Raw genomic sequence first — 72,089 nt, 5'->3', positions numbered from 1 at the left:
ATGATGACTGTATGAGTTGTTGAGGGTGATGATGGGAGTGTGGTGTATGTCGTGAGCCAATCGGCTATATTTGATAATAATTATTGGCTGGTTATAGATTATGCCATGAGCCGGATGTCTATGATAAATATTGATTTATGGCTGGAAATGAGAATATGGCTTTGAATGATTGCTTTATCTCAAGCTCTCTTTCTCGGAAGTGCGACCCCAGATAGATGAAGGAAGGTGAGGATCCCCTTCCTTGTTCCTCCTCGTATTGTAAAATCGCCCCCAGCGAGATGGTGGGAGGTTAGGATCCCCTCCTTAGTTCCTCCTGTGCATATGAGAACGTACCCCTTGGGTAGATGCAAGGGTTGTAGTTGCGCCCCACTTGCTCCAGGTTGGTTAGTATAAAGGCTCCTCGGGTGGACGCAAGGGTTGTGGTTTCGTTCCACTTGCCCCGGTTATAATGGGTGATGTAAAAATGTGCAATCATGTGATGTATAAATGACGATATGGTCATGATGAATGATTATGAAATGTTATGAATGAATGTGGAATGATTATCTATTTATTTGAGATACAAGTTTCCCTGAATGAAAGCAGTGGCTAGCCACCACGTACTCCAGGTTGAGACTTGATACTCTGCTGACCCTATGTCGTAAGTGTAGCCAGACACTGTGAAAGTTTTGGATGAGCTCGCCCCCGTCGATAAACACCAGTGTGGGTGTTGTATGGATAAACACCAGTGTGGGTGTTGTATGATTATGATTATGATCATGATTATGATTGAGAACAACTCAAGTTGGGGATGCACGACAGAGGGACAGTCCAATGGTTAGCTACCAAGACTTGTCGGGTTGGCTTTATAACCGACAGATGAGACTCATCCGCCATAGGGCAGGCATTCATCATTTACATATGTTTGAATTGTTTGGGTTTGCCTATTTGTTTTGGATTGCTATATCATATATGCTATGTTACCTGATTATATGCTACTTGTTCTACTTGTACTTTAATTATGAATTACTTGCCTGTATTGCTTGTGTTTGTACAATTGATAAGTCCCTCATGCTTGTGTCGGTGGAAGCTGAGGGCTGTTCTTGATGAGATGAATTGATGATGTGATTGGATAATGATGATGATTATTGAATGAGATAATTTGAGCTCCCTGGGTAGACGCAGTGAAGTGATTTCACTTGCTCCAGGTGAGGCTATGAGACAACGATATAGAATTGTCGAGACAGAATAACTGGTGATGATTTTGTTTATAACTCCGACTCTGATTCGTTGGAGAGTTAGAGAGAGTTGAGAAGCATGAAATATATGATTTAGATTTAGCATTTCCTTATGACAGTTGCCTGTTTATGGATTAGCGAGAACATAGGGTGAATGTTTGGTGAAAGGAAGTTTAGGATGCTTAGTGAGTTTTTATTACAATGCATTGTATTTATTTGGAACTTTTAACGTACTGGGAACCCATGGGTCGGGGATTCTCATTCCGGATATATCTCTTGTTTTTCAGATACAGGTCAGGTGCTCAGAAGTGAGCTGTGGTTCATCTAGAGATGGCGAAGATCTTTATATTCTCCACTTTATGGTTTGCTTAGAATCTCTCCACCTTTATTTTGAAAAGCTTTATTATGTATTGAACTCTTTTGAATTTGCCTATAGAGGCTCCTATGTTTCTTTTGGGAGAGATTAGGAGATGATGTTGTCAAATACTTTCATACTGTACCCTAGCCTGCCTAAACTTCGCGGGTCACGACTAGTGGCTATTTACTTATGTTATATATGTATCTATATGTTCTCTATCTCTTAATCTCCCTTATAGCCTTTATCTGTATATCGCTTTCGGCTTCACGCCTTATCTTTTAGTTGACGATACGTCAGTGATACGACTTCGCGATTTTATTTTTACTCTTTTCAGGCTTCTCGATTAATACTCCTTCCAATTATACTTATATTTATGTATTAAAAATCCACCTTGAGAGTCGCACCACCTTATTATCATTGACTTATGACTCGAGCATAAGGATTTGAATATTAGGGTGTTACAATATGGTGTCAGAGCAGTTCGTCCTCGTGAGCCTGAGGGATGGAACTGCTTATGTGTCAATGCATACTCTGAGTCTGTGCCTGTGCTAGTTAGGGTATCTAGTTGATACGTCTAGCATGAAGTTCATGAGTGTACCTTTGGTAATTTGAAGCACTTGACTTGAGATATTGAGTCTGATCACCTCGATATCGCTTGTCTAGTGTGGACCAGACCCAAATGGTGTCTCATGGGCATGAATGAAGTAACCGGAGAAGAATTCCCAAGAACGAACCAGTAAGAGCACACCCAGAGAGGAATCTTGGCAGTGGTATATGTGAGAATGGTGTGTTAATTTTAGATTGTTGAGTGAAATACTTAGAGGCAAATGATTGCTTGAATAGTTTGTTTAAATAGGTTTGAGTTGATTGGAATCTGATGATTTAGAGCAGAAGGGGTTTGTAATTAACATTGGAATAGTTGGATTTGAATGAGAATGAAAGTTGTGAAATTGAACACCTGTGTAGGAATTGAAAAATGACTAATTATCAGAAAACTCATGTTATAGGCCTTGAATAATTAGGATGTAAATTGGAATAACATTGGGTAGATGGAGAATTGTTAAGTGTTGAGGTAGGTAGAGTATGAATTGGGCTTAGACTTGGCTAAGTTTGATATTGGTTGGCATGTGCATGTAGTTATGATAAATGGGATTCATCGGATGCTTAGTATGTAAGGCTATGGCATTACGCTTAAGGAAGAATAAGAGCGAGGTTACTGAAGAATATGTGAAAAAAAGTGGCCGCAGAGAAAGAAAGTCATAGGGAGCACAACTAAGTATTCGCACCAAGGGGTCAAGAGTTTAAGGCGAGAGGATACACACAATACTTTCCCCAAGTACGAAATAACTTTGCAACGAATGAAGAGTCCCAAGGGAATGGTAAGGAAAAACAGACAGCGGCTACTTCAGATGTTTCAAGCTGTCAGGGATGTGGAAGTCATCACCCAAATAAGCCGTGCCGATTGGGGTTAGGTGTATGCTACAAATGTGGGAGATCAGGGCATATATCTTGGAATTGTCCCTATAAAGAAGGCCAGGATGCAACCGAATTTGATTCTCATACCCGAGGTAATTGTAAACTAGTAGTTGAATTTCTAACTTCCCTGCATATCAATAATATGTAATATTCGCTCATGATGCATGACAAGTGTTGATAATCGTAAAGTCCAAGTCGACGATTAGTCGAGGACCATTAGTTGCTGAGACGGAGCGATGTTTAGTTAACTTAGAGGAGTAGCTAGGCTCTTGAAAGTTAAGAATAAGAGTGACACAGCAGAAGCGAGTTAGATTATATCTAAGGGATCGGAAGTGTTGAGAGCTATATGGAGTTATTATTCGAAACCCAGTGACAGTGAACTGCAAGAGAAGAGAATAGAGCAGATTCAACCTTTAGTTGCTCATCGTTTGAGGGGCGAGTGAAAACGAGACCAAATTCCTATACGAGAGATTTTTTTTTGAGACAATCACCGAAGGAACAACAACAACAATCACCAAGGGAGGAGGTATGGAAAGCAACCTCGGAATGGAATGACAGTAGGCGATGTGGAAGCTGCCATCTGGGAACTCCGTGTTGAGCTGGATTGGGACTTTGCTATAGTTGTAAAGGAGCTGGACACGTGTCCTGGAACCATCCTGAGAAGGTCAACCGAAATACTGCCAAGGGCCAACAACAAGGTCGTGTGTTCACTACGACGACTGGGAATACCGTTAGATCCGACGGTTTGGAAAGAGGTAAGTGAAAGATCGGTAAAAACGTGTTAAAAGTACGATTAAGTTGGTATTTGGTTTTGGCTATCAGACATGAAATATAGTGAATGTCAGTCATGCTAAGTTGTGGTTCAGTACTTGAGGAAATAAGTGATAGGATTAGTACAAGATGAGAAATCAGAGTGGCGCAGCGGAAGCTTGCTAAAGCGTTGGCATAGCATGGTAATAATAAGGAATAGTAGGGTATGATTAGAAATGCTTTATGCTTTGAGTACTTAAAAGGTTAGTGAACTAATGCAAATAATGATTCTAGATGATTTGGATGAATTGTCGCTATGAACTTTGATGGTTCTGAAATGGATGAGGAAATGATCGTTGATGCGTAATTGAATTTAGATGATGAGTAATGCAAGTCGTCGTGTCTGAGAGATGAGTACTATGATATTTGGTCACAGTGGCCTTGGATTAGATTGAGATTTATAATTATTGGTTTTGAAAGACGAATTTGAAAACCATTAAATTGAGATGCTGATGTTGTACTGAGATTGGTTTGAGGGAACCCGTGACGGGTGGCAAACTCCAGTTTTTAGGGAAGGTGCTGTCGAAATTTTTTCAACAGTTTGAAAGAGTGTTGGTTGTGATTTTGAAAATGATTTTTGATTTGAGTAACTTTAACAAAAGAGATGTGTTTCGAATGCTTTTGTAGATTATTAAAGAAAATCGGATTCTTATGATTTTGTTAACTTGTCATTTCAAACTCAATTGATTTCTAAAAACGAAGAGAGTTTTGATTAATTAGTCAAGACTTTAAAACAGAAATTTATATAAAAATTTGAGGGTTTGAAAATAAGAACGTAAGTCTGGAGGTTATGCTTGGAGTTGAACTGTGATTAGTGGTAATTGGCTTGACAAAGAGAGAGGATAAGGATGGAGTATGATTAAGGTATGGTGATAATTTTTGGTTGATTATAGTGATGTGAGATGATGACTATGATTAAGGATGATGGTAATATTATTGATGACATGATTTGAGATTTAATAAGATGTGAGTTGATGAAATGACGAAAGTAACGAATGAGGCTATAGGTCGGCATTGGACGAATGATCGAGACCCTCAGAGATAGAGGAATCAGAGCGCGGCAACGGAAGTGCGAAGAGTAAAAAGACCTTGGAACTACTATGCATTGTATATGAGGGCAGACTACACTCACGTACTCATGGTGGCTGATGAAATTTTCGAGGGCAAAAATTTCTGTTAGGGGGGTAGAATGTAAAATCGGGTTAAACTGTAATTAATTAAATAATAAATTAAATAAGAGAGAATATGGTTAGAAAAACTAGCAATCGGAATTTGATAATTTAAATATGATATTTGGATTCAGTGAATTTTTCTGAGTCGAAAAACATAGTTTTCTGCATAAAAACGCGCACTAGAATCTTGACCGGCAATACCGGCTGAGATCTGTTTGGTACTGCAGCTGAGAAAATTAATTATAAGTGAATAAGGCCAAGAAATTAGGAGTTATAATTAGGGAAGATAGAAATATTTAAAATGCGATTTAAAGCTCTAATCTTGAAGGTCTTGGCCCAAAATTGGGCCAACAGACAAAAATAAGTGAACCGGGCCCAAGTGGGCCCAAGACCTAACATATATAAATATTAATTATGAGCATTTCAACTCATTTACCCTAAAGAAAGAGGGTAGGGGCGGCTAGAGAGAAGAGAGGAAGGAAACCTAGCCTTCCAAACATCAAATCACCATAACTTTCTCTCCGAAACTCCGATTGACGAGCCATTTGCGACCACGCGTCATTCTTCTCCTCCTCTTCGAGTCTATCTAAGTTTTGTGATGAGTATTTAACTCTCCTCTGAACAGTTTCAATTTTCCTCTTATATTTCGAATTTGGTTTGGGTTTTGAGGAAATCTTGTGATTTTGGTTGTTTAGGAGTGCTCTAGTATGAGCCATTGGTGAGTTCCATCAACCAATTTTGTGAGTTAAGGTAAGGAACCCTCTAACCCTTGTGATTTATCATTTTCATGAATCCTAGGTTAATGTATATATGTGAAATTGGGTATGTTAGTGTATTTGGTGATTTTTATGCACAATTGGGAGGTTGGTGTTACTTGTGGAGCCTTGGTGAGGCTTGGAGCTAAGGGTTGGTGGAGACTCTCAAGAAGAAGCTCAATTATTTTGGCTACAAGAGGTACGGTTTAAGTTTCATTTAAGTACCGTGTGGTATGATGAGAATTCCTAGGCTAGATGCCCCTAGGATTAAGTTTGGAGTGTGCAAATGGTTGGCACTAATATGTATAGTTGTTATGTAATGAGAATTGATGATTGAGTTGAGGATTGTGTGAATTTGTATGTTTGGTGTGTTGAGAATTTGATGAATTGAATAATGAATATTGGTTTGTGGAATATACTTTTAAACTATGAATTTGGGCTGGAGACCGTGAATTTTAGGTCGGAGGCCGGAAAGAGGTAAGGGAGGTAAGTTGATATGTGTATTGTGTGATGATATAAGAGATTGGATGGATTTTAGTTATTGAATGTGTGAATAATTGGTTTGTGGTGTGCGAAATTGTGATCATCAATAATGGCGCCAAAGACTTGGAGCTCTCAAACGTGAATCACACTTTGTCATAATTCCGCACAACTAACCAGCAAGTGCACTGGGTCGTCCAAGTAATACCTTACATGAGTAAGGGTCGATCCCACGGAGACTGTCGGCTTGAAGCAAGCTATGGTCACCTTGTAAATCTCAGTCAGACGAATTTAGATGGTGATGGAGAATTGATAATTAAAAGATAAATAAAACATAAAATAAAGATAGAGATACTTATGTAATTCTTTGGTTGGAATTTCAGATAAGCGTATGAAGAAGCTTTGTTCCTCCTGAACCTCTACTTTCCTATTGCCTTCTTCCAATCATTCATACTCCTTTCCATGGCAAGCTTTATGTTGGGCATCACCGTTGTCAATGGCTACTTCCCGTCCCCTCAGTGAAAACGTTCCAAATGCGCTGTCACCGCACGGCTAATCATCTGTCGGTTCTCGATCATGTCGGAATAGGATCCATTGATCCTTTTGCGTCTGTCACACGCCCCACAATCGCGAGTTTGAAGCTCGTTACAGCCATCCCTTCCCAGATCCTACTCAGAATACCACAGACAAGGTTTAGACGTTCCGGATCTCAGGAATGGCCGCCAATAATTCTAGCCTATACCACGAAGGTTCCAATCTGAGATTAGAAACCCAAGAGATATACATTCAAGCTTGTTTGCATGTAGAATGGAAGTGGTTGTCAATCACGCGTTCATAGGTGAGAATTGTGATGAGTGTCACATAATCATCACATTCATCATGTTCTTGGGTGCGAATGAATATCTTGGAGAAGAAATAGACTTGAGTTGAATAGAAAAACAATAGTACTTTGTATTAATTCATGAAGAACAGCAGAGCTCCACACCTTAATCTATGGTGTGTAGAAACTCCACCGTTGAGAATACAAAAGTGATAATGGAGGTCATTGGCTTCGGCCCCAGAGAGGGAACCAGAAGAACCAAGATGAAAATACAATAGTAAAAGGTCCTATTTATAGAGAACTAGTAGCCTAGGATTTACAGAAATAAGTAATTAATGCAGAAATCTTCTTCCGGGCTCACTTGGTGTGTGCTTAGGCTGAGCATTGAAGCTTCCATGTGTAGAGACTTTTCTTGGAGTTAAACGCCAGCTTTTGTGCCAGTTTGGGCGTTTAACTCCAGCTTTTATGCCAGTTCCGGCGTTAAACGCCAGAATTCTTGAGCTGACTTGGAATGCCTGTTTGGGCCATCAAATCTCGGGCAAAGTATGGACTATTATATATTTCTGGAAAGCCTAGAATGTCTACTTCCAACGCAATTGAGAGCGCACCAATTGGGCTTCTTTAGCTCCAGAAAATCCACTTCGAGTGCAGGGAGGTCAGAATCCAACAGCATTTGCAGTCCTTTTTCAGCCTCTGAATCAGATTTTTGCTCAGGTCCCTCAATTTCAGCCAAAAAATACCTAAAATTATAGAAAAACACACAAACTCATAGTAAAGTCCAGAAAAGTGAATTTTAAATAAAAACTAATAAAAATATAATAAAAACTAATTAAAATATACTAAAAACATACTAAAAATAATGCCAAAAAGCGTATAAATTATCCGCTCATCACAACACCAAACTCAAATTGTTGCTTGTTCCCAAGCAACTAAAAATCAAATAGGATAAAAAGAAGATAATATACAATAAATTCCAAAAACATCTATGAAGATCAGTATTAATTAGATGAGCGGGGCTTTTAGCTCTTTGCTTCTGAACAGTTTTGGCATCTCACTTTATTCTTTGAAGTTCAGAATGATTGGCATCTATAGGAACTCAGAATCTAGATAGTGTTATTGATTCTCCTAGTTAAGTATGTTGATTCTTGAACACAGCTACTTTATGAGTCTTGGCCGTGACCCTAAGCATTTTATTTTCCAGTATTACCACCGGATACATAAATGCCACAAACACATAACTGGGTAAACCTTTTCAGATTGTGACTCAGCTTTGCTAGAGTCCCCAATTAGAGGTGTCTAGAGCTCTTAAGCACACTCTTTTTTCTTTTGGACCACGACTTTAACCGCTCAGTCTGAAGTATTCACTTGACACCTTCACGCCACAAGCACATGGTTAGGGATAGCTTGGTTTAGCCGCTTAGGCCAGGATTTTATTCCTGTGGGCCCTCCTATCCACTGATGCTCAAAGCCTTGGATCCTTTTTATCACCCTTGCCTCTTGGTTTAAAGAGGTATTGGCTTTTTCTGCTTGCTTTTCTTTTTCTTTCTTTTTCTTTTCCCCTCTTTTCTTTTTTTTTTCCTGCAAGCTTTTCACTGCTTTTTCTTGCTTCAAGAATCAATTTTATGATTTTTCAGATCATCAGATAACATTTCTCCTTTTCCCATCATTCTTTCAAGAGCCAACAATTTTAACATTCATAAACAATCAAATTCAAAAATATGCACTGTTCAAGCATTCATTCAGAAAAACAATAGTATTGCCACCACATCAAAATAATTAAACTGTTTTAAAATTTGAAATTCATGCACTTCTTTTCCTTTTTCAATTAAAAACATTTTTCATTTAAGAAAGGTGATGGATTCATTTTCATAGCTTTAAGGCATAGACACTTAGATACTAGTGATCATGTAATAAAGACACAAACATAAATAAACATAAAGCATAAAAATTCGAAAAATAGAAAATAAAGAACAAGGAAATTAAAGAACGGGTCCACCTTAGTGATGGCGGCTTGTTCTTCCTCTTGAAGATCTTATGGAGAGCTTGAGCTCCTCAACGTCTCTTCCTTGCCTTTGTTGCTCCTCTCTCATGGTTCTTTGGTCTTCTCTAATTTCATGGAGGAGGATGGAATGCTCTTGGTGCTCCACCCTTAGTTGTCCCATGTTGGAACTTAATTCTCCTAGGGAGGTGTTGATTTGCTTCTAATAGTTTTGTGGAGGAAATTGCATCCCTTGAGGCATCTCAGGGATTTCATGATGAGAAGTTTCCTCATGCTCTTGTCCATGAGTGGGATCTCTTGTTTGCTCCATCTTTTTCTTAGAGATGGGCTTGTCCTCATCAATGAGGATGTCTTCCTCTATGTCAATTCCAGCTAAATTGCAGAGGTGACAAATGAGATGAGGAAAGGCTAACATTGCTACAGTAGAGGACTTGTCCGCTACCTTGTAGAGTTCTTGGGATATAACCTCATGAACTTCTACTTCCTCTCTAATCATGATGCTATGAATCATGATAGCCCGGTCTATAGTAACTTCAGACCGGTTGCTAGTAGGAATGATTGAGCATTGGATGAACTCCAACCACCCCCTAGCCACGGGCTTGAGGTCATGCCTTCTTAGTTGAACCAGCTTCCCTCTTGAATCTCTCTTTCATTGAGCGCCCTCTTCACATATGTCCATGAGGACTTGGTCCAACCTTTGATCAAAGTTGACCCTTCTAGTGTATGGGTGTGCATCTCCTTGCATCACGGTCAAGTTGAATGCCAACCTTACATTTTCTGGACTAAAATCTAAGTATTTCCATCGGACTATTGTAAGCCAATTCTTAGGGTCCGGGTTCACACTTTGATCATGGTTCTTGGTGATCCATGCATTGGCATAGAACTCTTGAACCATTAAGATTTTGACTTGTTGAATGGGGTTGGTGAGAACTTCCCAACCTCTTCTTTGGATCTCATGTCGAATCTCCGGATATTTGCCTTTTTTGAGCTTAAAAGGGACATCGGGGATCACCTTCTTCTTGGCCACAACTTCATAGAAGTGGTCTTGATGTACCCTTGAGAGAAATCTCTCCATCTCCCATGACTCAGAGGTGGAAGCTTTTGCCTTCCCTTTTCTCTTTCTAGAGGTTTCTCCGGCCTTAGGTGCCATAAATGGTTATGAAAAGACAAAAAAGTTTTAGCTTTTACCACACCAAACTTAGAAGGTTGCTCGTCCTCGAGCAAAAGAAGAAAGAAGAGAGTAGAAGAAGAAGAAATAGAGGAGATGGAGGGGGCTTTGTGTTTCGGCCAAGGGGGAGAAGTAGTGTTTAGGTTGTGTGAAAATGACGGAGTGAAGATGGGTTTATATAGGAGTGGGGAGGGGGTATGGTTCGGCCAATAAGGGTGGGTTTGGGTGGGAAAGAGGTTTGAATTTGAATGGTGAGATAGGTGGGGTTTCATGAAGGATGGATGTGAGTGGTGAAGAGAATGGTGGGATTTGATAGGTGAGGGATTTTTGGGGAAGAGGTATTGAGGTGATTAGTGAATGGGTGAAGAAGACAGAGAGAGGTGGGGTAGGTGGGGATCCTGTGGGGTCCACAGATCCTGAGGTGTCAAGGATTTTTCATCTATGCACCATGTGGCGTGCAAAACGCCCCTTGCTGCCAATCCTGGTGTTAAACGCCAGGTTGCTGCCCATTTCTGGCGTTTAACGCCAGCTTCTTGCCCATTCCTGGCGTTAAACGCCCAGAATGGTGCCAGACTGGGTGTTTAACGCCCATTCTGCTACCCGTACTGGCGTTTAAACGCCAGTAAGTTTCTCCTCTAGGGTGTTTTGTTTTTTATTCTGTTTTTTTCTTTTTCAATTGTTTTTGTGACTTCACATGATCATCAACCTACAGAAAACATAAAATAACAAAAGAAAATAGAAATTTAATATAGATAGTTAAAGATTGGGTTGCCTCCCAACAAGCGCTTCTTTAATGTCAATAGCTTGACAGTGGCTCTCATGGAGCCTCACAAATGTTCAGAGCAATGTTGGAGCTTCCCAACACCAAACTTAGAGTTTGAATGTGGGGGTTCAACACCAAACTTAAAGTTTGGTTGTGGCCTCCCAACACCAAACTTAGAGTTTGACTGTGGGGGCTCTGTTTGACTCTGTATTGAGAGAAGATCTTCTTGCTTCCTCTCCATGGTAACAGAGGGATATCCTTGAGCTTTAAACACAAGAGAGTTTTCATTCACTTGAATGATCAATTCTCCTCTGTCAACATCAATCACAGCTTTTGCTGTGGCTAGAAAGGGTCTGCCAAGGATGATGGATTCATCCATACACTTCCCAGTCTCTAGGATTATGAAATCAGCAGGGATGTAGTGGTCTTCAACTTTTACCAAGACATCCTCTACAAGTCCATAAGCCTGTTTCTTTGAATTGTCTGCCATCTCCAGTGAGATTCTTGCAACTTGTACCTCAATGATCCCTAGCTTCTCCATTACAGAGAGAGGCATGAGATTTATGCTTGACCCTAGGTCACACAGAGCCTTCTCAAAGGTCATGGTGCCTATGGTACAAGGGATTGAGAATTTTCTAGGGTCTTGTCTCTTCAGAGGTAATTTCTGCCTAGTCAAGTCATCCAGTTCTTTGATGAGCAATAGAGGTTCATCCTCCCAAGTCTCATTACCAAACAACCTGGCATTTAGCTTCATGATTGCTCCAAGGTACTTAGCAACTTGCTCTTCAGTAACATCTTCATCCTCTTCAGAGGAAGAATACTCATCAGAGCTCATGAATGGCAAAAGTAAATTCAATGGAATCTCTATGGTCTCAGTGTGAGCCTCAGATTCCCATGGTTCCTCATTAGGGAACTCCTTGGAGGCCAGTGGGCGTCCATTGAGGTCTTCCTCAGTGGAGATTACTGCCTCTTCCTCCTCTCCAGGTTCGGCCATGTGAGACGTGTTTATGGCCTTGCACTCTCTCTTTGGATTCTCTTCTGTATTGCTTGGGAGAGTACTAGGAGGGAGTTCAGTAATTTTCTTACTCAGTTGACCCACTTGTGCCTCCAAATTTCTAATGGAGGACCTTGTTTCAGTCATGAAACTTTGAGTTGTTTTGATTAGATCAGAGACAATGGTTGCTAAGTTAGAGTGGCTTTGCTTAGAATTCTCTGTCTGTTGCTGAGAAGATGATGGAAAAGGCTTGCCATTGCTAAACCTGTTTCTTCCACCATTATTGTTGTTGAAACCTTGTTGAGGTCTCTGTTGATCCTTCCATGAGAGATTTGGATGATTTCTCCATGAAGGATTATAGGTGTTTCCATAGGGTTCTCCCATGTAATTCACCTCTTCCATTGCTGGGTTCTCAGGATTATAAGCTTCTTCTTCAGAGGAAGCTTCCTTAGTACTGCCTGTTGCTGCTTGCATTTCAGACAGACTCTGAGAAATCATATTGACTTATTGGGTCAATATTTTATTGAGCCAATATGGCATTCAGAGTATCAATCTCAAGAACTCCTTTCTTCTAAGCTATCCCATTATTCACAGGATTTCTTTCAGAAGTGTACATGAATTGGTTATTTGCAACCATTTCAATGAGTTCCTGAGCTTCTGCAGGCGTCTTCTTCAGATGAAGAGATCCTCCAGCAGAGCTATCCAATGACGTCTTGGATAGTTCAGACAGACCATCATAGAAAATACATATGATGCTCCATTCTGAAAGCATGTCAGAAGGGCACCTTCTGATCAATTGCTTGTATCTTTCCCATGCTTCATAGAGGGATTCACCTTCCTTCTATCTGAAGGTTTGGACTTCCACTCTAAGCTTGCTCAATTTTTGAGGTGGAAAGAACTTTGCCAAGAAGGCATTGACTAGCTTTTCCCAAGAGTTCAGGCTTTCTTTAGGTTGTGAATCCAACCATGTCCTAGCTCTGTCTCTTACAGCAAAAGGGAAGAGCATAAGTTTGTAGACTTCAGGGTCAACCCCATTGGTCTTGACGGTGTCACAGATTTGCAAGAATTCAGCTAAGAACTGATGAGGATCTTCCATTGGAAGTCCATGAAATTTGCAATTCTGTTGCATTAGAGAAACTAATTGAGGCTTAAGCTCAAAGTTGTTTGCTCCAATGGCAGGGATTGAGATGCTTCTCCCATAGAAGTCGGGAGTAGGTGCAGTAAAGTCACCAAGCACCTTCCTTGCATTGTTGGCATTGTTGTTTTCGGCTGCCATGGTTTCTTCTTCTTTGAAAAGCTCTGTTAGGCCCTCTAGAGAGAATTGTGCTTTAGCTTCTCTTAGCTTTCTCTTCAAGGTCCTTTCAAGTTCAGGATCAGCTTGAACAAGTATGTCTTTATCTTTGTTCCTGCTCATATGAAAGAGAAGAGAACAAGAAAGTAGGGAATCCTCTATGTCACAGTATAGAGATTCCTTGAGGTTTCAGAGGAAAAGAAGAATAGAAGGAAGAGGTAGATGGAGGAGAATTCGAACATATAAAGAAGGAGGGAGTTCGAATTGTACCTTGAGGAGGAGTGTTAGTCCTTTAAATAGAAGGATATGAGAAGAAGGGAAGAATTTTCGAAAATTAAAGTAAAAGATTTTGAAATAATCAAAAAGAAGTTTGAAAATTTGATTGATGATTTTCAAAAACTAAAATTGGGAAAGCAATTAAGTGATTTTAAAAAAAGATTTTGAAATTAGAAAAGATATTATTGAGAGTTAATTTTGAAAAAGATGTGATTGAAAAGATATGATTGAGAAGATATAATTGAAAATCAATTTAGAAAAAGAAAGTTTTTAAAATTAAAGTTGATTACTTGACTAACAAGAAATTAGAAGATATGATTTTAGAATTAAAACTTTTGATCCTTTCTTAATAGACAAGTAACAACTAGAAAATTTTGAAGTAAATCATTAATTATAACAAGGATTTTCAAAAATAATAAAAAATGGAAAGAAATTGATTTTGAAGAGATATGATTTGAAAAAGATTTGATTTTGAAAAATTATGAAGATTTGAAAAAAATTTGCATTAAAAACAAAATCTTCCCTCTTGTGTCATCCTGGCGTTAAACGCCCAGAATGGCATCCATTCTGGCGTTTAACGCCCAAAATCCTACCTTTTTGGGCGTTAAACGCCTAGCCAGGTACCCTGGCTGGCGTTTAAATGCCAGTTTTTCTTCTTCACTGGGCGTTTTGAACGCCCAGTTTTTTCTGTTTGATTCCTCTGCTGAATGTTCTGAATCTTCAATTCTCTGTATTATTGACTTGAAAAGACATCATTTTGAAAATATTTTTGAATTTTTAATGATGAGAAACAATAAAAATGCAACTAAGATCAAATAAACAATGCATGCAAGACACCAAACTTAAAATTAGACACTAGACTCAAACAAGAAACATAAAATATTTTTTATTTTTATGATTTTATAAAAATTTTTTGTGATTTTTGAAACTTATATGGGAAAGAGAATAAAAAGATTCAAAACTTTTTAATAAGAATTCCAGGAATCATGCAATGTTAGTGTAAAGCTTCAGTCTAAAAAGATTAGACATGGTTGGCCAAGCTTCAGCAGAACATTACATTCAGCAGCTAAATTGATGAGAATCAATCAGCTTTTGTGATGATAAGAACATCACCTTGAAACTCTAGAATTCATTCTTAAAAATTCTGAAAAATAAAAAGAAAAGTACCTAATCTAAGCAACAAGATAAATTGTCAGTTGTCCAAACTCGAACAATCCCCGGCAACGGCGCCAAAAACTTGGTGCGCGAAATTGTGATCATCAACAATGGTGCCAAAGACTTGGAGCTCTCAAACGTGAATCACACTTTGTCACAATTCCGCACAACTAACCAGTAAGTGCACTGGGTCGTCCAAGTAATACCTTACGTGAATAAGGGTCGATCCCACGGAGACTGTCGGCTTGAAGTAAACTATGGTCACCTTGTAAATCTCAGTCAGCCGAATTTAGATGGTGATGGAGAATTGATAATTAAAAGATAAATAAAACATAAAATAAAGATAGAGATACTTATGTAATTCTTTGGTTGGAATTTCAGATAAGCGTATGAAGATGCTTTGTTCCTCCTGAACCTCTGCTTTCCTATTGCCTTCTTCCAATCATTCATACTCCTTTCCATGGCAAGCTTTATGTTGGACATCACCGTTGTCAATGGCTACTTCCCGTCCTCTCAGTGAAAACGTTCCAAATGCGCTGTCACCGCACGACTAATCATCTGTCGGTTCTCGATCATGTCGGAATAGGATCCATTGATCCTTTTGCGTCTGTCACACGCCCCACAATCGCGAGTTTGAAGCTCGTCACAGTGGTGCACGAAATTGTGATGTCCAGGCTCGAACAATCCCTGGTAATGGCTCCAAAGCTTGGTGCTTTGATCTTAATTCATAATTGTCACAACTTCGATACAACTAACCAGCAAGTGCACTGGGTCGTCCAAGTAATACCTTACGTGAGTAAGGGTCGAATCCCACGGAGATTGTTGGTATGAAGCAAGCTATGGTCACCTTGTAAATCTCAGTTAGGCAGATATAAAGTGATAATGGTGTTTTCGAATATTATATAATAAAATAGGGATAGAGATACTTATGTAAATCATTGGTAGGAATTTCAGATAAGCGAATGGAGATGCTTTTCGTTCCTCTGAACCTCTGCTTTCCTGCTATCTTCATCCAATCAGTCTCACTCCTTTCCATGGCTGGCTTTATGTGATACATCACCACTGTCAATGGCTACTTTCGGTCATCTCTCGGGAAAATGATCCAATGCCCTGTCACGGCACGGCTAATCGTCTGGAGGCATCACCCTTGTCAATGGCTTCATCTTATCCTCTCAGTGAATAATATGCTCACGCACCCTGTCACGGCACGGCTATTCATCTGTCGGTTCTCGATCATGCTGGAATAGGATTTACTATCCTTTTGCGTCTGTCACTAACGCCCTGCAATCGCGAGTTCGGAGCTCGTCACAGTCATTCAATCATTGAATCCTACTCGGAATACCACAGACAAGGTTTAGACTTTCCGGATTCTCTTGAATGCCGCCATCATTCTAGCTTACGCCACGAAGATTCTGGTTAGGAGATCTAAGAGATACTCATTCTAGCTTAATTCATGTAGAACGAAAGTGTTTGTCAGGCACGTGTTCATAAGGGAGAAGGATGATGAGCGTCACACATAATCATCACCTTCATCACGTTCTTGGGTGCGAATGGATATCTTAGAAGATAAATAAGAAGAATTGAATAGAAAACAGTAGTACTTTGCATTAATCTTTGAGGAACAGCAGAGCTCCACACCTTAATCTATGGAGTGTAGAAACTCTACCGTTAAAAATACATAAGTGAAGGTCCAGGCATGGCCGAGATGGCCAGCCCCCTAAAATGTGATCAAAGGATCATAAGGTAATCCAAAGATGCCAAATACAATAGTAAAAGGTCCTATTTATAATAAACTAGCTACTAGGGTTTACATGAGTAAGTAATTGATGTACAAATCCACTTCCGGGGCCACTTGGTGTGTGCTTGGGCTTGGGCTTGAGTGTTACACGTGTAGAGGTCCTTTCTGGAGTTGAACGCCAGCTTTTGTGCCAGTTTGGGCGTTCAACTCTGGTTTTGGCTCCTTTTCTGGCGCTGGACGCCAGATTTGGGTAGAAGGCTGGCGTTGAACGCCAGTTTACGTCATCTATTCTTGGCCAAAGTATGGACTATTATATATTTCTGGAAAGCCCTGGATGTCTACTTTCCAACGCAATTGGAAGCGCGCCATTTCAAGTTCTGTAGCTCCAGAAAATCCACTTTGTGTGCAGGGAGGTCAGAATCCAACAGCATCAGCAGTCCTCTTTCAACCTCTGAATCTGATTTCTGCTCAAGTCCCTCAATTTCAGCCAGAAAATACCTGAAATCACAGAAAAACACACAAACTCATAGTAAAGTCCAGAAATGTGAATTTAACACAAAATCTATTAAAAACATCCCTAAAAGTAACTAGATCCTACTAAAAACATACTATAAACAATGCCAAAAAGCGTATAAATTATCCGCTCATCACAACACCAAACTTAAATTGTTGCTTGTCCCCAAGCAACTGAAAATCAAGTAGGATAAAAAGAATAGAATATACTATAAATTCCAAACTATCAATGAAACATAGCTCCAATCATATGAGCGGGACTTATAGCTTTTTGCCTCTTGAATAGTTTTGGCATCTCACTTTATCCATTGAGGTTCAGAATGATTGGCATCTATAGGAACTTCAGATTTCAGATAGTGTTATTGATTCTCCTAGTTCAGTATGATGATTCTTGAATACAGCTTCTTTATGAGTCTTGGCCGTGGCCCTAAGCACTTTGTTTTCCAGTATTACCACCGGATACATAAATGCCACAGACACATAACTGGGTGAACCTTTTCAGATTGTGACTCAGCTTTGCTAAAGTCCCCAATTAGAGGTGTCCAGGGTTCTTAAGCACACTCTTTTTTTTCTTTGGACCTTGACTTTAACCGCTCAGTCTCAAGTTTTCACTTGACACCTACACGCCACAAGCACATGGTTAGGGACAGCTTGGTTTAGCCGCTTAGACCATGATTTTATTCCTTTAGGCCCTCCTATCCACTGATGCTCAAAGCCTTGGGATCCTTTTTATTTGCCCTTGCCTTTTGGTTTTAAGGGTTATTGGCTTTTTGCTCTTGCCTCTTGGTTTTAAGAGCTTTGGCTTTTTCTGCTTGCTTTTTCTTTTTCTTTCTATTTTTTTTCGCCTATTTTTTTTCTGCAAGCTTTGTTCTTTGCTGCTTTTTCTTGCTTCAAGAATCATTTTTATGATTTTTCAGATTATCAAATAACATGTCTCCTAGTCATCATTCTTTCAAGAGCCAACATTTTTAACATTCTTAAACAACAACTTCAAAAGACATATGCACTGTTCAAGCATACATTCAGAAAACAAGAAGCATTGTCACCACATCAATATAATTAAACTAAGTTCAAGGATAAATTCAAAACTCATGTACTTCTTGTTCTTTTGATTTAAAACATTTTTTTTTACGAGAGGTGATGGATTCATAGGACATTTATAACTTTAAGACATAGTTACTACTACTAATGATCATGTAATGAAGACGCAAACATAGATAAGCACATAACATAGAAAATGAAAAACAGAGAAAGTAAGAACAAGGAATGAGTCCACCTTAGTGATGTCCTTGAGCTCTTCTATGTCTCTTCCTTGTCTTTGCTGCTCCTCCTTCATTGTTTTTAGATCTTCTCTGATTTCATGAAGGATGATGGAGTGCTCTTGATGTTCCACCCTTAGTTGCTTCCAATAATTGTGTGGAAGAAAATGTATCCCCTGAGGTATCTCAGGGATCTCTTGATTTGCAGTCAAATGTTCTACCACTGAGCTATAGACCCTTGATGGAAGCTTTTGTCTTCCCTTTCCTCTTTCTAGAGGCTTCTCTGGCCTTAGATGCCATCAATGGTTATGGAAAAAACAAAAAAGCTATGCTTTTTACCACACCAAACTTAGAATGTTGCTCGCCCTCGAGCAAAAGAAGAAAGAATAGAAGAATAAGAAGAAGATATGGAGGAGATGGAGGGAGATGTGTATTCGGCCATATGGGTGGGATTGGGTGGGAAAGAGATGTTGAATTTTGAAGGAAGGTGGGTGTTTGGATGTGAGTGGTAAAGAGTTAATAGGGAAGAGTGTTTATTGGGAATAGAGGATGATTGAGAAGAGAGAAGAGAGTGAGTGGAGGTAGGTGGGGATCCTGTGGGGTTCACAGATCCTGAGGTGATCCTGTGAGGTCCACAGATCTTGAGGTGTCAAGGCATTTACATCCCTGCACCAATTTAGGCATGCAAAATGCCCTTGCACACAACTCTGGGTGTTCAGCGCCAGGTTGGTGCCCAATTTGGGCGTTTAACGCCCATTTGCTGCCATTTCTGGCGTTGAACGCCAGAACCATGCTTGTTCTGGGCGTTCAGCGCCAGGATGCTCCCATTCTGGGCGTTCAGCGCCAGAACTATGCTCTGTTCTGGCGTTTGAACGCCAGATAGATGCTCCTCCAGGGTGTGATTTTTCTTCTGCTGTTTTTGATTCCGTTTTTGAATTTTTTGTTTATTTTGTGACTCCACATGATCATGAACCTAAGAAAACATGAAAAACAATAAAAATAAGAATTAGATAAACATTGGGTTGCCTCCCAACAAGCGCTTCTTTAATGTCAATAGCTTGACAGTGGGCTCTCATGGAGCCTCACAGATGTGCAGAGCTTTGTTGAGACTCTCCAACACCAAACTTAGAGTTTGGATATGGGAGTTCAACACCAAACTTAGAGTTTGGTTGTGGCCTCCCAACACCAAACTTAGAGTTTGACTGTGGGGGCTCTGGTTGACTCTGCTTGGAGAGAAGCTTTTTCTGCTTCCTCCCTGGTGCACGAAATTGTGATCTCCAGGCTCGTACAAATCTTGGTAATGGCTCCAAAGCTTGGTGCTCTGATCTTAATTCATAATTGTAACAACTTCGATACAACTAACCAGCAAGTGCACTGGGTCGTCCAAGTAATACCTTACGTGAGTAAGGGTCGAATCCCACGGAGATTGTTGGTATGAAGCAAGCTATGGTCACCTTGTAAATCTCAGTCAGGCAGATATAAAGTGATAATGGTGTTTTCGAATATTATATAATAAAATAGGGATAGAGATACTTATGTAAATCATTGGTAGGAATTTCAGATAAGCGAATGGAGATGCTTTTCGTTCCTCTGAACCTCTGCTTTCCTGCTATCTTCATCCAATCGGTCTTACTCCTTTCCATGGCTGGCTGTATGCAAGGGCATCACCGTTGTCAGTGGCTACATCCCCTCCTCTCAGTGAATAATATGCTCACGCACCCTGTCACGGCACGGCTATTCATCTGTCGGTTCTCGATAATGCTGGAATAGGATTCACCCTCCTTTTGCGTCTGTCACTAACGCCCAGCACTCGCGAGTTTGAAGCTCGTCACAGTCATTCAATCATTGAATCCTACTCAGAATACCACAGACAAGGTTTAGACCTTCCGGATTCTCTTGAATGCCGCCATCATTCTAGCTTACGCCACGAAGATTCCGGTTAGGAGATCTAAGAGATATTCATTCTAGCTTATTTCATGTAGAACGGAAGTGTTTGTCAGGCACGTGTTCATAGGGGAGATGGTGATGAGCGTCACACATAATCATCACCTTCATCACGTTCTTGGGTGCGAATGGATATCTTAGAAGCGAAATAAGATGAATTGAATAGAAAACAGTAGTACTTGCATTAATCTTTGAGGAACAGCAGAGCTCCACACCTTAATCTATGGAGTGTAGAAACTCTACCATTAAAAATACATAAGTGAAGGTCCAGGCATGGCCGAGATGGCCAGCCCCTCTGATCTAAGAACCAGGCGTCCAAAGATGGTTCAAAAGACTAGTAAAAGGTCCTATTTATAATAAACTAGTCACTAGGGTTTACATGAGTAAGTAATTGATGCATAAATCCACTTTCTTGGCCCACTTGGTGTGTGTTTGGACTGAGCCTGAGTGTTGCACGTGCAGAGGCCATTTGTGGAGTTGAACGCCAGTTTCTGTGCCAGTTTGGGCGTTCAACTCTGGTTTTGGATCCTTTTCTGGCGCTGGACGCCAGATTTGGGCAGAAGGTTGGCGTTGAACGCCAGTTTACGTCGTCAATTCTTGGCCAAAGTATGGACTATTATATATTGATGGAAAGCCCTGGATATCTACTTTCCAACGCAATTCGAAGCGCGCCATTTCGAGTTCTGTAGCTCCAGAAAATCCACTTTGAGTGCAGGGAGGTCAGAATCCAACAGCATCAGCAGTCCTTTTTCAACCTCTGAATCTGATTTCTGCTCAAGTCCCTCAATTTCAATCAGAAAATACCTGAAATCGCAGAAAAACACACAAAATCATAGTAAAGTCCAGAAATGTGAATTTAACATAAAAACTAATGAAAACATCCCTAAAAGTAACTAGATCCTACTAAAAACATACTAAAAACAATGCCGAAAAGCGTATAAATTATCCGCTCATCACAACACCAAACTTAAATTGTTGCTTATCCCCAAGCAATTGAAAATCAAATAGGATAAAAAGAAGAGAATATACTATAAATTCCAAACTATCAATGAAACATAGTTTCAATCATATGAGCGGGACTTATAGCTTTTTGCCTCTTGAATAGTTTTGGCATCTCACTTTATCCATTGAGGTTCAGAATGATTGGCATCTATAGGAACTCAGAGTTCAGATAGTGTTATTGATTCTCCTAGTTCAGTATGATGATTCTTGAACACAGCTATTTTATGAGTCTTGGCCGTGGCCCTAAGCACTTTGTTTTCCAGTATTACCACCGGATACATAAATGCCACAGACACATAATTGGGTGAACCTTTTCAGATTGTGACTCAGCTTTGCTAAAGTCCCCAATTAGAGGTGTCCAGGGTTCTTAAGCACACTCTTTGTTTTTGCTTTGGACCTTGACTTTAACCGCTCAGTCTCAAGTTTTCACTTGACACCTACACGCCACAAGCACATGGTTAGGGACAGCTTGGTTTAGCCGCTTAGACCAGGATTTTATTCCTTTAGGCCCTCCTATCCACTGATGCTCAAAGCCTTGGGATCCTTTTTATTTGCCCTTGCCTTTTGGTTTTAAGGGTTATTGGCTTTTTCTGCTTTCTTTTTCTTTTTCTTTCTATTTTTTTTTCTATATTTTTTTTTCGCCCTTTTTTTTTTCTGCAAGCTTTGTTCTTTGCTGCTTTTTCTTGCTTCAAGAATCATTTTTATGATTTTTCAGATTATCGAATAACATGTCTCCTAGTCATCATTCTTTCAAGAGCCAACATATTTAACATTCTTAAACAACAACTTCAAAAGGCATATGCACTGTTCAAGCATACATTCAGAAAACAAGAAGCATTGTCACGACATCAATATAATTAAACTAAGTTCAAGGATAAATTCGAAACTCATGTACTTCTTGTTCTTTTGAATTAAAACATTTTTCATTTAAGAGAGGTGATGGATTCATAGGACATTCATATCTTTAAGACAAAGTTACTAACTACTAATGATCATGTAATGAAGACACAAACATAGATAAGCACATAACATAGAAAACGAAAAACAGAGAAAGCAAGAACAAGGAATGAATCCACCTTAGTGATGGTGGCGTTTCCTTCTTGAGGAACCAATGATGTCCTTGAGCTCTTCTATGTCTCTTCCTTGTCTTTGTTGCTCCTCCCTCATTGCTTTTTGATCTTCTCTTATTTCATGGAGCATGATGGAGTGCTCTTGATGTTCCACCCTTAGTTGTCCCATATTGGAACTCAATTCTTCTAGGGAGGTGTTGATGTGCTCCCAATAGTTTTGTGGAGGAAAGTGCATTTGAGGCATTTCCGGAATCTCTTGGTGATGAGCTTCATACGCCTCTTGAGCTCCATGAGTGGGCTCTCTTGCTTGCTCCATCTTTTTCTTAGTGATGGGCTTGTCCTCTTTAATGAGGATATCTCCCTCTATGTCAATCCCAGCTGAATTGCATAGGTGGCAAATGAGGTGAGGGAAGGCTAACCTTGCCATAGTGGAGGACTTGTCAGCCACCTTGTAGAGTTCTTGAGGTATAATCTCATGAACTTCCACCTCTTCTCCAATCATGATGCTATGGATCATGATGGTCCGGTCTATAGTAACTTCAGACCGGTTGCTAGTGGGAATGATTGAGCATTGAATAAACTCCAACCATCCTCTAGCTATAGGCTTGAGGTCCAATCTTCTTAGTTGAACCGGCTTGCCTTTGGAGTCAATCTTCCATTGAGCTCCTTCTACACATATGTCCATAAGGACTTGGTCCAACCTTTGATCAAAGTTGACTCTCCTTGTGTAGGGGCGTGCGTTCTCTTCCATGTATGGCAAGTTGAACGCCAACCTCACATTTTCCGGACTAAAATCTAAGTATTTCCCCCGAACCATTGTAACATAGTTCTTTGGATCCGGGTTCTTACTTTGATCATGGTTCTTGGTGATACATGCATTGGCATAGAACTCTTGAACCATTAGGATGCCGACTTGTTGGATGGGATTTGTTAGAACTTCCCAACCTCTTCTTTGAATTTCATGTCGGATCTCCGGATACTCATTTCTTTTGAGTTTAAAAGGGACCTCAGGGATCACCTTTTTCTTGGCCACAACATCATAGAAGTGGTCTTGATGGGCTTTGGAGATGAACCTTTCCATCTCCCATGACTCGGATGTGGAAGCTTTTGTCTTCCCTTTCCCTCTTCTAGAGGATTCTCCGGTCTTAGATGCCATCAATGGTAATGGAAAAACAAAAAATCTATGCTTTTACCACACCAAACTTAGAATATTGCTCGCCCTCGAGCAATAAACAAAAGAATAGAAGAAGAAGAAGAAGAAATATGGAGAGGGAGAGGGAGATGTGGTTTCGGCCAAGAGGAGTGTAGAGGGGTGTGTTGTGTGAATTTGATGAAGAATGGAGGTCTTTATATAGGGAAGGGAGGGGGGGTTAAGGTTCGGCCATATGGGTGGGTTTGGGTGGGAAATTGGTTTTGAATTTTGAAGGTAGGTGGAGTTTATGAGGTAGGTTTATTGGGAAGAGTGGGTGGATGTGAGTGGTGAAGGTTTAGTGGGGAAGAGAGATTGAGGTGATTGGTGAGGGGTTTTTAGGGAAGAGTGTTTATGGGGTTGTGTGAAAGAGAGTGGTGAAAAGAAGTGAGTGGAGGTAGGTGGGGATCCTGTGGGGTCCACAGATCCTGAGTGGATCCTGTGGGGTCCACAGATCCTGAGGTGTTCAAGGATTTACATCCCTGCACCCATTAGGCATGTAAAAATGCCTTTGTATCCAACTCTGGGCGTTCAGCGCCAGGTTGGTGGCCATTTTGGGCGTTCAACGCCCATCTGTGTGCCATTTCTGGCGTTGAACGCCAGAACCATGCCTGTTCTGGTGTTCAGCGCCCAGAAGCTGCCCATTTTGGGCGTTCAGCGCTAGAACCATGCTCTGTTCTGGCGCTGAACGCCAGACAGATGCTCCTCCAGGGTGTGATTTTTCTTCTGCTGTTTTTGATTCCATTTTCAATTTTTCTATTTATTTTGTGACTCCACATGATCATGAACCTAAGAAAACATGAAAAACAATAAAAATAAGAATTAGATAAACATTGGGTTGCCTCCCAACAAGTGCTTCTTTAATGTCAATAGCTTGACAGTGGGCTCTCATGGAGCCTCACAGATGTGCAGAGCTTTGTTGAGACTTTCCAACACCAAACTTAGAGTTTGGATATGGGAGTTCAACACCAAACTTAGAGTTTGACTGTGGGGGCTCTGGTTGACTCTGCTTTGAGAGAAGCTTTTCAAGCTTCCTCTCCATGGTTGCAGAGGGAGATCCTTGAGTTTTGAATACAAGGGAGTTCTCATTCCATTGAAGGAATATTTCACCTCTGTCAACATCAATCACAGCTCTTGCTGTGGCCAGGAAAGGTCTTCCTAGGATGATAGATTCATCCTCTTCCTTTCCAGTATCCAGGACTATGAAATCAGCAGGGATGTAAAGGCCCTCAACCTTTACTAATACGTCTTCTACTTGTCCATAAGCCTATTTTCTTGAGCTGTCTGCCATCTCCAGTGAGATTTTAGCAGCTTGCACCCCATAGATTCCCAGTTTCTCTATTACAGAGAGGGGCATGAGGTTTATTCCTGAACCAAGGTCACATAGAGCCTTAAAGATCATAGTGCCTATGGTACAGGGTATTATGAACTTTCCAGGATCCTGTCTCTTCTGAGGCAATGTCAGTTGATCCAGATCACTTAGTTCATTGATGAACAAGGGAGGTTCAACTTCCCAAGTATCAATGCCAAATAATTTGGCATTCAGCTTCATGATTGCACCAAGAAACTTGGCAGTTTGCTCTTCAATAACATCCTCATTCTCTTCAGAAGAGGAATACTCATCAGAGCTCATGAAGGGCATAAGGAGGTTCAATGGAATCTCTATGGTCTCTAGATGAGTCTCAGATTCCTTTGGTTCCTCAGAGGGAAGCTCCTTATTGACCACTGGACGTCCCAGGAGGTCTTCCTCCTTGGGATTCACGTCATCTCCTCTCCTCACAGGTTCGGCCATGGCGCTTATGTCAATGGCCTTGCACTCTCCTTTTGGGTTCTCTTCTGTATTGCTTGGGAGAGTACTAGGAGGGATTTCAGTGATCTTTTTACTCAGCTGGCCCACTTGTGCTTCCAAATTTCTAATGGAAGACCTTGTTTCATTCATGAAACTTACAGTGGCTTTAGATAGATCAGAGACTAGATTTGCTAAATTAGAAGCATTTTGTTCAGAGTTCTCTGTCTGTTGCTGAGTTGATGATGGAAAAGGTTTGCTATTGCTAAACCTGTTTCTTCCACCATTATTAAAGCCTTGTTGGGGCTTTTGATCCTTCCATGAGAAATTTGGATGATTTCTCCATGTTGAGTTATAGGTGTTTCCATAAGGTTCACCTAAGTAGTTCACCTCTGCTATTGCAGGGTTCTCAGGATCATAGGCTTCTTCTTCAGAAGATGCCTCTTGAGTACTGTTGGATGCAGCTTGCATTCCATGCAGACTCTGAGAAATCATATTGACTTGCTGAGTCAATATTTTGTTCTGAGCCAGTATGGCATTCAGAGTATCAACTTCAAGAACTCCCTTCTTCATAGGCGTCCCATTATTCACAGGATTCCTTTCAGAAGTGTACATGAACTGGTTATTAGCAACCATGTCAATGAGTTCTTGAGCTTCTGCAGGCGTTTTCTTTAGGTGAATGGATCCACCTGCAGAAGTGTCCAGTGACATCTTTGATAGCTCAGATAAACCATCATAGAATATATCCAGGATGGTCCATTCTGAAAGCATGTCAGATGGACACTTTTTGGTCAACTGTTTGTATCTTTCCCAAGCTTCATAGAGGGATTCACCTTCTTTCTGTCTGAAGGTTTGAACATCAGCTCTAAGCTTGCTCAGCTTTTGAGGAGGAAAGTACTTGGCTAAGAAAGCCGTGACCAACTTATCCCAAGAGTTCAGGCTGTCTTTGGGTTGAGAATCCAACCATAATCTAGCTCTGTCTCTTACAGCAAAAGGGAAAAGCATGAGCCTGTAGACTTCAGGATCTACTCCATTAGTCTTAACAGTATCACATATCTGCAAGAATTCAGTTAAGAACTGAAAAGGATCTTCAGATGGAAGTCCATGAAACTTGCAGTTCTGCTGCATCAGAGAAACTAATTGAGGTTTCAGCTCAAAGTTGTTTGCTCCAATGGCAGGAATGGAGATGCTTCTTCCATGTAAATTGGAATTAGGTGCAGTAAAGTCACCAAGCATCTTCCTTACATTATTATTATTTTCGGCTGCCATATCCTTTTCCTGTTCGAAAATTTCTGAAAGGTTTTCTCTGGATTGTTGTAATTTAGCTTCTCTTAATTTTCTCTTCAGAGTCCTTTCAGGTTCTGGATCTGCTTCCACAAGAATGTTCTTATCCTTGCTCCTGCTCATATGACAAAGAAGAAGGCATAGAAAAATAATAATAATAATAGAGATCCTTTATACCACAGTATAGGGATCCCTTTGTGAGTGGAAGAAAAGAAGGGGAGACAAAGAATGTAATATAATGGAAGAAACACAACTGTGAGGATGGAAGAGAGGTGAAATGAGATGTTAGGATATGAATGAATAAATAGAATGAGATGGGGGAGGGATAATTTTCGAAAATTATTTTGAAAAGGAGTTAGTGATTTTTGAAAATTGGTTTTTGAAAATTTGTTAGTATTCTTTCGAAAATTTTTGAAATCAAAAATAAAAATAAAAATAATTAGTTAATTAAAAAGAAATTTTGAAAAAGAGGGAAGATATTTTCGAAAATTAGAGAGAGAGAGTTAGTTAGGTGGTTTTGAAAAAGTTAAGAAACAAACAAAAAGTTAGTTAGTTAGTTGAAACAAATTTTGAAAAGATAGGAAGTTAGGAAGTTAGAAAAGATATTTTGAAAAGATATTTTTGAAAAAGATGAGATAAGAAGATATTTTTGAAAAGATATGATTGAAATAAGTTTTGAAAAAGATTTGATTTTTAAAATCACAATTAATGACTTGATTCATAAGAAATCACAAGATATGATTCTAGAACTTAAAGTTTGAATCTTTCTTAACAAGCAAGTAACAAACTTCAAATTTTTGAATCAAAACTTTAATTGATTATGTTATTTTCGAAAATTATTATATAAAATAAGAAAAAGGTTTTTGAAAATTATTTTTTTGGAATTTTCGAAAATAATCATGAATTTTGAAAAAGATTTTGAATTTTGAAAAAGATTTTGAAAAAGATAAGATTTTCAAATTGAAAATTTGATTTGACTCATGAGAAACAATTTGATTTTAAAAATTTTTGAAAAAGTCAATCCAAATTTTCGAATTTGAGGAGAGAAAAAGGGAAAGATATTTTTTTAGTTTTTGAAATTTTTATGAAAAACATGAAAATTATGCAATGCATGAAATTTTTAGATCAAAACAATGAATGCATGCAAGAATGCTATGAATGTCAAGATGAACACTAGGAACACTTTGAATGTCATGATGAACATCAAGAACATATTTTTGAAAAATTTTTAATGCAAAGAAAACATGAAAGACACCAAACTTAGAATTCTTTAATGCTTACGCACTAAGAATTCAAGAATGCATATGATAAACATGAAAAGACACAAAACAGAAAATCATCAAGATCAAACAAGAAGACTTACCAAGAACAACTTGAAGATCATGAAGAACACTATGAATGCATGATATTTTCGAAAAAATGCAAGATGCATATGCAATTGACACCAAACTTATAACATGACTCAAGACTCAAACAAGAAACAGAAAAATATTTTTGATTTTTATGATTTTCTAATTTTTTTGGTATTTTTCGAAAATTAATTGAAAAAGGAAAATAAGGATTCCAAAATTTTTAATATGAATTCCAGGAATCTTGCCATGTTAATCTAAAGCTTCAGTCCAGGAATTAGACATGGCTCATTAGCCAGCCAAGCTTTCAATGAAAGCTCCGGTCCAAAACACTAGACATGGCCAATGGCCAGCCAAGCTTTAGCATGTAATTCAGATATGACATGCCTGACATACTCATTCCCAAAGAAATAGACATGGCTTTACAGCCAACCAGGCTTCAACATGCTTCATGAAACACTAGAATTCATTCTTAAAAATTTTGAATAAAAATTTTTTGAAAACATTTTTATTTTTTTATTTTTTGAAAACAGATGAGAAAATTTTAGAAATATTTTTGAAAATTTTTTGAAAAGAAAACGAAAAGAAAATTACCTAATCTGAGCAACAAGATGAACCGTCAGTTGTCCAAACTCAAACAATCCCCGGCAACGGCGCCAAAAACTTGGTGCACGAAATTGTGATCTCCAGGCTCGTACAAATCCTGGTAATGGCTCCAAAGCTTGGTGCTCTGATCTTAATTCATAATTGTCACAACTTCGATACAACTAACCAGCAAGTGCACTGGGTCGTCCAAGTAATACCTTACGTGAGTAAGGGTCGAATCCCACGGAGATTGTTGGTATGAAGCAAGCTATGGTCACCTTGTAAATCTCAGTCAGGCAGATATAAAGTGATAATGGTGTTTTCGAATATTATATAGTAAAATAGGGATAGAGATACTTATGTAAATCATTGGTAGGAATTTCAGATAAGCGAATGGAGATGCTTTTCGTTCCTCTGAACCTCTGCTTTCCTGCTATCTTCATCCAATCGGTCTTACTCCTTTCCATGGCTGGCTGTATGCAAGGGCATCACCGTTGTCAGTGGCTACATCCCCTCCTCTCAGTGAATAATATGCTCACGCACCCTGTCACGGCACGGCTATTCATCTGTCGGTTCTCGATCATGCTGGAATAGGATTCACCCTCCTTTTGCGTCTGTCACTAACGCCCAGCACTCGCGAGTTTGAAGCTCGTCACAGTCATTCAATCATTGAATCCTACTCAGAATACCACAGACAAGGTTTAGACCTTCCGGATTCTCTTGAATGCCGCCATCATTCTAGCTTACGCCACGAAGATTCCGGTTAGGAGATCTAAGAGATATTCATTCTAGCTTATTTCATGTAGAACGGAAGTGTTTGTCAGGCACGTGTTCATAGGGGAGATGGTGATGAGCGTCACACATAATCATCACCTTCATCACGTTCTTGGGTGCGAATGGATATCTTAGAAGCGAAATAAGATGAATTGAATAGAAAACAGTAGTACTTGCATTAATCTTTGAGGAACAGCAGAGCTCCACACCTTAATCTATGGAGTGTAGAAACTCTACCGTTAAAAATACATAAGTGAAGGTCCAGGCATGGCCGAGATGGCCAGCCCCTCTGATCTAAGAACCAGGCGTCCAAAGATGGTTCAAAAGACTAGTAAAAGGTCCTATTTATAATAAACTAGTCACTAGGGTTTACATGAGTAAGTAATTGATGCATAAATCCACTTCCTGGGCCCACTTGGTGTGTGTTTGGGCTGAGCCTGAGTGTTGCACGTGCAGAGGCCATTTGTGGAGTTGAACGCCAGTTTCTGTGCCAGTTTGGGCGTTCAACTCTGGTTTTGGATCCTTTTCTGGCGCTGGACGCCAGATTTGGGCAGAAGGTTGGCGTTGAACGCCAGTTTACGTCGTCAATTCTTGGCCAAAGTATGGACTATTATATATTTCTGGAAAGCCCTGGATGTCTACTTTCCAACGCAATTGGAAGCGCGCCATTTCGAGTTCTGTAGCTCCAGCAAATCCACTTTGAGTGCAGGGAGGTCAGAATCCAACAGCATCAGCAGTCCTTTTTCAACCTCTGAATCTGATTTCTGCTCAAGTCCCTCAATTTCAGTCAGAAAATACCTAAAATCGTAGAAAAACACACAAACTCATAGTAAAGTCCAGAAATGTGAATTTAACATAAAAACTAATGAAAACATCCCTAAAAGTAACTAGATCCTACTAAAAACATACTAAAAACAATGCCGAAAAGCGTATAAATTATCCGCTCATCACTCCCCATGGTTGCAGAGGGAGATTCTTGAGTTTTAAACACAAGGGAGTTCTCATTCCATTGAAGGAATATTTCACCTCTGTCAACATCAATCACAGCTCTTGCTGTGGCCAGGAAAGGTCTTCCTAGGATGATGGATTCATCCTCTTCCTTTCCAGTATCCAGGACTATGAAATCAGCAGGGATGTAAAGGCCTTCAAACTTTACTAACACGTCCTCTACTTGTCCATAAGCCTGTTTTCTAGAGCTGTCTGCCATCTCTAATGAGATTTTAGCAGCTTGCACCCCATAGATTCCCAGTTTCTCTATTACAGAGAGGGGCATGAGGTTTATTCCTGAACCAAGGTCACATAGAGCCTTAAAGATCATGGTGCCTATGGTACAGGGTATTATGAACTTTCCAGGATCCTGTCTCTTCTAAGGCAATGTCAGTTGATCCAGATCACTTAGTTCATTGATGAACAAGGGAGGTTCAACTTCCCAAGTATCAATGCCAAATAATTTGGCATTCAGCTTCATGATTGCACCAAGAAACTTGGCAGTTTGCTCTTCAGTAACATTCTTATTCTCTTCAGAAGAGGAATATTCATCAGAGCTCATGAAGGGCATAAGGAGGTTCAATGGAATCTCTATGGTCTCTAGATGAGCCTCAGAGTCCTTTGGTTCCTCAGAGGGAAGTTCCTTATTGACCACTGGACGTCCCAGGAGGTCTTCCTCCTTGGGATTCACGTCCTCTCCTCTCCTCACAGGTTCGGCCATGGCGTTTATGTCAATGGCCTTGCACTCTCCTTTTGGATTCTCTTCTGTATTGCTTGGGAGAGTACTAGGAGGGATTTCAGTGATCCTTTTACTCAGCTGGCCCACTTGTGCTTCCAGATTTCTAATGGAAGATCTTGTTTCATTCATGAAACTTACAGTGGCCTTAGATAGATCAGAGACTAAGTTTGCTAAATTAGAAGTATTTTGTTCAGAGTTCTCTGTCTGTTGCTGAGTGGATGATGGAAAAGGCTTGCTATTGCTAAACCTGTTTCTTCCACCATTATTAAAGCCTTGTTGAGGCTTTTGATCCTTCCATGAGAGATTTGGATGATTTCTCCATGATGAGTTATAGGTGTTTCCATAAGGTTCACCTAAATAATTCACCTCTGCTATTGCAGTGTTCTCAGGATCATAAGCTTCTTCTTCATAAGAAGCCTCTTGAGTACTGTTGGATGTAGCTTGCATTCCATGCAGACTCTGAGAGATCATATTGACTTGCTGAGTCAATATTTTATTCTGAGCCAATATGGCATTCAGAGTATCAACTTCAAGAACTCCCTTCTTCATAGGCGTCCCATTACTCACAGGATTCCTTTCAGAAGTGTACATGAACTGGTTATTAGCAACCATGTCAATGAGTTCTTGAGCTTCTGCAGGCGTTTTCTTTAGGTGAATGGATCCACCTGCAGAAGTGTCCAGTGACATCTTTGATAGCTCAGATAAACCATCATAGAATATATCCAGGATGGTCCATTCTGAAAGCATGTCAGAAGGACACTTTTTGGTCAACTGTTTGTATCTTTCCCAAGCTTCATAGAGGGATTCACCTTCTTTCTGTCTGAAGGTTTGAACATCAGCTCTAAGCTTGCTCAGCTTTTGAGGAGGAAAGTACTTGGCTAAGAAAGCCGTGACCAGCTTATCCCAAGAGTTCAGGCTGTCTTTGGGTTGAGAATCCAACCATAATCTAGCTTTGTCTCTTACAGCAACAGGGAAAAGCATGAGCCTGTAGACTTCAGGATTTACTCCATTAGTCTTAACAGTATCACATATCTGCAAGAATTCAGTTAAGAACTGAAAGGGATCTTCAGATGGAAGTTCATGAAACTTGCAGTTTTGCTGCATCAGAGAAACTAATTGAGGTTTCAGCTCAAAGTTGTTTGCTCCAATGGCAGGAATGGAGATGCTTCTTCCATGTAAATTGGAATTAGGTGCAGTGAAGTCACCAAGCATCTTCCTTATATTATTATTATTTTCGGCTGCCATCTCCTTTTCCTGTTCGAAATTTTCTGAAAGGTTATCTCTGGATTGTTGTATTTTAGCTTCTCTTAATTTTTTTCTTCAGAGTCCTTTCAGGTTCTGGATCTGCTTTAACAAGAATGTTTTTGTCCTTGCTCCTGCTCATATGACAAAGATGGCACAGAAAAAATAATAATAATAATATGGATCCTTTACACCACGGTATAGGGATCCTTGTGTTAGTAGAAGAAAAGAAGGGAAGAAAATATGAACTCAGAGAGAGAGGGGGTTCGGATTTTTGGAGAGTTGAAGGAAAGATGTTAGTATATCAATAAACAAATAGAAGAAGATGAGAGGGGGAAGTGAATTTTCGAAAACAATTTTTGAAAAAGAGTTAGTGATTTTTGAAAATAGTTTTTGAAAAAGGTTAGTATTTTTTTCGAAAAATTTTTTTTTTTAAATAAAAAATAAAAATAATTAGTTAATAAAAAAGAAATTTTTGAAAAAGAGGGAAGATATTTTCACAATTAGAGAGAGAGAGTTAGTTAGGTAGTTTTGAAAAAGTTAAGAAACAAACAAAAAGTTAGTTAGTTAGTTGAAACAAATTTGAAAAGATAAGAAGTTGGGAAGTTAGAGAAGATATTTTGAAATCAAATTTTGAAAAAGATAAGATAAGAAGATATTTTTTTTGAAAAGATATGATAGAGATTAGTTTTTGAAAAAGATTTGATTTTTAAAATCACAATTAATGACTTGATTCATAAGAAATCACAAGATATGATTCTAGAACTTAAAGTTTGAATCTTTCTTAACAAGCAAGTAACAAACTTCAAATTTTTGAATCAAAACTTTAATTGATTATGTTATTTTCGAAAATTATGATATAAAATAAGAAAAAGGTTTTTGAAAATTATTTTTTTGGAATTTTCGAAAATAATCATGAATTTTGAAAAAGATTTTGAATTTTGAAAAAGATTTTGAAAAAGATAAGATTTTCAAATTGAAAATTTGATTTGACTCATAAGAAACAACTTGATTTTAAAAATTTTTGAAAAAGTCAACTCAAATTTTCGAATTTGATGAGAGAAAAAGGGGAAGATATTTTTTTGATTTTTTTTGAATTTTTATGAAAACGTGAAAATTATGCAATGCATGAAATTTTTAGATCAAAACATGTGATGCATGCAAGAATGCTATGAATGTCAAGATGAACACCAAGAACACTTTGAATGTCAAGATGAACATCATAGACACAATTTTGAAAAATTTTTAATGCAAAGAAAACATGCAAGACACCAAACTTAGAATTCTTTAATGCTTACGCACTAAGAATTCAAGAATGCATATGATAAACATGAAAAGACACAAAACAAAAAATCATCAAGATCAAACAAGAAGACTTACCAAGAACAACTTGAAGATCATGAAGAACACTATGAATGCATGATATTTTCGAAAAAATGCAAGATGCATATGCAATTGACACCAAACTTATAACATGACTCAAGACTCAAACAAGAAACACAAAAATATTTTTTATTTTTATGATTTTCTAATTTTTTTGTATTTTTATTTATTATTTTTTTTTCGAAAATTATTGTGAAAAATAAAAATAAGGATTTCAAAATTTTTAATATGAATTCCAGGAATCTTGCCATGATAGTCTTAAAGCTCCAATCAAAGGGTCAGGCATGGCTTAATAGCCAGCCAAGCTTTAATAAAAATATGAGTGTAATTCAGACATGACAAGCCTGACATACCCTATCCAGAAGGATTGGGCATGACTCCACTGAAGTGATTAGCCAATCCCAAAGCAGTTTGGGTATGGCTTTACAGCCAGATAGGCTTCAACATGCTTCATGAAACACTAGAATTCATTCTTAAAAATTTTGAAGCCATAGAATAATTTATTTTTGAAAACATTATTTTTAGTAAAATTTTTTTTTTTTCGAAAACAAGTGAGAAAATTTTGAAAGGTTTTTGAAAAATTTTTTTGAAAAGAAAATTACCTAATCTGAGCAACAAGATGAACCGTTAGTTGTCCAAACTCGAACAATCCCCGGCAACGGCGCCAAAAACTTGGTGCACGAAATTGTGATGTCCAGGCTCGAACAATCCCTGGTAATGGCTCCAAAGCTTGGTGCTTTGATCTTAATTCATAATTGTCACAACTTCGATACAACTAACCAGCAAGTGCACTGGGTCGTCCAAGTAATACCTTACGTGAGTAAGGGTCGAATCCCACGGAGATTGTTGGTATGAAGCAAGCTATGGTCACCTTGTAAATCTCAGTTAGGCAGATATAAAGTGATAATGGTGTTTTCGAATATTATATAATAAAATAGGGATAGAGATACTTATGTAAATCATTGGTAGGAATTTCAGATAAGCGAATGGAGATGCTTTTCGTTCCTCTGAACCTCTGCTTTCCTGCTATCTTCATCCAATCAGTCTCACTCCTTTCCATGGCTGGCTTTATGTGATACATCACCACTGTCAATGGCTACTTTCGGTCATCTCTCGGGAAAATGATCCAATGCCCTGTCACGGCACGGCTAATCGTCTGGAGGCATCACCCTTGTCAATGGCTTCATCTTATCCTCTCAGTGAATAATATGCTCACGCACCCTGTCACGGCACGGCTATTCATCTGTCGGTTCTCGATCATGCTGGAATAGGATTTACTATCCTTTTGTGTCTGTCACTAACGCCCTGCAATCGCGAGTTCGGAGCTCGTCACAATCATTCAATCATTGAATCCTACTCGGAATACCACAGACAAGGTTTAGACTTTCCGGATTCTCTTGAATGCCGCCATCATTCTAGCTTACGCCACGAAGATTCTGGTTAGGAGATCTAAGAGATACTCATTCTAGCTTAATTCATGTAGAACGAAAGTGTTTGTCAGGCACGTGTTCATAAGGGAGAAGGATGATGAGCGTCACACATAATCATCACCTTCATCACGTTCTTGGGTGCGAATGGATATCTTAGAAGAGAAATAAGAAGAATTGAATAGAAAACAGTAGTACTTTGCATTAATCTTTGAGGAACAGCAGAGCTCCACACCTTAATCTATGGAGTGTAGAAACTCTACCGTTAAAAATACATAAGTGAAGGTCCAGGCATGGCCGAGATGGCCAGCCCCCTAAAATGTGATCAAAGGATCATAAGGTAATCCAAAGATGCCAAATACAATAGTAAAAGGTCCTATTTATAATAAACTAGCTACTAGGGTTTACATGAGTAAGTAATTGATGTACAAATCCACTTCCGGGGCCCACTTGGTGTGTGCTTGGGCTTGGGCTTGAGTGTTACACGTGTAGAGGTCCTTTCTGGAGTTGAACGCCAGCTTTTGTGCCAGTTTGGGCGTTCAACTCTGGTTTTGGCTCCTTTTCTGGCGCTGGACGCCAGATTTGGGTAGAAGGCTGGCGTTGAACGCCAGTTTACGTCATCTATTCTTGGCCAAAGTATGGACTATTATATATTGCTGGAAAGCCCTGGATGTCTACTTTCCAACGCAATTGGAAGCGCGCCATTTCGAGTTCTGTAGCGCCAGAAAATCCACTTTGAGTGCAGGGAGGTCAGAATCCAACAGCATCAGCAGTCCTCTTTCAACCTCTGAATCTGATTTCTGCTCAAGTCCCTCAATTTCAGCCAGAAAATACCTGAAATCACAGAAAAACACACAAACTCATAGTAAAGTCCAGAAATGTGAATTTAACACAAAATCTATTAAAAACATCCCTAAAAGTAACTAGATCCTACTAAAAACATACTAAAAGCAATGCCAAAAAGCGTATAAATTATCCGCTCATCACACAGCCATCCCTTCCCAGATTCTACTCAAAATACCACAGACAAGGTTTAGACGTTCCGGATCTCAGGAATGGCCGCCAATAATTCTAGCCTATACCACGAAGGTTCCAATCTGAGATTAGAAACCCAAGATATATACATTCAAGCTTGTTTGCATGTAGAACGGAAGTGGTTTTCAATCACGCGTTCATAGGTGAGAATTGTGATGAGTGTCACATAATCATCACATTCATCATGTTCTTGGGTGCGAATGAATATCTTGGAGAAGAAATAGACTTGAGTTGAATAGAAAAACAATAGTATTTTGTATTAATTCATGAAGAACAGCAGAGCTCCACACCTTAATCTATGGTGTGTAAAAACTCCACCGTTGAGAATACAAAAGTGATAATGGAGGTCATTGGCTTTGGCCCCAGAGAGGGAACCAGAAGAACCAAGATGAAAATACAATAGTAAAAGGTCCTATTTATAGAGAACTAGTAGCCTAGGGTTTACAGAAATAAGTAATTAATGCAGAAATCTTCTTCCGGGCTCACTTGGTGTGTGCTTGGGCTGAGCATTGAAGCTTCCATGTGTAGAGACTTTTCTTGGAGTTAAACGCCAGCTTTTGTGCCAGTTTGGGCGTTTATCTCCAGCTTTTATGCCAGTTCCGACGTTAAACGCCAGAATTCTTGAGCTGACTTGGAACGCCTGTTTGGGCCATCAAATCTCGGGCAAAGTATGGACTATTATATATTTCTGGAAAGCCCAGGATGTCTACTTTCCAACGCAATTAAGAGCGCGCCAATTGGGCTTCTTTAGCTCCAGAAAATCTACTTCGAGTGTAGGGAGGTCAGAATCCAACAGCATCTGCAGTCCTTTTTCAGCCTCTGAATCAGATTTTTGCTCAGGTCCCTCAATTTCAGCCAGAAAATACTTGAAATTATAGAAAAATACACAAACTCATAGTAAAGTCCAGAAAAGTGAATTTTAAATAAAAACTAATAAAAATATAATAAAAACTAATTAAAATATACTAAAAACAATGCCAGAAAGCGTATAAATTATCTGCTCATCAGTTTGGTTATTGAATAATAAGGTTTGAGGAATTGAGGTGTGGAATTTGATAGTTTTGGATGAAATTGTGTAGAGGAGATAGGTTTGGTTTGGTTGAGTGTAATTATGTGAATGTGGTTAGGTTAGGTTGTGGTCATTTGGATGAGTGAAAATGAATTTCTCTTGTGAATATTAGAAAAATTGGTGATTTCTAGTTTTGGGATAAAAACTTATTTTTGACCAACTTTGGCGGACCGTAACTAGGTCCACGGAGTTCGGAATTCTTCAAAAAATGGATTTTTATGAAAGTTTATTCAAAGATCTTTCCAACGGTTCAGAAATAGTTGAAAAAGGAATTTTGTAGAAGTTATGTGTGGTGGAAGTTTTAGGTTTAAAAATGAAATTCTGCAGCTTTTTAACTTAGTAAATTTTTGGCATAACGCACACCCACGCGTATGCGTGGCCGACGCGCACGCATCATTTTTAAATATTCGCTACCCACGCATGCGCCTGGCCCACGCGTATGCGTCGATGGGCTAAATCAGTTGCCCAGCCAAACTTTTCGAGAGTTGTGCCGGAGTTGTGATGGTTTTGTGCCTAGGGCACAAAACGCACCCACGCGTACGCGTGGCTTACGCGCAGGCGTCACTTGGATTTTCTCCCATCCACGCGTGTGTGTGGGGGACGCTTATGCGTTACTGTAACTTTCCTGCTTTCCACGCGTGAGCATGGGCGACCCACACGCGTGACCCTGTTTTCACCCCCAAAACTAATTTTGAGTGTTCAAAACCGAATTTCAGACTTCTAAGTCTCCACTCTCACCCTTTATGTCCTAAATCTTTATAGTATGCCTAGCGATGGGAAGAGACTAGGAGATGTGATAACTTGTGGACAAAGTAAGGGGAGAATTAATGATGAGTTATGATTAATGATGACTGTATGAGTTGTTGAGGGTGATGATGGGAGTGCGGTGTATGCCGTGAGCCAACTGACTGTATTTGATAATGATTATTGGCTGGTTATGGATAATGCCATGAGCCGGATGGCTATGATAAATATTGATTTATGACTGGAAATGAGAATATGGCTTTGAATGATTGCTTTATATCGAGCTCTCTTTCTCGGAAGTGCGACCCCAGAGAGATGAAGAAAGGTGAGGATCCCCTTCTTTGTTTCTCCTCGTATTGTAAAATCGCCCCCAGCGAGATGGTGGGAGGTTAGGATCCCCTCCTTAGTTCCTTCTGGGCATATGAGAACATACCTCCTGGGTAGATACAAGGGTTGTGGTTGCGCCCCACTTGCTCCAGGTTGGTTAGTATAGAGGCTCCTCGGGTGGACGCAAGAGTTGTGGTTTCGTCCCACTTACCCCGGGTTATTATGGGTGATGTAAAAATGTGCAATCATGTGATGTATAAATGACGATATGGTCATGATGAATGATTATGGAATGTTATGAATGAATGTGGAATGATTATCTGAGATACGAATTTTTCTGGATGAAAGCAGTGACTAGCTGCCACGAGCTCCAGGTTGAGCCTCGATACTCTGCTAACCCTATGTTGTAAGTGTGGCCGGACACTGTGAAAGTTCTGGATGAGCTCGCCCCCGTGATAAACACCAGTGTGGGTGTTGTATGGATAAACACCAGTGTGGGTATTGTATGATTATGATTATGTTCATGATTATGATTGTGAATAACTCGAGTTGGGGATGCACGACAGAGGGACAGTCTAATGGTTAGCTACCAGGACTTGTCGGGTTGGCTTTATAACCGACAGATGAGACTCATCAGCCATAGGGTAGGCATTTATCATTTGCATATGTTTGAATTGTTTGGGTTTGCCTATTTGTTTTGGATTGCTATATCATATATCCTATGTTACCTGATTATATGCTACTTGTTCTACTTGTACTTTAATTGTGAATTACTTGCCTGTATTGCTTGTGTTTGTACAATTGATAGGTCCCTGATGAGAGGAACTTTTGTGTGATCTAGAAATTTGCAGATAAATCCTCGTAGCAAGTATAGTTTCTAAACCAACAAAAGTCCTTTCGTACAAATGTTTTGGTTGTCACAAGTAACAAACCCCTAAATAAATTGATAACCGAAGTATTCAAACCTCAGGTCGTCTTCTCAAGGAACTGCAGGGAAGTATGTTCTTATTATTGGTTATGGAGGTTGTAAATTGGGGTTTTGAGAATGAGGAGCGAATGGTTTAATCAGCAATTAAAGTAAATGAAGAACAAGTAATTTAAATGGCAAGTAAAATAAATAGATGACTGTAAATAAACTTTTGGCAAGGTATGAGAAATTAGAGGTCATATCCTAGCTATCCTTATCAATGATGATGAAAATTGAATCTTAATTCCACCTTGTTAACCTTTACTAAGGCAAAGGAAGGTCAAGGGATTAATTGGTTTGATCTTCGGATCCTATTTATTTCCTAAGAAAAGATTGGGATTATTGAAGTTCAATTTAATTAACAAAGATAACAATTATCAATCATGTTTGAGTTTGATAACTCCTGAGTTACTGATTTTTTAATCAAGACCAAAAGGAGAAAAGTAAATCTACTGGAATAAAAATGTCTTCAGATGGGAATAACAATAATGTAAATAAAAGAAAGCAATAATAAACTGAAATACCCCAATTAACATTAATTCAAAGAGTAATCTGTAACATAGAAGAATTCATAAATAAAATTGGGAAAATAATAAAAAGGAATATTGAACCTGATAAAAAGAGATAATCCTGAAAGCGCATAAAATCCTAATTCTAAATCCTAATCCTAAAGAAAGGAGAGAGAGGAGATAACCTCTCTCTAAACTAAATCTAAATCATGGAAAACTAACTAATTGGAGACTCTCTTTGAATGGATGCATTCCCCCACTTCATAACCTCTGGTCTATGCCTTCTGGACTTGGATTTGGGCCAAAAAGGGCTTCAGAATTCGCTATGAGCGTTTTCTGCAATTTCTGGTGCGTGGCCTCTGTCACGCGTCCGCGTGGGTCACGCGGTCACGTCATTCGGAGTTTTCCTTGTCACGCGGTCGCGTCAGTCATGCGACCGTATCATATGTGTTTCGCTCGAGGCGCGCAGTCACGTCAGTCATGCGGCCGCGTCAATGCCTTTTCGCGCTGGCATGCGGCCGCGTCGCCCATGCGATCGCGTGGCTGCTAGTTTCTTCAAAAACTCTATTTTGTGCTTTCCTTCCATTTTTGTATGTTTCCTTTCCATCCTTTAAGTCATTCCTGCCTTAGAAGATCTGAAACTACTCAACACAGGAATCACGGCATCGAATGGAAATAAAGGGTAATCAAAATAATTATTTTTAAGCATAGGAAACATGTTTTTCACATACATCACATAATAAGGAAGGGAAAGTAAAACCATGCAATTAATATGAATAAGTGGGTGAAGGATTGAATAAATCACTCAGATTAAGCACAAAATATATCATAAAATATGGGTTTATCAGTCCCTCATGCTTGTGTCGGTGGAAGCTGAGGGTTGTTCTTGATGAGATGAATTGATGATGTGATTGGATAATGATGATGATTATTGAATGAGATAATTTGAGCTCCTTAGGTAGACGCAATGAAGTGATTTCACTTCCTCCAGGTGAGGATATGAGATAACGATATAGAATTGCCGAGACAGAATAACTGGTGATGGTTTTGTTTATGACTCCGACTCTAATTCGTTGGAGAGTTAGAGAGAGTTGAGAAGCATGAAAGATATGATTTAGATTTAGCATTTCCTTATGACAGTTGCCTTTTTATGAATTAGCAAGAACATAAGGTGAATGTTTGGTGAAAGGAAGTTTAGGATGCTTAGTAAGTTTTTATTACAATGCATTGTATTTATTTGGCACTTTTACCATTCTAGGAACCCATGGGTCGGGGGTTCTCATTCCGTATATATCTCTTGTTTTTCAGATACAAGTCCAGGTGCTCAGAAGTGAGCTGTGGTTCATCTGAGAGATGGCGAAGATCTTTATATTCTCCACTTTATGTTTTGCTTAGAATCTCTCCACCTTTATTTTGAAAAAGCTTTATTATGTATTGAACTCTTTTGAATTTGCCTATAGAGGCTCTTATGTTTCTTTTGGGAGAGATTTGGAGATGCTGTTATCAATTACTTTCATACTGTACCCTAGCCGGCCTAAACTTCACGGGTCGCGACTAGTGGCTATTTACTTATGTTATATATGTATCTATATGTTGTCTATCTCTTAATCTCCTTTATAGCCTTTATCTGTATATCGCTTTCGGCTTCACGCCTTATCTTTTAGTTGACGATACGTGAGTGATACGACTTCGTGATTTTATTTTTACTCTTTTCAGGCTTCTTGATTAATACTCCTTCCAATTATACTTATATTTATGTATTAAAAATCTACCTTGAGAGTCGTACCACCTTATTATCATTGACTTATGACTTGAGCATAAAAATTTGAATATTATGATATTACATTACTAGTAATTTTTTTATATACGTTTCGTAGAGAATTTCAAGACGAACGCGTAGCAGCTAATGGCTCGTCAATCAAAGTTCCGGATTGAAAGATATAAGCAATTGAAGATTCGAGGTGATTAGGTTTTTCCTTCTCCTCTTCTCACCGCAACCCTCCCCCTTTTTGCCAAGTTCCAGCTTGTTTTGCTTTGAGGGAAAGGACAAGAGCTAAACTATTTTCATTTAAGTTCGGCGTTAGGTTGGGTATTAGGTTGGGCATTAGGCCCAATATGGATCCGGTTCAATTGGTTTAGTTTGTTGGTCTAATTTTGAGCCAAAATCTTTAAAATTACTGTTAAAATTTTTATTTTAATTAGTTCTATCTCATAAAACTATAAAATTTATATTTTGAATTTTTTATTAAAAATTAATTTATTAATTAATTATTTGCTAATTTTACGAGGTTTACAGCTCATATCAAGAATAAGTTTAAATCTCATTTTAGATATGTCAAGTATTTCATGAGCAATCTTGTTTTTAAGTTGATTTGTGTAAAAGAATTAATTAAATACTATGTCTCATGATAGATATCTAAAAAAAATTAATTATTCTATTAATTTTTATAATTTAATTAAATTTATAATTAAATTTTTTTATTTTTTATCTTTTAATTAAATTTTTATATTATTTTTAATTTTATAATTAAGTCTTTATATAATGTAAAAAATATTAAAATTAACGAAATATTTTTTTCGTAAATTAATGAAAATACTCACAATTAAGAATTAAATTAGATCTTTGACTATATATTTTTTTAGAGGAATATTTTATTATTAATTTTAATATTTTTTTATATAAAAATAATCTAATTATGAAACTAAAAGCAGTGTAAGATCCAATTGAAAAAAAAAGGTACATATACTTAATTAAAAATTTGATAAAACTATAAAAATTAACAAAATAAGTAAACAAAAAAAAACAAATACAACTTTAAAATAGTTTATATATATGTCTGTGATGTGATTATGAAGAAAAGAAAATATACCTACCTGAGATCCTAAAGTGAAATTATATTCGCTTGTGATATCATAATGCACTTCATTGTTGATGAGAAGATGATATGGCCTTTCCATTAAGCTCGCCATTCAGAGGTTCAAGCATTATAATCCAACCACTTTTCCTGCCCGTTCAAGATTTTCTTTCAGGAATATTTTGTCCTTAGTAATCTATTAGTTAATATTAAACCCTTAAATGAATCTTAAGATTAAAATGTTGAAACTTTAATAACAATAACAATTAGATCTTAACATGAGAAAAAGAAACTACGAGAAAATAGGAAGCAATTAATTCAAAAGTTAATCCAAGTGAATAGGGTACAAAGCAATTAAACAATAGTCACAAATTAAATTAAACTAGACCTAGATTGATATGACATAAATTCAGCTTTTATTCAGTCCCATAAAAGACAATTTACTTGCGTCACATTTCACATTATCCATATTCTAATTACGCAATTAAGGGTTAACATCATCTTTAATTTGCAATAATAATCTAAGGATCGGATTTCTTATAATAAAAATAAGCCTAGTAGTCTAGTATTGCCAATTTCACATCATAAGAAACTTGAGAAACCTAATCTATGCTGAACCGGCCAAGATATTGAGATCTATATCTGTTAATGTACTTGCATCTCATTTCTTAGTCAAACAGTTAAATCTCTTAAACTTTAGCCAAAATAATAAATAAAAAATTAAATATCTTATTTCGTCTGTCCAACAAGAAAGTTCCCAATCAAAATTACAGTCATATTAGAGATATAATAATTTAATATTTTTTTATTTAACATGATATATATGTATAAATTTATGCATGTAATATTTATAATTATATAATTATTATATATAATATTATTTAATTATTCTAGTACAGTAATTAAAGAATATAAAATAAAATAATTTCTGAAGATTTTAGACTTATTTTTTATTATTTTGTAAAAATTGTGTATGTGTATAGTGTGGATTTGGAACTTTTTGGCGTTTAATTTGATTAAGGTAAACATGTTATTTATTTACCAAATTGCTTGTTGATCCGTGAGACAGAAAGCAATTATATTGTTATTGTATATATGTTCAACTTTATAACATGTTTATCAAATCATCATAAAAGCAATCATGCGTTATGCTTTCCAATTCTTTTTGTTGTTTTTGGTATTCATTATATGCTTTCTAATTTATTAAAAGATTATTGTTACATAATCAGTCCCACAAGGCCCACGATCTGTGTACCCGATACTTTTAATAGATCCAAATCTTAATAAATTATAGGATAAAATATCATTTTTGTTTTTAATATTTATAATTTTTTTAAAATATTTTTAATGTTTAATTGTATCTAATTTTGTCTTTAACGTTTTTAGTTTATATCAAAATTATCTCTAAATGTTAATTTCATCTAAAATGTTAGAGACAACATTAAAAATATTTAGGATAATTTTAAAATAAATAAAAAATATTAAAAATAAAATTGAATAAATCGAAAATGTTAGAAACAAAATTGGATAAATTTAAAACAAATAAAAAATATTAAAAATAAAATTAAATAAATCAAAAATGTTAGAAACAAAATTGAATAAAATTAAACGTTAAAAATATTTTTAAAAAAATTACAAAATTTAGAGATAAAAAATATATTTTACTTTAAATTATATTAATTTTTATTCTTTTAAATTAATACAAATCGTATTACAAAATACAATTTTATTTCACTAGCAATGTAAATGAGATACTTATTCGTAAATATTATATTTACATTTAAAAAAATCTTTCGTCTGTCTCGTATGTGGTAAATAGTTTTGCGTGTATATAAGCGTTTCTTCTCTAATAAATCACTCTAACTTAGAGCGATTTATAAAAACGTTTGTCTAATAATAAAATGTTTTGGCTTAAAACGATTTATGTAGTCCTTTTATCTCACTAATAAATCGTTGTAGTTCACAATGATTTACACAGAGTAAAAGAAGATAGAAATATAGTAAAAAATGATGCAGGACAAATGTATAATATTACTATTGGTTTTATTTATATACGTGATTTACCCTGATATTACGTTAATTTGCTAAATAATGGACCCTTATTTGTGGGAAATAACATTTTTGAAAGTAAACATTTTTCAAATCCTATATAGTAGTGTCAAAACATTTTTAAAAAAAAGTAACAAGATGCAGAATGAAACCAAACCAGTGAAAAAGATAAAGAAAATAATGAAGAATAAGTACAACAGAAATTTAAAGTAAAAATAAAGAATTAGAAGCGCAGGATCTTTTATTATTAAAATTTCATAAACTTAAATACACATGAAGAAGTTAAAACATGGCAGAAATGTGTAAATTAAATGGGTATCTATACAAATAAAACTACTTCTATCTATCCGTGTTCATTAGATACATTAGCCACTTGTTCATATCGAAATAATTAAGTTATTGTTTTCGTGAATGGACAACAAAATAACAAAACTAATTAAAGACCATCACACAATAATAATGTGTTGCAAATGCAACTTAAATACTATATTTCACTTTCTTTTCTTAAAGTGGATTTAAACATCTTGAAAAAGAATCTTTAAACTAAAACCATCTATATAAAAGAGATAAAAGTGTGAACATTGAATAATAGTTGCTAATTAAGAGGGTAACAGTAGAGTGTTGATCCTATCTAAAATCTATTTGTACTAATAACTTTATCCGTGAACTAAATTAACTTGATTTCTATATATTATTAATATCTAATATATTTAGAATTTAATTTTGATGAACTGTTAATGTAAAGTAGGTTTACACGTATATCCAATTACATAACGTCATATCAATAAAAATAACTATCTTTCATATTAACCGCATGAATTGTTATCCAAAAAAATAAATTTAATTGTAAAATATTTTACACTGTCAGTATATCAAAATTAATCTCATATATTTATAACCAACAAAAAAAATATCTAATGCATTTATGAGTTAACATTTAAATTGGTCATTATCGAATTTCAAATCAAATACTTTCGTTGTCAATCATTTTTTATTATTCTAGAAGTTTTTGAAAATTATTTTCATCAGATAAATTATTTTTTCTGTCGTTTTAAAAGTGTGGAAAGTTGGTTCTTCAATGAAAAATGAATTATGCAGAGGAAATAGAGGACTATTATTTTGTGCAGCAAAAAAGACTTTAAAACTTAGTGTACCAGTAATGTTTCTTTCACAAATATATACTATAACAGAGATTCTAAGAGTGGAAATAGTCAATTTACACTCTAATAGTACATCAAGAACCATCACAAGAATTAGGAATTAGTTATTTCAGTTACTGATGCATGATGGTTCTTTACAGCCTCCCCTCAAACTCATAGTGGGTTGAGGAACCACTCTGAGTTTGTTCTTAAACTTCTCAAAGGAGGCAGTGGATAGTGGTTTAGTGAGCACATCAGCAATTTGAGAATCAACTGGGATATGAATCACACGTAATTGCCCTTTAAACACCCGATCTTGAACAAAATGCAAATCGACCTCAAAATGCTTGCTTCGACTATGAAGAATCGGATTGGCAGAAAACATCACAGCACTGAGGTTGTCACAATACACAGTGGGTGCAATAGGTTGAGGAATCCCAAGTTCTTGTAGCAACTTAAGAACCCATAATATTTCAGCTCCAACATCCGCAAGGCATCTAAATTCGGCTTCTATAGATGACCGACTCACTGCCGTTTGCTTACGACTACACCAAAACACCGGATTATAGCCAAGAAAGACGCAATATCCACTGGTGGACCTGTGATCTTCAATGTCACTCGCCCAATCTGCATCCGCAAAGACAAGAACACGAAGATCAGTAGATTTTTGAAAACATAATCCATGATGATACGTACCTGAAAGATAACGGATGATCCTTTTCAAGGCTGACCAGTGATGTTGCTTGGGATTTTTCATGAACTGACTAACGTGATTCACAGAGAAGGATATTTCTGGATGAGTTAAGGTTGCATATTGCAACCCTCCAACAAGAGATCTATAGAGAGTTGGGTTTTCATATGATTCAGACCCGTCAGAAATCAATTTGAGAGAGGAGAGCATAGGAATAAGGATAGGCTTGGAGCTAGAAAGGCCTGCACGTCTTAACAGATCAAGAATATATTTTGATTGTGAAATGTGAAGTTCACCAGTGCCAAGCATATTAAATTCTAAACCAAGAAAATAATTCAAACCACCTAAGTCTTTAAGAGAAAATTTAGAATTCAAGTCAGTGATTAGAGCATCAATTTCAGTCTTGTTGTTACCAGTTATAACAATATCATCCACATAGACGAGTAAATAAGTAGTAGAATGTTTAGTATATCGAACAAATAAGGAGGTATCAGCTTTGGTATTAGAAAAACCATAAGTGAAGAGAGCAGAACTAAGTTTAGCAAACCAAGCTCTTGGAGCTTACTTAAGGCCATAAATGGCTTTATCAAGCTTGCACACTAATGAAGGGTTGCTGGACACAAAGCCAGAGGGTTGTAACATGAAAACATCCTCAGTTAAATCACCATTCAAGAAGGCGTTGTTAAAGTCAAATTGGCGAAGTGGCCAATTATATGTAACCGCAAGGGAGAGAACAATCCGAATTATAGAAGGACGAATCACAGGGCTATAAATTTGATTAAAATCAATCCCTTCAACCTGATGACACCCTTTGGCAACTAAGCGTGCTTTATATTTTTTGATACTATTATCAGGACCCCTTTTAACAGTATAGACCCATTTACATCCAATAATAGTAGAATTGGAAGGAGGGTCAATGAGATGCCATGTATGATTCTTGATCAAAGCATCATATTCCTCAATCATGGCTTGGTGCCAATGAGCAGAGGATAAAGCCTGAGAAAGAGTCTTGGGAGAATATTGAGTGAGATCAATGTTAGAGACAGCAGCTAAAGCTTTTGGTTTAAGAACACCAGATTTAGATCTGGTAACCATACTATATGTATTAGACGATTTAGGGGTAGTGAAGAAGTAAGAATGGGAACCTTGGGTAACTGAATTTCAAGACCAAATATAGGTATAGAAGCAGGAGGAACATGCTGATCCAAGGAAGTAGAGTTGACAGAATTAAGGATAGGTAATTAAGGTGAACTCAATTCATTGATATTAGATGTGGACGCAGGATGAAGAAGATTATATGTGTTAAGTGTATTAGTATTGAGATTAGAATTAGAAATAGAAGTGGAGTCAGTTGTGATAGAAGATGAATTAGAATTGGGAACAAGAGATATAGGAGGCACACAGGTAACAGTATGAGACAAAGAAGAAATATTAGATGCAGCAGAAGAATTAGATGAAAAGAAAATTGAAGATTGAAATAATTTTTCATCGAAAATAACATTTCTTACAATTAGAATTTTTTTTCTTCACGAATAAGACATTTGAAGCCTTTGGATTGAGGAGCATAGCCAAAGAAGATGCACTGTTGAGATCTAAAATCTAGTTTATAATGATTGAAAGGTCTGGTGTTGGGGTAGCATGCACAACCAAAAACCTTGAGCATGACATAGTTGGGTTTAATATTGTGAAGCTTCTCAAAAGGTGATTCAAAATCTAAGACTTTGGTTGCTAGCCGATTTATGAGGAAAGTAGCTGTAAGAAAAGCATCTTCCCAATAAGGAAGAGGCAATTGAGCAGTAGCTAAGAGAGTTAAACCCATCTCAATCACATGTCTGTGTTTGCGTTCAACAACTCCTTGTTGTTGATGCGTGTAAGGACAAGAGAGGCGATGAACAATACCCTGATCTTGTAAGAATGTCCTAAATGTGCTAGAAAGGAATTCTTTGCCATTATCAGTTTGAATGGCTTTGAGAGAATGGCCAGTTTGCCTTTTCATCAATACTTTATACTGCTGAAAAATAGAGAAAACTTGAGACTTGGACTGCATCAAATATAAACAAGTATAACGTGTAAAAGCATCAACAAAGCTCACATAATAAGGAAATCCGGACCTAGAAACTGATTGAGCAGGACCCCAAATGTCAATAAACACAAGTTGTAAAGGAGAAGTGTATTCAGTTTGAGAAAGGGGAAAGGGGAGAGCATGCATTTTTGCCATACAACAATGATCACAAACAAAGAAATCAGTAGCTGAATTTTGATTAATAGAAATATTACATTGTTTAAGGACACTTTTTACAATAGAGTTAGAAGGATGTCCCAGCCTTCTATGCCACAAAGCAAGATTGAGATTACAAGAAGCTAAAAAAGTATTAACAGAATTATGATCATATAATGGTGTTAGCACACACAAATTATCAAAGGAATATAGTTCATGTCTAAGAGTTCCTTGAAGAAGTGTTTGCTTGTGGACCTGAGATTTAACAAAACAATGAAAAGGGTGAAATTCAAAGAAAACATTGTTATCTAAACAAAATTTTGATACACTGATAAGATTCTTTGCAATTCCAGAAATGTGTAAAACATTTTTAAGAGTAAAAAGATGATTATTATGAGGGTTAAGCAAAGAAGAAGAACCATTGTATTTGATAGAGATACCAGATCCATTTGCTATATATAATTAATCAGGCCCAGTATATTCAGCTGAAGATATAAGGTTGGAAGAATTATGTGTGAGGTGATGGCTTGCACCGGTATCAGGATACCATGCAGTGTCAGCAGCGGAAGAGGTGGAAGTGAGGTAAGACTGTGGCTGGTAAAAAGAGGAGGAAGGAGGAGGAGGTGGATTAGATGAACCAGCATTGGCTGAATTTGAAGAGTATCCATTGTATGCTTGATCAAATCGATAGAAGCATTGTAAAGCGGAATGGCCTGGACGATTACACACTTGGAAATAAAGACGATTTGTTGATTGCCATGAATTTCTTCCACTGCATGCAAATCTTCCACCACGAGCACCTCTTCGTCCTCCAGAGGTTCTTCCAGCAAATCTTGGATTGGAAAATTTTGATTGAGCTAACTGAGCTTGTGCTAATCCAATGGAAAGTTGTTTGAACTTTTTAAGCGTTTCTTCATGAGAAATAAGAAGAGTTTCAACCTCTCCAATAGTAAAGAGTTCAAGTTTGGTCTGAACAAGTGTAATACAGCGTGAATAATCTTCAGGAAGGCCATCACATATGGCTTATATATGTGTTTCATTCATAACATCATACCCAAGAGCAGTGAGAGAGTCAACAAGTTTCTTGATGGTAGCAAGATACTGGTTGATGGTGAGAGGGTTCTTCTTGACATTCTTGAGCTGAGTTCTTAATTGCTTGATTTTTGATTTGGTGGTTTCAGCAAATATTTGATGGAGTTTGTCCCAAATTTGAATAGCAGATTTGTAATGTACAATTTGGTTCTTGAACGAGCCATCAACAGATGCAAAAAACCAAGAACAAAGATTAGAATCATGTTGCATCCATTCAGTGTACACACTTGAGATGGTACCGGCAGCTTTTTCAGCATCAGAGGCATGCTTTGGAGGTTTTTTCCCTTCAACAATGTGATCTTCCAAATTCTGGCCCTTAAGTGTGTGAAGAGAACTTGTTGTTTCTATGTCACAAAATTGGATGATTCTATAATGAGATTGAATGTATATTTGTTATTGTTGGTTGTAAAAGCAGGAACAATGAGCGCTATGGATCCAAGATTCAAGCTCTTGATACCATGTGGAAAGTTGGTTCTTCAATGAAAAATGAATTATGCAGAGGAAATAGAGGACTATTATTTTGTGCAGCAAGGAAGACTTTAAAACTTAGTGTACCAGTAATGTTTCTTTCAAAAAAAAATATTTCTTTCTACTAGAAGTGTACTATATATATATATGTAGACTAACTATAACAGAGACTTCAAAAGTGGAAATAGTCAATTTACACTCTAAATATTACACATGTTTCATATACTCTATATATTATCAGAATTTGAAAAGGATTATTGACCTAATATAATAAAAAACAAATGAATGGGCTATGGTAAGTTTTTTGGAATATATAGGTTTTTTATTATGGGGCGAGAATATTATTTAAGTTATATGTAATAAATATACGAAAAAATAGTAGATTTAAAATAATTAAAAAATTAGATTATTAGGACCATTTTGATTCATGATTTTTAATTTTAGAGGCTAAATGAAGTCATTTATAATAATAGTTTGTTAATGATACGTGGACAATTCATATTATAAAATATGAAAAAATTGTGTTTTACTACGTGTCACTAACAACTACGTCATTAATTTCATTGCAGAATTATATTCTGGTATATTAACAGAAAATTGTCGAGAGACTAAATTAAGTCATATTTGTCAATTGTAGGGACTAAATTAAGTAAATTAATATTTTAGTGACCAATTTAAGATGTGAGTATAACTTTAAAAACCAGTTTGAGTATTAACTCAAAATTAGCCAAAAAAAAAAAATGAAATCTAAACTGAGTCTTAGCTTGCTTGCTGAGACAACCAACTAACCTTGTTCATCGAGGTTTTTTTTTCTCTCTATTGACACATAGCCACACCTTGTAGAAAACAAACACAATAAATTAAGGTAAAGAAGAAGCAGCTTTCAGGCTTCTATTAAAACTTGAAAATAGTGTTACACGCTATGATTTGATTGATTTCTCTTCTATCTCCATGCTCCCTTTCTTCACTTCATCACACCATACAAAAACGGTGTCGCATACAATACACTCATTTCATTTCTCTTCTCTCTCATTCTCTATCTTCTGGTAAGTGCTTTAATTTGCCATAATTAATTAAGCTTCTCTAACATTACATTACTAATTTTCATTCTTTTTTTCTTTCCTCTTAGCTTGCATTGTTCTGTTTTTCCGTAACAAGATTATTGATTTTGCTTTCATTTCGTTTCATGGGTTTTTGTTTCTCTCATCAAAAAGTCAAAAAAGTTTCCAAATTTATTTCACTCTCACCAATCCATAAACTCTTTTTTTTTTATAACATATTCATATTCGTTCCTCATTTAAAAAAGAAAAAAAGAACGATACATGTCTCCGTTTGCCCTGCAACTAGGTCTTAAATATTGCCGTTGAAAATTTCTTCAATCAATTCTGTAGTTTATAATCTTAAACAACAAACACAGTTTTCTCGTACAAGTAATAAAAGAAAAAAATATATATCTTAGTTCTTCTAACTTCTTAGACCGGTTTCTTTCTTTTATTTTATTTTATTTGTTTTGTTTTCTTCTCCCTTGATGACATCTCTTTTGTTTCAATTTTTAAACTTTTGTTTTTGTGTTTTAATTAATTGTCATAAGAAAAACAAATAAATAACCCAAGTTGGATTTGGATAATCTCTATATATATGTTTGGTATTAAATTAATTTGCGGCACCCTGGCTCCATTTGTATTCTGATCAGTGTGTTGGTTTTTCAGTTGGAAAAGAACAATGAGAACCCAATTGAAGAAGATATCCAAGGTATCATGCTTTTTATTGTCTTCTTCCTTTGTTTACTCTTTTCTCTCTTTTTCTTTTCGGCTATATTTCTATCATCTTACTCTAACATAATTTTACCATCAGTAAAACTTTCATTTTTTTTTCCTTAAAAAACAAATCGATTAAAGTCATTTATCAAAGAGTAAATGCCGTTTTAGATTTCTGTCTATTTATTCAAAAAATAAAATAATTTTTTATAATTTAAAAATTTTTAATCGATTTCCAATTATTTAGGTAATCATTTGGCAACCGATTACATGAATTGCTTAGATCAATTTTTTAGATTAATGAGGAGGACTAACTAAAAGTTTTTAAATTGTGATGGAGATTTTTGTTATTTGGTAAATGGTTAACGACTGAAAAAAAAAAACTTTTTATCAAAATATTAAAATAATGATTTATCTCTTTATTAAAATAAAAAATTACTCTTATATAATACAAATACAGTTAAAGATATAACAATTTATCAAACTCTTTCTATTTGATTAAATTTTTATTTTGAAAAAAGCACTATCATGATATGATATTAGAGCTTTTATAACCAAAAAATTTAGAGTTCGATTCTTATTAAACTCCAAAAAATAAAAAAAATAGCATAACACAAAAAAAAATTCTATGTAAAAATCTAAACAAACTCAAAATAAATTTGTACTTAAAAGACATTATAAATATAAATATTTATATGTCTCTTTCAATTCGTTTAAACTTAAAAAAAAAGTAGTATCATAATAATTAAACTTAAAAAAAAAGTAGTATCATAATAAGTAGATTTAGTACTTTTATTAAATATTAAAAATATAATTTGTTTCCTGTATTTTTTTATCTTAAAATTTTTAATAAAATTAAGAGTTTTACTTATTATTTTTTTTTTTTCACTTTTCTATATCTTTCTAATTCTCATTGTTTGGAGGGTTGAAGTCTCCTTGGACAAAATTGGTTGTGAGGAAGTGGCTTAATATGAAGGAAAATAATGACAAGCTCCATTCAAATTCAGATTACTATATCGCAGGTATTATTATAAGCTGAATTTTATCTAACTCTTTTTTATTTTAAAGAGTAAGTTATTCTTTATTATATGTAACAGTATAATTGATTGAAATAAATTAATTTATTATAATTAAATTTAATCATTTATCTAATTTAAATTTTGATAACTTAACCAATAAATTATAGTATAATTCTTTTTATAATTTTTTTTCAAATCATATTTTTATTAATCATTTTCAATCCAAAAAATCTCAAAAAATAAAATGAATAGATAAAAAAATTTAAAAGACATAAAAAATTCTCATTACACTATTGTTTAATAATTCTATCTTAGTTCCTTTGTATTTTTCAAAAGAATTTTATTCTTGTACAAGAATTTCTTTGAACAAAGACAAGACAATTTGAAAAAAAAAAGGTTAAATTTAGAATTGTTAACAATAAAAGAAAAATGAGAGATAAAAAACTATACAATTTATACGCAATTTAAAATTCAAATTTAATTAGATGAAATCAAAGGATTTTATTTTATAAAATATTATTATCTCAAAATTTTTTATAATTTTACGTGTTTATATATATTTTAATTTATTTATTCAGTAAATTTATTTAACATATAAACTCTAATTAAACTATAATTAAAAAGAAACTTTATTGTAATGAAAATTTTTTTTAGTAATTATTAATATACTATATATGAAGTTTTTTGGAAGATATGAAAGAAGAAAGAAAGCAGTATTAAGATATAGTATTTTAGAAATTTTTAATGTCTCTTAGATTTTCTTCATATTTGTTTTTTTATGTTTTGAAATTTTGTTTGGTTGGAAATGATATATATGTATTATTAGGTACATAGGTTCGATCATTTCAACGTGATTAGACACGAAGGTGATGGAACATAACGAAGGAATGACTTTAGTTAATGAATTATATATGGTTTGAGTTTGGCTTACACTTTACACCAAGCTGGAAAATATTTTCATGGGTCCCTTTTTCTTTTTGTTTTGCCTCTTTGCCACGTGGGTAGTTAATTTCAATAATTAACTAAATCAGTTTTTAAAAATTTTAAAAGTGATTATTTTAGCCTTTAAAAAAGATTAATACATAGATTAATTTTTAAAATTTTATTCTGATAAATAAATTAATTTATAATTTATTTTTTAACAGAATAATTATTCAAATCGGTCTCTAAAAATTTTGTATTAGATATAACAGTTTTCATTTATTTTATTTTTATTATATGTCAATTTTTATTATTATTAGTTTATCTTATATATATAGATAATGATACTAGTATATTAATATTTTTTTTGTTAAAAATAAATAAGATGAATAATAATATTTTAAAATTTAAATTAAAATATTTTTTTAATACAACTATACTTTTAAAAATAAGACATCTTTTAATTATATTAAATATAAAAGTATCAAATAATTTTAATTTTAAATTTTTTGTAGAATAATCTCTCATAATTTTATTATTATTATTATTATTATTATTATTATTATTATTGAGTGACTATATATATATATTATATTTTATATTTTTTATGTAAAAACTTTTATATATTATAAATACATATATAATAATCTAATTAATAAATTTATTATTATTTTTATCTAAAAATACAAAAAATATGTTACAGTATTATCGTATAATTAATAATAATAATAATAATAAGAATTTTATTTTATTTTACATTTTTTATAGATAAAAAACTGTTATGTCTGATAAAAAAAATATTAGAGATTGATATGTGTATTAATTTTTTTTTAGAACTAAAATATCTACTTTTAAAATATTTAAGAACTAGTTTAGATAATTATTTTATCAAAAAATAAATTGAAAATTGATTTGTCTGTTAGAATAAAATATTAAAAATATTTTTATATATTAATTTTTTTTAAAAATTAAAATATTTATTTTTAAAATTTTTAAATACTAATTTGAATAATTACTCCATCAATTTTCCTCACGTTCAAATTGGTCTATGACCTGCTAGTGCAAAAGGTCACACGGTATTAGGTTTAGTAGGTGAAAAAAATTAAATAACTATTCAAATATATTTTTTAGATACGACATTTTGATATTTAATAAATTTTTTAAGAAAATTTTTTAGAATCATTTTTGTTAGTTATGTTGATTGTTATATCATTTTAAAATAGGATTAATTTATTTTAAGTAGTATATCTTTTATAACATAACTGTCTTATTATAAAATTTGTTATAAATTTATGTGTCTAATTTTTATTAAAAATTTGATTGAAAGAGGTAGAAATAATCTGTCTAACGAAATTAATTATCGATAAATTTTAGAGAATAAAAAGTTGTAGAACATCAAAATATTCGTCTGAAATTTTTTTAAGACCAATTTAAGCCCATTCAAAAATTATTAATATTGAATTATATTTTTCTAAAAAAATTATCATAGTTCATTTAGGTTAGTTGAATGTAATTCATTTATTTTAAGATTAATTTTCTTAAGGTATATATATAGTTTCTTTAAAGCAGTCATTTCTTCGTATAAAAAGTAGTTATATATATATATATATATATCTTTTTTTTTGGTAAAGTATATTTTTTTGTCTTTGATGTTTGATAAATGTTTTGAAATATCTCTAAGTTTTATTTTGTTTCAATTTTGTCCTAAAAGTTTTCGATTTGCATCAAATATATCATTGACAGCTAATTTTTCAAAAAATTTAAGACCAATTCAACAATAATTTCATAAGAACAACCCTCAATACAAGCAAATCAAGCATATTTTTCATGCATTATTGTTAGATTAGCCTTAAATTTTTAAAAAATTTAGTCGTCGAAAGTATATTTGATGCAAATAAAAAACTTTTGGAGCAAAATTGAAACAAAATAAAACTTAGAGATATTTTTAAAATTTTTGCCAAATTTCAGAGACAAAAAATATACTTTATTTTTTTTTTTTTTTAATTTTGCCAAAGTATTGATGATGGGGTTTATGTATTTTTAAAGAGCGTTGGTGGATGGAATCATCAAATAGACTGAAACATTCGGTGCCAGGAAAGGAAGCACTACCTATTTCTGATACCCTCAACCTTAGGTAAATATATATGATATATATGATATGATGTGCTTCATTTGTATTTCTATATATTTTGTTATTACTTTTTATAATATGGTTTTAGGATCTTATCTAAAAAAAACAATAAAAAAGAAAAATTCTTTTTATGTTTTTTCAGAATATTTTTAAAAATAAAAATATTTAAAATAAAAATAGAAAAAAACTCTCGTCATGTAATTCTAAGATTAAGATATTAAAAAAAGAATTTAACTAATATGTAGGACACATAATAAATTTATTATTAGTGAAAAATTTTAAATATTATTATTTAATAAATATATTAAAATTTAATTTTTTATATTTTTAATAAAAAATTTTTAATTTATAAAATTAACATATATATACTCTTAAGGTACAAAATAAATAAATTCTTAAAGAATTCATGTTGCAACTCGCTTATCATTTATTTCCGAACATGATAAACCTTTTTAATGACCTACATCTTATAATTTAACGATAAACAATGTGCAAATCAGCATAATATTTTATAAAAAATTATTATATGGATTTTGCTAACATATGTTTAAGGGTATATATTAAAAATATTATAAAAAAATATTTTATAAAATTTATTAAAAAATTTTAAAATTTTTTATCATTATATGTTTAAAATTTGTCCTTAAAAGAAATGAGACTAAATCCCCATTTTGGTCCTTGAGATTCACGCGATTACTCAATTTGGTCTCCAAAATTTAAAATTATCTATATTAGTCCTCTAGATTCAAGTTCGGACACCAAAATGGTCCCTCGACTCTTTTCGGCGATGATTAGGCAAATAGAGTGCTGAGATGACACTCTTCCTGCCACGGTGGATGATGAGTAAACGACGTCGTTTACCCTTGGTGTCAAAACAAGTCAGAAATGAAGAATGGTGGATATAGAGAAGAAGAAGAATACTTTATTTTGGGTTTCCAAGGTTTATTCTCTCTTCATATACAAAGCAACGACATTTTTGATTTGTTTGGATGCCAAGGGTAAACGACGTTGTTTACTCATCATCCAGCGTGGTAAGGAGGATGTCATCTCAGCATTCCGTTTGTCTAGTCATCGTCGAAAAGAGTTGAGGGACCACATTGGTACCTGGACTTGAATCTGAAAGACTAATATAGGTAATTTTAAATTTTGGAGGCCAAATGAAGTAATCGCATGAATCTCAGGACCAAAATGGGGATTTAGTCCAGAAATGAACTAAATCTTTATTATATTATATATAACCTAATAAATTAATTAATTAATTAATTATTACGGTTTCACCTTGTTAATTCTGGGAAAATGATTACTACTAATACTATGTACTTATGTATGTAGGATGTTTGTGGGAACGTGGAATGTTGGAGGGAAATCGCCAGATGAGAATTTGGATTTAAGGGATTGGTTAAAGCTGTCTTCACGGGCTGAGATATATGTTATTGGGTTAGAAATATATTTCACTTTTTAATTTTAATTATTTGTTTGTCGTTTTGTTTGTTACCCTCATCCCGGTTTCCAATTCAGAACACTCTTGCGTTTTCGATTCGATGTGCATGTTAGTGTTTATTTTACTAACTTGAAGGAAATATAGTTTTTGGATTTCAATAATAATGGCTACGAACTCTATACTCATAATAGTGTAATAATTACTACATACTTCTAGTTTGATTAATTTTTCAAAACCATGCATGTTTTGAACGAACTCATTTTGATTAATTGTTCATAATATTGTCTCATTATCTCGCTCTTATTTTTAGTGACATGCCAACTGGCTAGAACTCATGATTTTTGAACTTTGAACTAATAAGACTAGTATAGTAGCACATTTCTTTTAATGGAAAAATCAACGAATAATGCCAACTTAGTTATACCCCTCTCTCTCTCAAAATTTCAATAATTTATATATTAATATAAAATAGACACTACAAAAAAAACGTCGAATATCTTCGGACATTAGTGACGGATTTACTGGCGGGTTTATTATTATCTGAGTTAATTATTTTGTGAGTTAATTAGTTGATTGTTGTTAATTGTCTAAATTAATATTAACTTGTTTACTTTTTGAGTTAATTATTGGTTTATTATTTATTGTTGTTAATTTTCTAAGTTTATTATTATCTGAGTTAATTATTTTCTGAGTTAATTTGTTGATGGTTGTTAATTGTCTGAGTTAATCTTAATTTGTTTATTTTCTGGGTTAATTATTGACTTATTATTTATTATTGTTAATTTTTTAAGTTTTGTTATTATCTAAGTTTACTATTATTTGAGTTAATTATTTTCTGTGATAATTAGTTAATTGTTGTTAATTACCTAAGTAAATATTAACTTATTTATTTTCTGAGTTAATTATTGGTTTATTGTTTATTATTGTTATTTTTTTAAGTTTATTATTATCGGAGTTAATTATTTTCTGAGTTAATTAGTTGACTGTTGTTAATTGTTTGAGTTAATATTAACTTGTTTATTTTTTGAATTTAATTGTTTAAGTTAATCTTAACTTGTTTATTTTCTGAGTTAATTATTGGCTTATTATTTACTGTTGCTAATTTTTTAAATTTATTATTATCTAAGTTAATTATTTTTTGAGTTAATTAGTTGATTGTTGTTAATTGTTTGAGTTAATTTTAACTTGTTTACTTTTTTATGAGTTAATTATTGACTTATTATATATTTATTATTGTTAATTTTATAAGTTTATTATTATATGAGTTAATTATTTTTTTGAGTTAATTAGTTGATTGTTGTTAATTGTCTGAGTTAATATTAACTTGTTTATTTTCTGAGTTAATTATTGGTTTATTATTTATTGTTGTTAATTTTTTAAGTTTATTATTATTTGAGTTAATTAGTATTGTATTTTTTTATTTATTAGTTTAGAAATTATTGAATTTAAATATTTAAAATTATATATTAATTTATAAACAAATTTAAAAAAATTTAAAATTTAAGTTTATCGTCGGATTTACTATCGGTTAAATCCGCCGGTAGTTATTAATTTAATTATTATTAATAATATATTACCGTCGGATTTACCGAAAAAAAATCTGCCGGTAAACAATTACCAATAAAATTTATTCTGTCGGATTTATTCTGATGGTAATTCTAATGGTAAGATTTTCTTAGTAAATTTGTCAGTAAATTTGACGGTACTCAATATTTTTTTTATAGTAGAAAGAGAAACTTTTGTTGGTAAAAATTGAGAGAGAAACTCCTAAATACTCTTATAATATGAAAATTAATAAATTATTCTTTTACTAGCTATTTAAAATTCAAAACTGAAAAAAAAAATCTCGATTACATATTTAATTAATACTCTAACCAAATTTCAAGAACTCATAGAATAATGCAAAAATACAAACCCCAACATATTTTCAAAAAACAAAAATAATGCATGCTGATACAAGCTATGAATTTTGAAGTGTGTAACAGCAAGGAAAAAATATGTTGTCTAGTACCAAAATTTAGAAAAAAAAAAAAGGTGGTGTTATGTATAAATTAAAGAGGAATGCTAGAGGGCCAGCAATTTTAGTATTTTGTAATCATCAATTGGCCATCAATAGTATTTTTAATAGTGGGAGATCATTCACTTTTATTTTAATGATTAAGTGCTTACCAGAAAACACAAAAATTGATGGCCCTAGAGTTTTCCATTTGGTTAAAGTGGATGGACCACGGTGAACAAAACCAAACCATGTCACAGCTCAATTACTAACACATGCATTATTGCACTTACACTCTATGATTTAGCATCCCAAATAAGGCTTAAGCCTAACTGACTTTTTTGCCCCTGATATTTCCTTCAAATTAATGAAGTAAACAATGTCTATGTGAAAATAATGTGATTTTTTTAATAGTATTTTTTTAACTATATGTTAAGTGCACACAAAAAATTAAATGTAAAAAAAATTAATCATCAGTATAACATACTTGTTGAAATATAAAATATATATTAAAAATGAGTTAATCAATATACATATATTTATACATAAATATACGATAATTTGATGGTTAATTTTTTTTGTAAACATATTTTTTATTTTTAACTAGCCCTTTTTGAGATACTAATAAGATACACAACTTTTTTGTTATTATTATTTTTATCAAATTTTTATAATTATATTTTTTCCCTAATTCCTTTTTTTATGAAAGAATAATAATAAATTAAATTTTCATAATTTATTTTAATTTATCACTAAACAAAATATAAAAACACTAATTTTTGTATCTTTATTCTTTGTATCTTGTTTTCAGTGTCCTATTTTATTCTATTCTCATAACCAAACACAATTTTATTTCATTGCAACCTTAGGTTCCAAGAAATTATAGCTCTGAATGCAGGGAATGTTCTTGGGCCTGAAGATAACGGCCCAGCATCAAAGTGGCTTAACCTTATTCACAAAGCACTAAACCCTAAAGATGACATGATTATTGAAGAACAAGTACAAAATCAAGAAGAAAGAAGTATGAATTGTAAGGCTAGGATGAGTAGTTTATCTAAATGGCTTTGTTTAGAGGAGGAATTATTGGAGTCAGAGGAATTTGGGGACATGATAAATAATAAAGTGCATAGAAGTGGTGATGATGATGAGAAGAAACAAGGTTATTGCTTAGTAGGAAGCAAGCAAATGGTGGGTATATATTTGTGTGTGTGGGTAAGAGAAGATCTTTGCAAGCATGTTAGTAATTTCAAGGTTTCTTGTGTTGGTAGAGGCATCATGGGCTATCTAGGAAATAAGGTAATTTCGTTTCTTCATTTTGTTTTCTAATTTTTTTATATAAAAAATATTACGCACATACAACAAAAATCAGTCAAATATCAGTTATTATATATTTATATATGTGTTATTTAATTTATTTTTAAAATATATTTTGTATTTTAATATTTTTATCGGTAAATAATTTAATAACTAGTATTTGGTATACATATATAAAATAAAACATTAACGATACATGCATACACATGTTTGTTTACGTAATGATTATTGTTTCTTCAGATTTTGCAATGGAATTTTATTATTTTGTGTTAATGAATTAATTAATTAACAGGGTTCAATATCAATTAGCATGACATTGTACCAAACAAGTTTCTGCTTCGTCTGTACACACTTGGCCTCTGGAGAGAAAGATGGCGATGAAGTAAGAAGAAATTTGGATGTCTCCGAAATATTAAAGAAAACCAAATTTTCTCACTCATTCAAACCCCTTTCTCATCATCATCATAATCCACTACTCTCTCCTGAAACTATATTGAAACATAAGTATGTGTTCTATCTTAACCTTTCATGCTAGCTATTTGGTTATAAAAGATTCTAATTATTATTAAGGGCTATATCTACTCTTACCAATATACACTAAAAATTAATTATTAAATTAATTATCATCGTATAAATACATATATTATTTAACTCGTTTTTAATATGTATTATATATTTTATTATGTATAATATACTAGTGGCATAATTAATCTCTAATACGCCGTCTCGTACATTTTTTTTAGATTTACGTAAATTTTTTGTATAGATTTTTTTCTTTTGTACGTATTAGTCTTATTCTAAAATTCTTTATTTTATAGTCAATAAAGATTAAACTCTAGATTTTTAAATTTAAAATTATTTTTTAAAAAGCTTAAACTAATAAAAAATGATTTGAACTTCTAAAATTCACAAAAGTTTAATTTGATAAAATTCGTCAGAGTTTTGTGATCTTTGGAAGCATGAGTTTTTTTTTTTTTTTTTTTTTTTTTTTTTTTTTTTGTAATTCAAGAACTATTTTGATTGAGTAAAACATTTCTGATGTCTAAATAATAATTTACTCTCCGAATTCATTAATCCTCTTAATTTAATTACTCTCCATCACTTTTAGCATATAACTAATGAACCCTATTTTTTTTTTCTTTTTTGGAAATGTACAGTAAGATTATTTGGCTTGGTGATTTGAATTATCGGCTTGCAAGTGGTTACGGTGACACACATGAGCTTCTAAAGAAGAATGATTGGCACTCACTATTAGAGAGGGATCAGGTATATATTTTATTCAAAATAATTAGAATTTAATTATTAAATACTTTTACAGTATAAGACTTAATTAAAATTTGAGCCAAGTGATATCAAATTATTTCAGTATAAATAAACTAAATTTTTTAGGGAAAAATAATTAATAATAAAAGTTCATTAATTAAACGAATGCATGTCCAACACGTATCTTTTGCATGTTGTTGTTAACATAAGTTTTTGTTTATTATTATTAAATTCTACTATTTTATTTTGGGTAGCTAAGGATAGAGCAAAGAGCTGGAAGAGTGTTCAAAGAATGGAAAGAAGGGAAGATATATTTTGCTCCTACTTACAAATACTTGGACAATTCTGACCAATATGTTGCTCAAACTTCCAAGTCCAAGGAAAATCGACGTACCCCCGCTTGGTAATAACATTATTTCATCATTTTTTTTTATTAAACAATTCATCTCTAAAGTTTTTTTTTTTTTTTGGATATTTTTATATCCAAACAAATTTTATTTTTTAAAAATTTTGAGAATTATATTTGTCAGAGAAATTACTCTCTCGTTGCTTTCAACCAATTTTTTAATATGTAAATTAGACAAATATATAAGTTTTTTTACAAATTTTAAGACAATTCGATTAAAAAATATATTTTAAGAAAATTAGTCCTATTTTAAAACAATGTAAGGGCCAATCTAACTGGCAAATATAATTCTCAAAAATTTTTAAAGAATAAAAAATGTTTAAAAATCAAAATATCTAATTTAAAAATTTTTGGAGATTAATTTAAATATTTATTCCTAATTTTTTCACATTTATATACAAATTGAGATTTATTAATACCAAATATAGATCTTATATTATTAATTTATATTAGCAAATTGTCGTAATACCACTTCTTGTAAAAGTTTAAAGTAATAGTAAGAAACATACATAAATAATTATATCTCTAACACGTTCACTTACGCAAGATTTTTTTTTGGGTTTATTTGAAATTTTTTGCATAGACTTCTTTTCTCTTTTTTTATTGTCCTTACGTTAAAATTCTTTCTTTTGCACTTAACAAAGATCAAATTCTAAATCTTTAAATAATAGAAATTCTTATACAAAAACTTTTAGAAGCCATTAATTTTTAGCAATTTTAGTCTCTATATTTGACCAGAAATTATCTTTAACAAATAAATTTTACTAATTTATATATACAAACTTTAATAAATGTGAATGCAAATTATATTGACGCTTATATGCAAACTTTTATATATATATATATATATATATATATATATATATATATAAATTATGTGCTTCTTACGTGCAAATTTCTATAAATCTGGGTAAAAACTATTGTTGATCATGTAGCATTATTGATTTTGATATTAGGTCATAAACTGTAAAGCAAGTAACGACAAATTTACTTAAAAACTTGTAGGGATACTTATTGTAATTTAAAAATTTTTTGAGTATTACATAAAGATAATATTTATTTTTCTGAATAATTAAATTTAATTTTATTATAAATTATTAAAAAATTAGCTGATATTCTAGAATATTATTTATTAATTGGTGTTTTTGGTTCAGAAATTAGCTTTAATTTTATTCTAGTAATTGTATTACTTAAAAAAAATTTTTAAGCTATAAATATTATAAAGAGTTTGGCTTTGTAATCGTAAGAGAGATGGATTTTTAAAAGATTATTTCGTAACATATATAGAAAAAAATATTTAATTGTACTGACAATAAAAAAATTATTCAATCTTTTTAAAATACGAAATTTATCTAGAGCATAAAATTTTAAATCATATATTATTGTTTAAATTATTATTTTAGTATTTTAATTTATTAATTAAATAATTTAAAAATTAATTAGATTCAGAATAACAAAATATAATTATAAAAATTATTGCTATGTTATTTTATAGTTTGACAATTGTGCTATATGTATATAAAAATCAGTTATCAAATAAATTGTATGTTAAAATATAAAATAAACTAATATATATATATATATATATATATATATATATTACTAATTTACTGACTAATTTTCAGCTTACACATAACATTTTTTATATTTTATTCCCAATATTAACATCTTTTAGATTTATCACTAAATACAAATATACGTATTTTATTGATAAAAACTCATAATACTCATACGAATTTATTAGATAGTGTAAACGGTGTGAGCGCGCACTCTCTCTTTCTCATTACTTAAATATCAACTTGTAATACTAAGGAAACAAAAAAAAAAAAAATTGACTTATTTAATATTTATTAATTATTATAATAATAATTACTAAATATTAAATAAAATAAATTTTAACTGTTTTTAATTAATTTATTTTAATCACCAAATATTTTCGAATATCAGCATGTATGCATATTTTATCACTGTCGTATATATGTTTTGCATAATGAATCTTAGGAATATAATAGGATATAATCCCAAATTGCATATAATTCCAAACCATGCTAGCTACCCTTAATTAAACTAATTATCTTCATTTGGTCTGGTTCCATATGCATTAATTGTTTATTATTTTTCCTTTATAATGTAGTATCACGGATGCGTTTGAAAAGGGTTCACCTATATACGAATCTATGATGTGTTTATGTATGTTTAATTTGTATATATATTTTAATGATAATTAGTCAACCCTAATAACCAACTAACCTTAAGGATAATGAGAATTAAACAATTGAAATCATTGACAAATCTTCTATGATAATAGTCCAATATGGTTAATGATGGGATAAGAGGGAGCATTGCATACTTTATATCAACCGTGATAGGCACATACATAACCTTCACATATTAGTTAATATATAAATATCCATGCTAATGGTCATAGTTTTTTTTTTTTTTTTTTTTTTTTTTTTTTTTTTCCAAAGGAAATTAAACTCTATCCATTAATTATTGTCCAACCCACATAGATATTTTATCAACTACTATTATATTCTATTTTAATCAAACATTTCGTTTTCATTTTAGAATATAGAAGGGTTAAGTAAATGTCATGCATGTTAGGAACCGACCCTGATTTTTTGAATTCATACCAACATTAATATAAGCCAAATTGCTTCATAGTTTATGATGGCTGCAATTTTGGGAGTAGGGTTTGCCAATGAGAACACAGATAAGGATTATGATTTTTTATTATTACTTTTATATTATTTTAGGTTGAAAGGATTATGATAGTATTGAGAGTCACTATTTATTCTGCTAACAACAATCAACTAATAATTAAACATGAAATAGCAATATACAAAAATAAAAAATAAAAATATTTAAAATTCAAAAAAAAAAAACCTTTGAATGTGAAATAAAATAAAACTAATATAAAGTATATAATTTAAAATTTAAAATTTAGACTTTAAATTTTAAGATTTATGATTTAGCAGTTAGGATTCAAAATTTAAAATTTAGGATAATCGATGACAGTGACCGATAGCCGAAGATGGTACGAGATGGTGGCTGGTGGTTAGTAGTGGGTGGATGAAATTGTGGCTTTGAGAAGCATAAAAAAAAAGATAAAATAATAATTTTAAAAAATATAATTTTTATTTTTGTTTTCTTCTTGTATTGTGATTCCCTAGTGTTGTTTCTAGTTATATATGATTTTCTTGTTAAGCCTTAGTAGTAAATCACATTGCCACATTATTGTTGTTGGTAGTTATGATTTATAATATGATAACGACTGACATCCTATCAAGATAAGAATTAATTAAACTAAGAAATATTGTTTATAATATAATCTATTTTGAGAGAAGTTCTTAATAAAATATTGGGACAATTTTACCCCCAGGTGTGACCGAATTCTATGGAAAGGTGAAGGGATTGAACAATTGTGGTATGTAAGAGGAGAGTCAAAATTCTCAGACCACAGGCCTGTCTATTCACTCTTCTCAGTTCAAGTGGATTATTTGAAATGTGAGAAGCTTATAACAACTACTACTTCCTCTTCTTTTGCAACTACCACCACATCAGAAATCTCAAAGTCATCATGCCTCCCTAGGAGCACCATCACAAATGCTGCCTTGTCGTCTTCTTCGTCTTCGTCGTTGTCTTCGTCCAGTGCTGCCAAAATCCAGGCAGGGGAGCAGCTCTTGTTATTAACTAGGGCTCATCAAAGTTGTGTAGATATCGGTTTTGGTTGAAAATAGCGTAGATATATATATTCTTATTTCATAGAGTGAATAAGTTATTTCTAAGATTTGAACCATTTTCACCTTCCAAGTCACAGAGTAACAATAATAGTACTGTGTCAAAGTTCACCCTAACCCCAAGTTTTGACTAATGTTCTAATGTAATTTTCTATTCAAACATAATATTCAACTAATTTAACGGTACATTGATTATTATTACACTACACACCTACTATACATATAAGTCTTTTTGGCATACAAGTTCATACAAGTTGACCCAAACTCAACAAAAACAACATTCAGTTTAGATTGTGTGTAAACAAGCGCTTCCCCAACTATTGAATAGCGCAAACAATTCTTTTCCCTCAATCGAAACCGTAATGCTCAAAATTCAAACAACGATCAAAATCTCTCAAAATCGTCGCGAAAAGTGAAGAAAGTTTCAAAGCTGAATTCAAAAAGAATTATGAGAAAATGAAATAAGAAGATAAAGAAGAAGCACCAGAAAATGAGGAGGAGGAGGAAGAAAAATAATTTTGAATTATGCAAAATTTATCAGTACAAATTCACAAAAAATTTTTAAATAATACACATAAATGTCTTAGTCTTACACTGAAATTTGCTGCAACTACATAAAAATGTTTTTTCTAATGCTGTATTTTTTTCTTCTTTCTTTTTTTCTTATTTCTTTCTTTCTTTTAGTTGAATGAATGTAAGTTCATCATCTTCCAAGTAATTTTACAGTATTATGTGTTTCTTATTCTTCTTTGTTTGATTTTTTTTTATTTTTGTTAAGAGAGTAAAACAAGAAGAAACTTGAAAAGGTAAAATAAAAAAGAAAAGATGAATTAAAAAAAAAAGAAGAAGACGATGATGATAATGAAAAAAAAGAAGAAGCAGCAGAAGATGAAAAGGAGAAAGAGAAAGAATTTTGAATTAATTAATGGACTGTTTTTTTTGTGTATTTAAGATTTTTGGTTGGCTTCTCATATGGTCATGGCACTGGAAACACAAAAAAGTTTGTGGCATATGTATACATTACAAGAATGGTGTTATTTGTTCAATTTTATCGCATACATTATTCAATAAGGCAATTGATACATATAAAATGTGTCTTTCATCTTATCTAATAATGAATGAATATAGGTAACAACACAAAGTGAATATACACAGATTTTTCTAACTTTATCATTGATATAAAGAATTGAGCTAACAATTATTAGAGAGGAATGAAGCAGAAGCATGCCATTATTGAAGAATTTGAGAGAAAAGTTGAACAAGCCAATAAACGTTTTCAAATTGTATTTTATATTAATTAATTATTATTCATTAGTAATTATTTAAATTTTATTTTTAAAAAATATAAAATTATTAATTATTAATTATTTTAAAATTAACTGATTAAAAATTATTTTTCTATACTTTTCTTATTTTAAATGATAAAGTGGAATCATTGTTCAATCTAATGAATAAAGTTTGGCAGTGGAAAAAATAAAGAATAACTAGTATCTTATATTTTCTCTATTCAATATATTTTGCTCAACTCATTACTGTTATACACATTTTTTTATAAGTATAAAAAATTTTACAATTATTTTTCACATACAAGCATTTTTCCCATACAAGTCTTTACAAGTCATTTATATTCACGCGCATTTATATTCACGCACTTCTCCAAAAACGCGCAGTTACTGTACGTTCTTCTTCTTCTTCTTCTTCTTTGTTATCGTCGTCATCAACACCACCTCTTCCTCCTCCTTTTTTTTATTGGAATTTCTTCTCCTCCTTTCGTTTTCTCTTTCTCCTCCATCATCAGTTATCTCGTTGTTGAAGATAATGAATAATTCATATTCAGATTGTTAATTGAACCAGAACGAAATTGATTATTGTTTTGAATCCAATCAAGTGATTGAGGTGTGGTTCAATTCAGAAGAAAAAATATAGCATTAGAGGAAATATTTTTTTGTATTTGCAGGCAGCAAATTTGGGTGTAACATAAAGATATTTGGGTATATTTTAAGAAATTTTGGGTGTATTTTTATTCTGATAAGTTCTGCATAATTCAAAACTCTTCCTCTTCCCCCTTCTCATCTTCTACTGTTTTTTTTTTCATCATCATCACCATCTTCTTTTTCTTTTTTTCTTATTCATCTTTTTCTTTTTGTTTTACCTTATCAAGTTTCTTCTTGTTTTACTCTCTTAACAAGAATAAAAACAAAAAAATCAAACAAAGAAGAAGAAGAAACACATAATGCTGCAAAATTACTTGGAAGTGGATGAACTTACATTCATTTAACTAAAAGAAAGAAAGAAATAAGGGAAAAAAAAAGAAAAAAATGCAGCATTAGAGGAAACATTTTTCTGTATTTGCAGCAAATTTGGGTGTAACACGAAGATATTTGGGCATATTTTAAAAAATTTTGGGTGTATTTTTATTCTGATAAGTTCTGCATAATTCAAAACTCTTTCTCTTCCTCCTCCTCATCTTTTGCTGCTTCTTTTTTATTTCATCATCATCAGCATTTTCTTCTTCTTTTTTTTTCTTATTTATCTTTTTCTTTTTGTTTTACCTTCTCAAATTTCTTCTTGTTTTACTCTTTTAACAAGAATAAAAACAAAAAATTTAAATAAAGAACAAGAAGAAACACATAATGCTGAAAAATTACTTGGAAGAGGATGAACTTACATTCATTTAACTAAAAGAAAGAAATAAATAAGGAAAAAAAGAAGAAAAAAAAATACAGCATTAGAGAAAATATTTTTCTGTATTTGTAGCAAATTTGGGTGTAACACGAAGATATTTAGGTGTAACACGAAGATATTTGGGTGTATTGTAAGGAATTTTGGGTGTATTTTTATTCTGACAAGTTCTGCATACTTCAAAACTCTTCATCTTCCTCCTCCTCATCTTCTAATGCTTCTTCTTGTAAAATCTAGTCAAACCATAATTAATTAAATAGGAGCGAATATGGTTAAAAAATTTAGCAATCAGAATTTGATGATTTAAATATGATATTTGGACTCAGTGAATTTTTCTGAGTCAGAAAACATAATTTTCTGCATAAAAATGGGCACTGAAAATGTGACCGGTAATACCGACTGAGATCTATCCGGCACTGCAACTGAGAAAATTAATTATAAGCTAATAAGGTTAACAACTGAGAATTTATAATTTGGGATGATAGAAATATTTAAAATACGGTTTAAAACTCTAACTTTAGAGGTTTTGGCCCAAAATTGGGCCAACGGACTAAACCAAGTGAGCCGGACCCAAGTGGGCCCAAGACCCAATATATATAAATATTAGTTATGAGTATTTCAGTTCATAAACCCTAAAAATGAGAGGGAAGGGCGGATAGAGAGAAGAGAGAGAAAACATAGCTTTTCAAATCTTCAAATCACCATAACTTTCTCTCCGAAATTCTGATTGATGAGCCGTTTGTGGCCACGCGTCTCTCTTCTCATCCTCTACAATTCTATCTAAGTTTTGTGGTGAGTATTACACTATCTTCTGCCTTGTTTTCATTTTTCTCTTTAAATTCGAATTTAGTTTGGGTTTTGAGGAAATATTATGATTTTGGTTATTTAGGGGTGCTCTAGTATGAGCCATTGGTGATATTCATCATAAAATACAGTGGGTTAAGATAAGAAACACTCCAACCCTTGTTGATTTATCATTTTCATAAACCCTAGGTTGATTGTAAGTGTGAAATTGGTTATGTTAGAGTTGGTTGATTTTGGTGCACAATTGGGAGGTTGGTTTTTGCTTGTGAAGCTTTGGTGAGGCTTGGAGCTAAGGTTGGTGGAGACTTATAAAAAAGAGGCTCAATTAGTTTGGCTCCAAGAGATACGGTTTAAGTTTCATTTAAGTGCCATGTGGTGTAATGAGAATTTCTAGGCTAGATACTCCTAGGATTAAGTTTAGATTGTGTAAATGGTTGGTACTAATATGTATAGTTGATATGTAATGTAAATTAATGATTGGGTTGAGAATTGTGTGAATTTGCATGTTTGGTGTGTTGAGAATTTGATGAATTGGATAATAAATATTGGTTTGTGGAATATGCATTTAAAATGTGAATTTAGGCCGGAGGCCAGAAAGAGGTAAGGAAGGTAAGTGATGTGTGCATTGTGTGAAGTCATATGAGATTGAATGGATATTGAATATTGAGTGTGTGAATAAATGGGAGGAATGTGGAATAATAAGAAATTAGGAATTTAGGAGTGGAAGGTGACGAAATTGAATTGAATTGTGTAGATGAGGTAGGTTTGGTTTTGGTTGAGTGTAATTATGTGAATGTTGTAAGACCCGGTTAATTAACGGCTAATTAACCCATAAATGATAATTTATTCTAGAAAGCCAAAAATGTTATTTTTATGGCTAAATGTGATAGAGGAGATTGAGACGAGAATTTCGGTACCAATTTTATAGAATTTGGACCAAGATTGGACCGAACGGGCCAAACCGGACCAACCGGACCCAAAGTGGGCCCTTGGCCCAACTAAACTAAACCAAAACCCTAGTTTTCAGCACTCTCTCTCCTCACAACACACTAAACACGCTGAAAATGGAGGCTATGGAGGGAAGAACACTCTCTCAAGTTCTCTCCCTTGGTTGATCTTCAAACCACCATAACTTTTGATCTAGAGCTCCGATTGCCGCTCTGTTTGCGGCCACGCGTTCATCGCAGAGAGTTCTACAAAATCCATACAATCAATCTTGAGGTAAGCCACGTTTTACTGTTCGAAATTCCAGCCCTTGATTTCGAGTTTCATGAGCAAAAATGTTGAGATTTTGGGTTCTTTGATGTTATAGGACCCAACTCTCTTGAAGGAGAAGGTTAATCTTGTCTCCTTGGACCTTGGGTGTGGTAAGATTCTCAACCCTAGTGTAAATTGTTGTTCTATGATGTTTGGATATTGAGATGTTGTGTATGAATATGATGATTGTGGCTTAGGTTGTGTATATGTGAATATTGGAGCTTGATTGGTGATTTTGGAAAGCTTGGAAGAGGGTTTTGTGTGATAAAATCTGTTCTTGGAGGTGTTGATACCTTGAGAGCTTGTGGACAAGTGGTTTGGAAGTGCTCCGGTTGAGCTTGGGAAATCGGCTAAGGTATGGTTTCGGTTTCCCGTATCTAATATGTAATGTGGTAGGAAATACTTAGGCTAGAGGCCCTAAGATAGGTATTGAATTGTTGATGTTGTTGAATGGTTGAGATATATGATGTGATCATATATGTGATTATGAATATTGATGCCTTGATTGTGTGATATATGAGAAATGCATGTTGTGATATATGCTTGATGGATGATTGAGGTTGAATTGATGGGTGGTACCATGTTGATGGTGAGTATGATGTTGATCATGTATAATGATGGTTGATTCAGAAATTGATATTATTGGAAATTGGGATGAGAAGGATGTATGACATGAGATTGTGTTTGTCCTTTAGCCATTAATTGAGAAGTGTTAAAATGGTTGGAGGTAGTTTTGGGAATTTTGGTAAAATGTATGTGTGAGTTGAGGATGGCTTGGTATTGATTTTGGTACATTTTGATTGATTTCAAAGAAGAGGGATGAAATTGGCATGTTTTGATTGATTTTGAAAAGAGTTGAAAGTGGCTTGTTTTGAAAATGGCACTTTGTGGTTTTGTATGAAAACATAGTTTTTGGGCTTACTTTGACGGGACATAACTTGGACTAAGGATCTCTGATTTGTGCCAAATCTGTTTAGAAATGAAATTGGATCCGGGATGTCCATGCCGTTCAAAGAACGGGTGAAAAACGATTTAAAATGAGGAAGTTATGTCCGTCGGAAGATTGGGGGTTGAATCTGTGAATTCTGCAGCTTTTAACTTAGAAAAATTTAGCAAAATCACCCCCCGCGCGTAGGCGCACTTGGCGCGTAAGCACCGTTCTTCAAGAAAGCACCATTCGCGCGTACGCG

The 72,089-nt window shown here is 34.1% G+C and overlaps 1 protein-coding gene and 3 non-coding genes across 4 annotated transcripts; all 4 read left to right on the top strand.

Moving 5' to 3' along the window:
• The first annotated feature begins 12,778 nt into the window (after positions 1-12,778).
• On the top strand, positions 12,779-12,886 carry LOC148573477 (small nucleolar RNA R71). The gene has a single exon (XR_015905808.1). It is a non-coding gene; the product is annotated as a small nucleolar RNA R71 (small nucleolar RNA).
• A 13,118-nt stretch (positions 12,887-26,004) lies between these two features.
• Positions 26,005-26,108, top strand: LOC148573476 (small nucleolar RNA R71). Its single transcript, XR_015906055.1, has one exon. It is a non-coding gene; the product is annotated as a small nucleolar RNA R71 (small nucleolar RNA).
• Positions 26,109-31,694: 5,586 nt separating this feature from the next.
• Positions 31,695-31,802, top strand: LOC148573475 (small nucleolar RNA R71). Its single transcript, XR_015905661.1, has one exon. It is a non-coding gene; the product is annotated as a small nucleolar RNA R71 (small nucleolar RNA).
• Positions 31,803-51,119: 19,317 nt separating this feature from the next.
• LOC107625194 (type I inositol polyphosphate 5-phosphatase 8-like) lies at positions 51,120-66,150 on the top strand. The gene is made up of 10 exons (XM_088504927.1): positions 51,120-51,214; positions 51,878-51,920; positions 52,857-52,947; positions 55,912-55,999; positions 57,329-57,433; positions 60,303-60,729; positions 61,040-61,251; positions 61,905-62,013; positions 62,265-62,413; positions 65,799-66,150. Exons 1-10 carry the CDS (start codon positions 51,120-51,122, stop codon positions 66,148-66,150), a joined length of 1,671 nt encoding a protein of 556 aa, XP_088361053.1.
• Positions 66,151-72,089: the final 5,939 nt, after the last annotated feature.

Source organism: Arachis ipaensis, chromosome B2, assembly GCF_059453495.1.
Source record: "Arachis ipaensis isolate K30076 ecotype BB chromosome B2, ASM5945349v1, whole genome shotgun sequence".
NCBI lineage: Eukaryota > Viridiplantae > Streptophyta > Magnoliopsida > Fabales > Fabaceae > Arachis > Arachis ipaensis.
This window is presented reverse-complemented; position numbering and strand designations above follow the sequence as displayed.

Coding starts and splice junctions, on each gene's coding strand:
- LOC107625194 (XM_088504927.1), top strand. CDS start 51,120: ATGCTCCCTTTCTTCACTTCATCACACCATACAAAAACGGTGTCGCAT. Junction 51,921..52,856: donor AATTGAAGAAGATATCCAAG/GTATCATGCTTT, acceptor GGAGGGTTGAAG/TCTCCTTGGACAAAATTGGT. Junction 57,434..60,302: donor GCTGAGATATATGTTATTGG/GTTAGAAATATA, acceptor TTGCAACCTTAG/GTTCCAAGAAATTATAGCTC.